This window comes from Oncorhynchus kisutch, unplaced genomic scaffold, assembly GCF_002021735.2.
Source record: "Oncorhynchus kisutch isolate 150728-3 unplaced genomic scaffold, Okis_V2 Okis03b-Okis08b_hom, whole genome shotgun sequence".
Lineage (NCBI taxonomy): Eukaryota > Metazoa > Chordata > Actinopteri > Salmoniformes > Salmonidae > Oncorhynchus > Oncorhynchus kisutch.
In genome coordinates, this window is record NW_022261980.1 from 15,754,825 (window position 1) to 15,826,913 (window position 72,089).

The 72,089-nt window shown below is 46.3% G+C and overlaps 2 protein-coding genes across 2 annotated transcripts; one reads left to right on the top strand and one right to left on the bottom strand.

The window, feature by feature from the left end:
- Window positions 1–3,878: 3,878 nt before the first annotated feature.
- On the bottom strand, window positions 3,879–11,622 carry LOC116359623 (agouti-related protein). Its single transcript, XM_031812621.1, has 4 exons — window positions 11,041–11,622; window positions 8,971–9,446; window positions 7,290–7,396; window positions 3,879–4,914 (listed from the first exon to the last, which is right to left on the bottom strand). Exons 2-4 carry the CDS (start codon window positions 9,107–9,109, stop codon window positions 4,723–4,725), a joined length of 438 nt encoding a protein of 145 aa, XP_031668481.1. The 5' UTR covers window positions 9,110–9,446; window positions 11,041–11,622; the 3' UTR covers window positions 3,879–4,722.
- A 9,022-nt stretch (window positions 11,623–20,644) lies between these two features.
- On the top strand, window positions 20,645–38,378 carry LOC116359620 (V-type proton ATPase subunit d 1). Its single transcript, XM_031812618.1, has 8 exons — window positions 20,645–20,883; window positions 23,734–23,905; window positions 24,830–25,008; window positions 31,444–31,523; window positions 31,916–31,993; window positions 34,041–34,217; window positions 37,595–37,672; window positions 38,098–38,378. The coding sequence occupies exons 1-8, from the start codon at window positions 20,754–20,756 to the stop codon at window positions 38,257–38,259; spliced, it is 1,056 nt and encodes a 351-aa protein (XP_031668478.1). The 5' UTR covers window positions 20,645–20,753; the 3' UTR covers window positions 38,260–38,378.
- Window positions 38,379–72,089: the final 33,711 nt, after the last annotated feature.

The window sequence follows — 72,089 nt, forward strand, 5'->3', positions numbered from 1 at the left end:
CCCAGGTCTTATTGAGAAGAAGATGTTTGATGTGTTTATTAGTGATGTAGTGAGGGTGTCAGCTGGTGGCCTACAAAAGCCCAGGGAGACACAAAGCATAAAGACTGCCTTGTTGACTCACCACATCAGACTTTGGTGTCATGTGAAGAGAACCAGTAGGGATACGCTAGGGAAATACCCAGAGTCATTGTCTCAGGGTGTTAGAGAATAACCAGAGTGGTTGTCTCAGGGTGTTAGAGAATACCCAGAGTGGTTGTCTCAGGGTGTTAGAGAACACCCAGAGTGGTTGTCTCAGGGTGTTAGAGAATACCCAGAGTGGTTGTCTCAGGGTGTTAGAGAATACCCAGAGTGGTTGTCTCAGGGTGTTAGAGAATACCCAGAGTGGTTGTCTCAGGGTGTTAGAGAACACCCAGAGTGGTTGTCTCAGGGTGTTAGAGAACACCCAGAGTGGTTGTCTCAGGGTGTTAGAGAACACCCAGAGTGGTTGTCTCAGGGTGTTAGAGAATACCCAGAGTGGTTGTCTCAGGGTGTTAGAGAATACCCAGAGTGGTTGTCTCAGGGTGTTAGAGAATACCCAGAGTGGTTGTCTCAGGGTGTTAGAGAACACCCAGAGTGGTTGTCTCAGGGTGTTAGAGAATACCCAGAGTGGTTGTCTCAGGGTGTTAGAGAATACCCAGAGTGGTTGTCTCAGGGTGTTAGAGAATATCCAGAGTGGTTGTCTCAGGGTGTTAGAGAATACCCAGAGTGGTTGTCTCAGGGTGTTAGAGAATACCCAGAGTAGTTGTCTCAGGGTGTTAGAGAATATCCAGAGTGGTTGTCTCAGGGTGTTAGAGAATACCCAGAGTCATTGTCTCAGGGTGTTAGAGATTACCCAGAGTGGTTGTCTCGGTGTGTTGGAGAATACCCAGAGTGGTTGTCTCAGGGTGTTAGAGAATACCCAGAGTGGTTGTCCCAGGGTGTTAGAGAATACCCAGAGTGGTTGTCTCAGGGTGTTAGAGAATACCCAGAGTGGTTGTCTCAGGGTGTTAGAGAATACCCAGAGTCATTGTCTCAGGGTGTTAGAGAATACCCAGAGTGGTTGTCTCAGGGTGTTAGAGAATACTCAGAGTGGTTGTCTCAGGGTGTTAGAGAATACCCAGAGTGGTAGTGTTGTTGGGTTGACCTTTAAGGGGCAGTAGCGTAGACCTTTAAGGGGCAGTAGTGTTGACCTTAAAAGGGCAATTGGGTTGACCTTTAAGGGGCAGTAGTGTTGACCTTTAAAGGGCAGTAGTGTTGACCGTATGGCTCCGATCCAGACTAGTGCGTTAGGCAGTGTGAGTGTGAGTGTGTTTATGCATGCCAAAGGAGATATCACCTAGAGGCTGCCATTTAGTGGTGATATCACCTAGAGGCTGCCATTTAGTGGTGATATCACCTAGAGCCTGCCATTTAGTGGAGATATCACCTAGAGGCTGCCATTTAGTGGAGATATCACCTAGAGGCTGCCATTTAGTGGAGATATCACCTAGAGACTGCCATTTAGTGGAGATATCACCTAGAGGCTGCCATTTAGTGGAGATATCACCTAGAGGCTGCCATTTAGTGGTGATATCACATTGAGGCTGCCATTTAGTGTTGATATCATCTAGTATATGATGTAATGAATCATCCCAGTGTGTTTATGAATGCCAAAGGAGATAACCCCTAGTATATGATGTTATGTATCATCCCAGTGTGTTTATGAATGCCAAAGGAGATAACCCCTAGTATATGATGTAATGAATCATCCCAGTGTGTTTCTGAATGCCAAAGGAGATAACCCCTAGTATATGATGTAATGAATCATCTCAGTGTGTTTATGAATGCCAAAGGAGATAACCCCTAGTATATGATGTAATGAATCATCCCAGTGTGTTTATGAATGCCAAAGGAGATAACCCCTAGTATATGATGTAATGAATCATCCCAGTGTGTTTATGAATGCCAAAGGAGATAACCCCTAGTATATGATGTAATGAATCATCCCAGTGTGTTTATGAATGCCAAAGGAGATAACCCCTAGTATATGATGTTATGTATCATCACAGTGTGTTTATGAATGCCAAAGGAGATAACCCCTAGTATATGATGTAATGAATCATCCCAGTGTGTTTATGAATGCCAAAGGAGATAACCCCTAGTATATGATGTAATGAATCATCCCAGTGTGTTTATGAATGCCAAAGGAGATAACCCCTAGTATATGATGTAATGTATCATCCCAGTGTGTTTATGAATGCCAAAGGAGATAACCCCTAGTATATGATGTAATGAATCATCCCAGTGTGTTTATGAATGCCAAAGGAGATAACCCCTAGTATATGATGTTATGTATCATCCCAGTGTGTTTATGAATGCCATAGGAGATAACCCCTAGTATATGATGTAATGAATCATCCCAGTGTGTTTATGAATGCCAAAGGAGATAACCCCTAGTATATGATGTAATGAATCATCCCAGTGTATTTATGAATGCCAAAGGAGATAACCCCTAGTATATGATGTAATGAATCATCCCAGTGTGTTTATGAATGCCAAAGGAGATAACCCCTAGTATATGATGTTATGTATCATCCCAGTGTGTTTATGAATGCCAAAGGAGATAACCCCTAGTATATGATGTAATGAATCATCCCAGTGTGTTTATGAATGCCAAAGGAGATAACCCCTAGTATATGATGTAATGAATCATCCCAGTGTGTTTATGAATGCCAAAGGAGATAACCCCTAGTATATGATGTAATGAATCATCCCAGTGTGTTTATGAATGCCAAAGGAGATAACCCCTAGTATATGATGTAATGAATCATCCCAGTGTGTTTATGAATGCCAAAGGAGATAACCCCTAGTATATGATGTAATGAATCATCCCAGTGTGTTTATGAATGCCATAGGAGATAACCCCTAGTATATGATGTAATGAATCATCCCAGTGTGTTTATGAATGCCAAAGGAGATAACCCCTAGTATATGATGTAATGTATCATCACAGTGTGTTTATGAATGCCAAAGGAGATAACCCCTAGTATATGATGTAATGAATCATCCCAGTGTGTTTATGAATGCCAAAGGAGATAACCCCTAGTATATGATGTAATGAATCATCCCAGTGTGTTTATGAATGCCAAAGGAGATAACCCCTAGTATATGATGTAATGAATCATCCCAGTGTGTTTATGAATGCCAAAGGAGATAACCCCTAGTATATGATGTTATGTATCATCCCAGTGTGTTTATGAATGCCAAAGGAGATAACCCCTAGTATATGATGTAATGAATCATCCCAGTGTGTTTATGAATGCCAAAGGAGATAACCCCTAGTATATGATGTAATGAATCATCCCAGTGTGTTTATGAATGCCAAAGGAGATAACCCCTAGTATATGATGTAATGAATCATCCCAGTGTGTTTATGAATGCCAAAGGAGATAACCCCTAGTATATGATGTAATGAATCATCCCAGTGTGTTTATGAATGCCAAAGGAGATAACCCCTAGTATATGATGTAATGAATCATCCCAGTGTGTTTATGAATGCCAAAGGAGATAACCCCTAGTATATGATGTAATGAATCATCCCAGTGTGTTTATGAATGCCAAAGGAGATAACCCCTAGTATATGATGTAATGAATCATCCCAGTGTGTTTATGAATGCCAAAGGAGATAACCCCTAGTATATGATGTAATGAATCATCCCAGTGTGTTTATGAATGCCAAAGGAGATAACCCCTAGTATATGATGTAATGAATCATCACAGTGTGTTTATGAATGCCAAAGGAGATAACCCCTAGTATATGATGTTATGTATCATCGTCATTTGAAATGTCATTTCAGAGACCATTTTTCTTTTCTATGACACAAAATAATAACTTTTTTATTTATTTCATTTTTATTCATAAGATACAATAAATTACTATTTGCACTGATTTCTTAAACGTACCTAGAGAGAGTGTTTGACTTTCAAAATAATGGCTGTCAATTGAATACAATTGTTTTTAATAAAAAGGTGTTTCCCTATTATGGAATTTCCATGAAAAATAAAATAATATTGTCAACTACAGGTATTAAAAAATATATATATATAATTCATTATGCGAGTTTCACATACTGAAGTCTTAAACCACGTAGCAGAAGCTGTTCAACTCTGCCTCACAATTAGACTACTGTTAAGACTCAGGGCACATGATGAACATACGGAACCTGATTCACTATTTCAAATCCATAAACCAAACTTTAAATGTCCACTTTTGATTTGAGTAATGTAAGTATTTTACATTCTGGTCTCTTTAAAAAATAAAGATGTTCTCAGTTGTTTTTAAGATCAAAAATAATTAACAAATAAAAAGTTTTAAAAATCTTTGCCAATTTTTTTTTTTGGGGGGGGGACAATTATATTACCTTTTTAGAGATTTGATTTGTCTTTCGACTTTCATTGAACGATGAATGTACACCATCTAACCTATCGGGGAAATAAATAAATAAATATAAAACACAACCAGAGTTAACATCAAGAAGAAAATACAAAGCAACGAGAGTGTCCTATTGGCCGGTCTCACTGATGCATCCTGGGATGTATAGTCTGTGTTTGCGTGCTCGTAAAATCAAGCCTTGCGGATATGGATTAGATACTGACTGTAGACTGGCAGAGAAAGGGGCCCCACCGTGAGAGGGGGGGGGCCGTAGATGGTTTTCTAGGAGTGTTTTAGGGACGCCGGTGAGCGCCGGCGCAGGCCGTCCGACGGCAGTAGCAGATGGAGCCGAACATTCGGGGGTAGCGGGTATCGCAGGGGTCGCAGCAGGGCAGCGTGTTACCCAGACAGGACTGCTGGTGGGGGATACAGCGACGGGGAGAACGCATGGCCCTGCTCTGCAGCTGCATCGCCTCAGCAACATCCTGGTAGATGGACAGACGAGACAGAACACAGACAGGACCGATGTTATACTGTGGAGGGAGGGAGAGGACCCAGAACACAGACAGGACCGATGTTACACAGTGGAGGGAGGGAGAGGACCCAGAACACAGACAGGACCGATGTTATACAGTGGAGGGAGGGAGGGGACCCAGAACACAGACAGGACTGATGTTACACAGTGGAGGGAGGGAGGGGACCCAGAACACAGACAGGACTGATGTTACACAGTGGAGGGAGGGAGGGGACCCAGAACACAGACAGGACCGATGTTATACAGTGGAGGGAGGGAGGGAGGGGACCCAGAACACAGACAGGACTGATGTTACACAGTGGAGGGAGGGAGGGAGGGGACCCAGAACACAGACAGGACTGATGTTACACAGTGGAGGGAGGGAGGGAGGGGACCCAGAACACAGACAGGACCGATGTTACACAGTGGAGGGAGGGAGGGGACCCAGAACACAGACAGGACCGATGTTATACAGTGGAGGGAGGGAGGGGACCCAGAACACAGACAGGACTGATGTTACACAGTGGAGGGAGGGAGGGGACCCAGAACACAGACAGGACCGATGTTACACAGTGGAGGGAGGGAGGGGACCCATTACAGCAGGGCAGCGTGTTGCCCAGACAGGACTGCTGGTGAGGGGATACAGCGACAGGGAGAACTCATGGCTCTGCTCCCACAGCTGCACAGCCTCAACCTCAGCCTGGTGGAATGTATGACCCAGCCAGTTAGCCTGGTCCGAACCAGAAGGAGCCAGAGGGCAGGAGCCTCTGTTTCTATAGCGTGAGGCAGCTTGATGTTGCTTTGATGTACAAGTACAGCCCCTGGACAGAATGTTAGACAGTAGACACCACACATACAGACAGACAGATGGACACACACACACACACACACACACACACACACGTTTGTTTTACTATCCTTGTGGGGACAAAACAACTGATTCTCATTCAAAATCCATTTTTCCCAAACTCTTAACATAACCCTAAACCTTAACCCCTAGCTCCTAACCCTTAACTCCTAACCCTTAACTCCAAACCCTTAACTCCTAACCCTTAACTCCTAACATTAACTCCTAACCTTAACCCTAACTCCTAACCCTAACTCCTAACCCCTAACCCTTAACTCTAACCCTAGCCCTTAACTCCTAACTCCTAACCCTAACCCCTAACTCCTAACCCTAACTCCTAACTCCTAACTCGAACCCCTAACTCCTAACCCTAACTCTAACTCCTAACTCCTAACCCTAAACCTTAACCCCTAACTCCTAATCCTAACTCTAACTCCTAACTCCTAACTCTAACCCCTAACCCTAACTCCTAACTCCTAACCCTAAACCTTAACCCCTAACTCCTAATCCTAACTCTAACTCCTAACTCCTAACTCTAACCCCTAACCCTAACTCCTAACTCCTAACCCTAAACCTTAACCCCTAACTCCTAACTCTAACCCCTAACTCCTAACCCTAACTCTAACCCCTAACTCCTAACCCTAACTCCTAACCCCTAACTCCTAACCCTAAACCTTAACCCCTAACTCCTAACCCTAACTCCTAACCGCTAACTCCTAACCCTTAACTCTAACCCTAGCCCTTAACTCCTAACCCCTAACTCCAAACCCTAACCCCTAACTCCTAACCCTAACCCCTAACCCCTAGCCCCTAACCCCTAACTCCTAACCCCTAACTCCTAACCCCTAACCCCTAACCCCTAACCCTTAACTCTAACGACTGACCTTAACCTTAACTCCTAACTCCTAACATTAACCCCTAACTCCTAACCCTAACTCTAACCCCTAACTCTGGAACCTAACTCTAACCCCTAACTCCTAACTCCTAACCCTAACCCCTAACTCCTAACCCCTAACTCCTAACCCTAACCCTAACCCCTAACCCTAACCCCTAACCCTTAACTCTAATCCTAACTCTAACGCCTGACCTTAACCTTAACTCCTAACTCCTAACATTAACCCCTAACTCCTAACCCTAACTCTAACCCCTAACTCTTGAACCTAACTCTAACCCCTAACTCTAACTCTTAAACCTAAACCTAACCCTAACTCTTAAACCTAAACCTTTTACTATCCTTGGTAGAACGTCCGGTCTCCATTGTTTTACTACCCTTGGTAGAACGTCTGGTCTCCATTGTTTTACTATCCTTGGTAGAACGTCTGGTGTCCATTGTTTTACTATCCTTGGTAGAACGTCTGGTCTCCATTGTTTTACTATCCTTGGTAGAACATCTGGTCTCCATAAGTACACAGTAGTAAACCCTAAACATGTTAAAGTGATGTACACGTTGCACGCTGTCATACACAACGAGTAATGATTTAAATAGTATATTGATCCACCTCATCGTAGGTTTCCATGTCCATCAGCAGCTCCTCCTCCTTCTCCTCTTCATCCTCAGACTCTAAGCGGAAACCCACAGGATCCCCTCTAGAGAGAGAGCCTTTACCTAAGGGGAGAAACGAAAGCTCAATCCATCAATCCATCAATCAATCAATCAGAACGGGATCATTTCCTAGAGAGGAATGACTTCAATCAAAACGTTAGCCGGCTAACTGACTGATTCAGCTTTCTGGAACAATCCTCGGCTAACTGACTGATTCAGCTTTCTGGAACAATCCACTGCTAACTGACTGATTCAGCTTTCTGGAACAATCCTCGGCTAACTGACTGATCCAGCTTTCTGGAACAATCCACTGCTAACTGACTGATCCAGCTTTCTGGAACAATCCACTGCTAACTGACTGATCCAGCTTTCTGGAACAATCCACTGCTAACTGACTGATTCAGCTTTCTGGAACAATCCTCTGCTAACTGACTGATTCAGCTTTCTGGAACAATCCACTGCTAACTGACTGATTCAGCTTTCTGGAACAATCCACTGCTAACTGACTGATTCAGCTTTCTGGAACAATCCTCTGCTAACTGACTGATTCAGCTTTCTGGAACAATCCACTGCTAACTGACTGATTCAGCTTTCTGGAACAATCCACTGCTAACTGACTGATTCAGCTTTCTGGAACAATCCTCGGCTAACTGACTGATTCAGCTTTCTGGAACAATCCTCGGCTAACTGACTGATCCAGCTTTCTGGAACAATCCACTGCTAACTGACTGATCCAGCTTTCTGGAACAATCCACTGCTAACTGACTGATCCAGCTTTCTGGAACAATCCACTGCTAACTGACTGATTCAGCTTTCTGGAACAATCCTCTGCTAACTGACTGATTCAGCTTTCTGGAACAATCCACTGCTAACTGACTGATTCAGCTTTCTGGAACAATCCACTGCTAACTGACTGATTCAGCTTTCTGGAACAATCCTCTGCTAACTGACTGATTCAGCTTTCTGGAACAATCCACTGCTAACTGACTGATTCAGCTTTCTGGAACAATCCACTGCTAACTGACTGATTCAGCTTTCTGGAACAATCCACTGCTAACTGACTGATTCAACTTTCTGGAACAATCCACTGCTAACTGACTGATCCAGCTTTCTGGAACAATCCACTGCTAACTGACTGATTCAGCTTTCTGGAACAATCCTCGGCTAACTGACTGATCCAGCTTTCTGGAACAATCCACTGCTAACTGACTGATTCAGCTTTCTGGAACAATCCTCTGCTAACTGACTGATTCAGCTTTCTGGAACAATCCTCTGCTAACTGACTGATCCAGCTTTCTGGAACAATCCTCTGCTAACTGACTGATTCAGCTTTCTGGAACAATCCTCGGCTAACTGACTGATCCAGCTTTCTGGAACAATCCTCTGCTAACTGACTGATTCAGCTTTCTGGAACAATCCTCTGCTAACTGACTGATTCAGCTTTCTGGAACAATCCTCGGCTAACTGACTGATCCAGCTTTCTGGAACAATCCTCGGCTAACTGACTGATCCAGCTTTCTGGAACAATCCTCTGCTAACTGACTGATCCAGCTTTCTGGAACAATCCTCTGTTCTTTCTCACCTGGACAGTAATCACCGTCTACCTAATTACAGCAAATGGAAAAAAAAATACGAACCTATATCAGACAGGAAGGAGTCATCGGTGCGTCTGAGGCCGGGATGGGAGTCGTCTAGACGAACGTTTCCATGAACCAGTCCTGTAGCCAGCTGGATCAGGCACAGGGTCCAGCAGTATGGGAATACTGAGTTGACCATGCTGATACAACGCAATGCTTCACTGAGTGCTGCTTCACTGACGGCTGCTTCACTGACGGCTGCTTCACTGAGTGCTGCTTCACTGAGTGCTGCTTCACTGAGTGCTGCTTCACTGACGGCTGCTTCACTGACGGCTGCTTCACTGAGTGCTGCTTCACTGACGGCTGCTTCACTGACGGCTGCTTCACTGACGGCTGCTTCACTGAGTGCTGCTTCACTGCTTCGCTGAGTGCTGCTTCACTGATGGCTGCTTCACTGAGTGCTGCTTCGCTGGCGGCTGCTTCACTGCTTCACTGACGGCTGCTTCACTGAGTGCTGCTTCACTGACGGAAGAGAGCTGAGGAAGAGTCATACATAGATGGGGATTATGTCATTACAGTTAAATCTTCTTTTTTTTAAAGTAAACTTTGTTGTTTTGCCTAAAATCATTGACAAATGACTAAATGTTTGAGGTCTTCTACAGTCTCTTTTTTTAACTTAAATATCGAATCATTCTGTTTGAGCTATTTTAACCGTAATACATTGCAAAACAGCCTATTTGAATGTGATCTACAAGTGATCTGTGGAGATCTGAGAGAGTTGCAGATATTGTCATAATTTCTCCTCAAGCATTGTAACCGTTGGAATCAGAGAACACACACACACACACACACACACACAGACCACAACAGCAGTTACATTAGACAAAGTGTCCAGTTGTTTGCGCTTGGCTCAACCTCAGAGGAACATACAGTATTAGATATTAGACAAGTCACATTTGTTTTGCGTGTGTGTGTGCGTACGTGCGTGTGTGTGTAAGAAAGAGCGAATAAGAGAGAGTTCGAGTGGCAGAGAGCGACAGAAAGACAGCGAGAGAAAGAGAGAGAGAGAGATACAGAGAGAGAGATACAGAGAGAGAGATACAGAGAGAGAGATACAGAGAGAGAGATACAGAGAGAGAGATACAGAGAGAGAGATACAGAGAAAGAGAGAGAGAGAGACAGAGAAAGAGAGACAGAGATAGAGAGAGAGAGAGAGAGACAGAGAAAGAGAGACAGAGAAAGAGAGACAGAGAAAGAGAGACAGAGAAAGAGAGACAGAGAAAGAGAGAGAGAGAGACAGAGAGAGAGACAGAGATAGAGAGAGAGAGAGACAGAGAAAGAGAGACAGAGATAGAGAGAGAGAGAGAGAGACAGAGAAAGAGAGACAGAGATAGAGAGAGAGACAGAGAGAGAGAGATAGAGAGAGACCTGAGAGAGATAGAGACAGAGTTAGAGGCAGAGAGAGAAAGAGATGGAGAGAGAAAGCGACAAAGAGGAAGACTGAGAGAGACACAGAGAGAGATACAAAGAAAGAGAGACAGAAAGAGAGAGAGACAGAGAGAGAGATAGAGAGAGATACAGAGAAAGAGAGAGAGAGAAAGAGAGAGAGATACAGATATAGAGAGAGAGACAGAGAGAGAGATACAGAGAAAGAGAGATACAGAGAGAGAGATAGAGAGAGACAGAGAGAGAGACAGAGAGAGATAGAGAGAGACCTGAGAGAGATAGAGACAGAGTTAGAGGCAGAGAGAGAAAGAGATGGAGAGAGAAAGCGACAAAGAGGAAGACCGAGAGAGACACAGAGAGATACAAAGAAAGAGAGACAGAGAGAGAGAGAGACAGAGAGAGAGAGAGACAGAGAAAGTGACGGAGAGAGAGAGAGACAGAGAGAGAGAGAGAGACAGAGAGAGAGACAGAGAGAGAGACAGAGAGAGAGAGAGAGAGAGAGAGACAGAGGGAGACACAGAGGGAGACAGCGAGAGACAGAGAGATAGAGACAGAGAAAGAGGGAGACAGAGACAGAGAGAGACACAGAGGGAGACAGCGAGAGACAGAGAGATAGAGACAGAGAAAGAGGGAGACAGAGACAGAGAGAAACACACAGAGCAGCTACTGGGTTGTTCAGCTCACCTGTGGCTCTGTGGACTCCTGTGTCTGTGAGTGATCCTCCCATGGTGAGACCAAGAGTCTCTTTATAAAGATGCCCTGAGGAGGGAAGGAGGGAGGAGGTAAGGAGGGATGAGGGAGGCCAGCCCACAGCAGCAGCTACATGGGGGGGGGGATGAAGAGGAGGAGTGCTCACAGTCATGGGCCTTTTCTCAATTGCAAAAACCCTGCGTCCTCTCTTCTCTCTACTCGTCTCCTTATCAAAACCCATTAGTGGAGAAGGTGAGAGGGGTGGGAGTATGCAATTGTTAAAAGCATAGCGTTGCCTAGCTCTCTTCAGCCCAGGGTCGTAGTCATAAGCGTCCACAGTAGCAAAATGCTTTGCAATGGATAATGAAAATGAGTGTTTGTTATTGGACACATTTAGGTAGTCCCTCCCTGTTTCAGACCATTTTCTTCTTGCTTGGTTCCTAGTAAATAGGAGAGTAGTGGGCAGAAGGAGTGGTCATAGAGATAGTCAGTGTGGCTCCCCTGACTCCTCCCTGAATCCTCCCTGACTCCTCCCCGAATCCTCCCTGACTCCTCCCTGTTTCAGACCGTTTTCTTCTTGCTTGGTTCCTAGTGAATAGGAGAGTAGTGGGCAGAAGGAGTGGTCATAGAGATAGTCAGTGTGGCCTCCCTGAATCCTCCCTGAATCCTCCCTGACTCCTCCCTGACTCTTTTCTGACTCCTCCCTGACTCTATCCTGACTCCTCCCTGAATCCTCCATGACTCCTCCCTGACTCTTTCCTGACTCCTCCGTGACTCCTCCCTGAATCCTCCATGACTCCTCACTGGCCCCTCCCTGACTCCTCCCTGACTCCTCCCTGACTCTTTCATGACTCCTCCCTGGCCCCTCCCTGACTCCTCCCTGACTCTTTCCTGACTCTTCCCTGGCTCTTTCCTGACTCCGCCCTGACTCTGCCCTGACTCTGCCCTGACTCTGCCCTGACTCCTCCCTGTCTCCATCCCTTGACCATGTGATAATAACATAGAAACCCTTACCATGTTCAAATAAATGGCAAATAGATCTACCTTTTACATGCTTCTGATTGGTGAACGTAACAGATGTACTGTTCCCAGAAGTGTTCTTCATTGACGTGGTTATTTACAAGGCTTCAATCAAGTCCTCAGTCAAAAAACAAGGGAGCTGCGGCACAAACAGAACCCCTATTTCATATGTAGTGCACTACCTATGACCAGTCAAATGTAGTGCACTATCTATGACCAGTCAAATGTAGTGCACTATCTATGACCAGTCAAATGTAGTGCACTACCTAAATGTAGTGCACTATCTATGACCAGTCAAATGTAGTGCACTACCTAAATGTAGTGCACTACCTATGACCAGTCAAATGTAGTGCACTACCTAAATGTAGTGCACTATCTATGACCAGTCAAATGTAGTGCACTACCTATGACCAGTCAAATGTAGTGCACTAAACAGGGAATAGGCTTCCATTTGGGATTCCTCTTTGTTTTTGGGGATTGTTGACTTGACCTCCCTCTGTGTGTACGTACTTTAGTCTTGCCTTAATGTGCACATAACGAAAACCCTTCATGGACACAGGAAACATAATAGTTTTCTATGTGAACATGGTTCATTAACTAGTCGGCTGCTCAGTGGAAGAACCTGAAAGTAGAGGCACTCTCCTCTTTAATACGATGTCATGTAACGGGATTCTTCCATCTAAGGAGAGGAGGACCCAAAACCCAACACCAAACAGGCTACCTAAATATGGTTCCCAATCAGAGACAATGACTAACACCTGCCTCTGATTGAGAACCATATCAGACATAGAAATAGACAAACTAGACACACAACATAGAATGCCCACTCAGCTCACACCCTGACCAAACCAAAACATAGAAACATACAAAGCAAACTATGGTCAGGGTGTGACATGGCATCCCACATCCTCTTTAATGGAGGTACAGTGGGCTCCAAAATGACTGGCACCTCTGACTGGCAACGCACAAACAATATAATTATAGAGATAAACTCAAAATACCAACATGTGAGAAATGAGAGAGTACCTTCTTCCAATCATAATTTAAATGACGTTTGGTAAACTCCAAGCGCTTTGCGTCTGTGTCTTGGGGTCAGAAAGGGCTTTCTTCTGGCAACCCTTCTAAAGAGCCTGTGGTTGTGGTTGTGGAGTCTGATGGTGCTTTCTTCTAGCAACCCTTCTAAAGAGCCTGTGGTTGTGGTTGTGGAGTCTGATGGTGCTTTCTTCTGGCAACCCTTCCAAAGAGCCTGTGGTTGTGGAGTCTGATGGTGCTTTCTTCTGGCAACCCTTCCAAAGAGCCTGTGGTTGTGGAGGTGGAGTCTGATGGTGCTTTCTTCTGGCAACCCTTCTAAAGAGCCTGTGGTTGTGGAGTCTGATGGTGCTTTCTTCTGGCAACCCTTCCAAAGAGCCTGTGGTTGTGGAGTCTGATGGTGCTTTCTTCTGGCAACACTTCCAAAGAGCCTGTGGTTGTGGAGGTGGAGTCTGATGGTGCTTTCTTCTAGCAACCCTTCCAAAGAGCCTGTGGTTGTGGAGGTAGAGTCTGATGGTGCTTTCTTCTAGCAACCCTTCCAAAGAGCCTGTGGTTGTGGAGGTGGAGTCTGATGGTGCTTTCTTCTGGCAACCCTTCCAAAGAGCCTGTGGTTGTGGAGGTGGAGTCTGATGGTGCTTTCTTCTGGCAACCCTTCCAAAGAGCCTGTGGTTGTGGAGGTGGAGTCTGATGCTGCTTTCTTCTGGCAACCCTTCCAAAGAGCCTGTGGTTGTGGAGTCTGATGGTGCTTTCTTCTAGCAACCCTTCCAAAGAGCCTGTGGAGGTGGAGTCTGATGGGGCTTTTTTGAAACCTGGTGACCCCTAGACGCCACCAAGGCCTGCAATTCTTTCCCAGTGATTCTTGGGGACATCGTTGCTTCTCTCAACATCCTCCTCCCGAGGAAGCTAAATGCATTTGTGTCCTCTACCCGTGTGTCCTCTACCCGTGTGTCCTCTACCCGTGTGTCCTCTACCCGTGTGTCCTCTACCCGTGAGGTTTTCAACTGTTCTATATCGTTTTAATGTTTTAATAATTGTTCTGACAGCTCAGTGGTATGACAGGGCTCAGTGGTATGACAGGGCTCAGTGGTATATTCAATCGTTTGTGGATCTCCTTGTAGCCGTTTCCAGATTTATGAAGGTCTACGACCATCTGGCTCTTTGTGAACTGTTCTTTTCCTCATGGTGTTGGATGACAAAGGGATACTGCATGGTGTTACGCTCGTGGAAATGATCGGACCAAGGTGCAGCGTGGTAGGTGTAACAGTATAACTTTAGACCGTCCCCCTCGCCCATACCCGGGAGCCTCTGCACACATCAACAACAGTCACCCCTCGAAGCATCGTTACCCATCGCTCCACAAAAGCCACAGCCCTTGCAGAGCAAGGGGAACCACTACTTCAAGGTCTCAGAGCAAGGGGAACCACTACTTCAAGGTCTCAGAGCAAGGGGAACCACTACTTCAAGGTCTCAGAGCAAGGGGAACCACTACTTCAAGGTCTCAGAGCATGGGGAACCACTACTTCAAGGTCTCAGAGCAAGGGGAACCACTACTTCAAGGTCTCAGAGCAAGTGACGTCACCGATTGAAACGCTATTTAGCACGCACCACCGCTAACTAAGCTAGCCGTTTCACATCCATTACATAGGCGTACATTCTATAGACGCATTACCGGCACCCCTCGAAAGCCGCAGCCCTTGCAGAGCAAGGGGAACCACTACTTCAAGGTCTCAGAGCAAGGGGAACCACTACTTCAAGGTCTCAGAGCAAGGGGAACCACTACTTCAAGGTCTCAGAGCAAGGGGAACCACTACTTCAAGGTCTCAGAGCAAGTGACGTCACCGATTGAAACGCTATTTAGCACGCACCACCGCTAACTAAGCTAGCCATTTCACATCCATTACATAGGCGTACATTCTATAGACGCATTACCCAACCCCTCCTATATAGACACATTACCCAACCCCTCCTATAGACACATTACCCAACCCCTCCTATATAGACACATTACCCAACCCCTCCTCTATAGACACATTACCCAACCCCTCCTATATAGACACATTACCCAACCCCTCCTATAGACACATTACCCAACCCCTCCTATATAGACACATTACCCAACCCCTCCTATAGACACATTACCCAACCCCTCCTATATAGACACATTACCCAACCCCTCCTATAGACACATTACCCAACCCCTCCTATAGACACATTACCCAACCCCTCCTATAGACACATTACCCAACCCCTCCTATATAGACACATTACCCAACCCCTCCTATAGACACATTACCCAACCCCTCCTATATAGACACATTACCCAACCCCTCCTATAGACACATTACCCAACCCCTCCTATAGACACATTACCCAACCCCTCCTATAGACACATTACCCAACCCCTCCTATATAGACACATTACCCAACCCCTCCTATAGACACATTACCCAACCCCTCCTATATAGACACATTACCCAACCCCTCCTATATAGACACATTACCCAACCCCTCCTATAGACACATTACCCAACCCCTCCTATAGACACATTACCCAACCCCTCCTATAGACACATTACCCAACCCCTCCTCTATAGACACATTACCCAACCCCTCCTATAGACACATTACCCAACCCCTCCTATAGACACATTACCCAACCCCTCCTATAGACACATTACCCAACCCCTCCTATATAGACACATTACCCAACCCCTCCTATAGACACATTACCCAACCCCTCCTATATAGACACATTACCCAACCCCTCCTATAGACACATTACCCAACCCCTCCTATAGACACATTACCCAACCCCTCCTATAGACACATTAACCAACCCCTCCTATATAGACACATTACTCAGACACACAGTATGTTATAGAAGCTGGATCCTCATTAATAAGTAGCTGATTACAGATGGCTTGTTTAGCACTTAATGTGAAGGAAAATACCCAGAAGTCATTGTTTTTCCATTCCTTTGACCTCACGGTAACTAATGACTCTCAACATAGTTGTTCAGTGCTTCACAGAGCTGGCTATGACGTCTGATTCCATGAACCATTTGTACTGGGGGAAGGTTTGTTCATGTAAGCAAATATAGTTTGTTTTTAACGTGCCACTTATCTCGATGATTGCTTATAGTATTTTGTAATAATGCATAACAATTCTCAGACGGCCGAAAACGGTAAGTACAGAATATTTTGCACAGGTCTATGTGTAACAATCTTTTATAAAATAATGAATAATGCTCTATTTTATTAGGTAAACAGGAAGTACCAAGTCAACCTGTTGTTATTATGATTCAATATATTTCTCAGTAAAAACATCAAATTTGAGTACAAATCCATTTGTCGATCTGGTCAATTTGTGGTCTAATGTATGTAGTAGCTCATTCGGATGTAATATACTCAGAATGGGGACTGATAGCGAGAGGCTTGATGCATTTCCTGGAATTGGTGAGTCGCCAAAACCTTTGCAAATACATCTCACAACGCATCTTGTTGAACTCTGCATTGCTTTTAGGGCCATATTTAATTTAATAGATTTTTTAAAATGTTATTTATATAATGTTTCATAGAACATTTTTAATGGGAATTCCTGGCAGTGGTTATTTATGGTGGTCAGCTTAAGTCAGTACGGAAGTAACACATGAAAGCAATCAATCATCAGTTTGGATGATGGTATACAGTAGGTCAACCAGTGGGAGGGGGGGGGGCTAGGTCTGGGTCTAATGCGCATCAGCATGGGGTGGGGGGGGGGGGGCTGGAGGCCTAGGTCTGGGTCTAATGAGCATCAGCATGTGGGGGGGGGGGGGCTGGAGGCCTAGGCCTGGGTCTAATGAGCATCAGCATGGGGTGGGGGGGGGGCTGGAGGCCTAGGTCTGGGTCTAATGAGCATCAGCATGGGGCGGGGGGAGCTGGAGGCCTAGGTCTGGGTCTAATGAGCATCAGCATGGGGTGGGGTGGTGGTGGGGGGCTGGAGGCCTAGGTCTGGGTCTAATGAGCATCAGCATGGGGTGGGGGGGGGGGCTGGAGGCCTAGGTCTGGGTCTAATGAGCATCAGCATGGGGCGGGGGGAGCTGGAGGCCTAGGTCTGGGTCTAATGAGCATCAGCATGGGGCGGGGGGAGCTGGAGGCCTAGGTCTGGGTCTAATGAGTATCAGCATGGGGTGGGGGGGGGGCTGGAGGCCTAGGTCTGGGTCTAATGAGCATCAGCATGGGGCGGGGGGGGGCTGGAGGCCTAGGTCTGGGTCTAATGAGCATCAGCATGGGGTGGGGTGGTGGTGGGGGGCTGGAGGCCTAGGTCTGGGTCTAATGAGCATCAGCATGGGGTGGGGGGTGGGGGGCCTAGGCCTGGGTCTAATGAGCATCAGCATGGGGTGGGGGGGGGGGGGGGCTGGAGGCCTAGGTCTGGGTCTAATGAGCATCAGCATGGGGTGGGGGGGGGGGCTGGAGGCCTAGGTCTGGGTCTAATGAGCATCAGCATGGGGCGGAGGGGGGGGGGGGGGCTGGAGGCCTAGGTCTGGGTCTAATGAGCATCAGCATGGGGTGGGGGGGGGGGCTGGAGGCCTAGGTCTGGGTCTAATGAGCATCAGCATGGGGTGGGGGGGGGGGGGGCTGGAGGCCTAGGTCTGGGTCTAATGAGCATCAGCATGGGGCGGAGGGGGGGGGGGGGCTGGAGGCCTAGGTCTGGGTCTAATGAGCATCAGCATGGGGTGGGGGGGGGGGCTGGAGGCCTAGGTCTGGGTCTAATGAGCATCAGCATGGGGCGGAGGGGGGGGGGGGGGCTGGAGGCCTAGGTTTAGGTCTAATGAGCATCAGCATGGGGTGGGGGGGGCTGGAGGCCTAGGTCTGGGTCTAATGAGCATCAGCATGGGGTGGGGGGGGGGGCTGGAGGCCTAGGTCTGGGTCTAATGAGCATCAGCATGGGGTGGGGGGGGCTGGAGGTCTAGGTCTAATGAGGGGGAGTTGCTGCTAAGTGGAAAGGCCTACAGTAGATCTATGCATTAACATTTCCATGTTGAGAAATATTCAACATGCATTAAAAAAAACTGTGTTTTATACAAGTAGTTCCACACTATGAAGAGCTCAGAGTCCAAGCCTCACCCCGATGGTCACGCAGAGAATGATTCTAGCTCCGATGGAGTGACATTTTTTTGAAGAAAATTGAATCTCTTCCTTTTGGCTGATCCATATGCAGTTTTTTTTCTTCCAGAGGGAGCAGGTACTATGAGTCACGTCCCTCAGGACAAGACCTGTGACTGCGGAGCAGGGCGCCTCTGAAAGGAGCACTGGGGTGGTGTTAAAGAGATGTTGGCAACGAGGCCCTTTATCTACTGACCCAGAGTCAGAGTTCCTTCATCTACTGACCCAGAGTCAGAGATCCTTTATCTACTGACCCAGAGTCAGATGAGGCCCTTTATCTACTGACCCAGAGTCAGATGAGGCCCTTTATCTACTGACCCAGAGTCAGATGAGGCCCTTTATCTACTGACCCAGAGTCAGATGAAGCCCTTTATCTACTGACCCAGAGTCAGATGAGGCCCTTTATCTACTGACCCAGAGTCAGATGAGGCCCTTTATCTACTGACCCAGAGTCAGATGAGGTCCTTTATCTACTGACCCAGAGTCAGATGAGGTCCTTTATCTACTGACCCAGAGTCAGAGATCCTTTATCTACTGACCCAGAGTCAGATGAAGTCCTTTATCTAATGTCTAATGTCATCCCAATGGGGATGGGACAAATTCTCTAACATTGAAAGGAAGCAATCCTCTCTGTACTTTTCCAGGTAGAACCTTCTGAAACCTCAGCACCACTGAGAGGCTTTCAGTCCTTTGACCCTTCTTTCCTACCGATCCACCTTTTGGCCTCAATCACTCTGCCTCCCCGTCACATTTTCTTTACTCTCGTCTGTGGATAATGGGACACCGGGGAGGACTCCCCTCCACCTGGCATAAACACCAGGAACATGGCTTTTAATCTGCTTCCCATTAAGCTTCTCCATTTGCAGAATCTTCCCTTTGCTGAGCCTGACTACCACAAAATAGAAGTAATCTACCTTTTCCTGTCACGACTTCTGCCCGAAGTCGTTGCCTCTCCTTGTTCGGCCGGTGCTCGGCGTCACCGGTTTCATTTTCCGTTGGTTTTGTCTTGTCTTCCCACACACCTGGTTTCAATCCCATTCATTACCTGTTGTGTATTTAACCCTCTGTTTCCCCTCATGTCTTTGTCAGAGATTGTTTTATGGTGTATAGGTGCGTGACGGGTCTATGTATGTATGTATGTATGTATGTATGTATGTATGTATGTATGTATGTATGTATGTATGTATGTATGTGTGTGTGTGTGTGTGTGTGTGTGTGTGTGTGTGTGTGTGTGTGTGTGTGTGTGTGTGTGTGTGTGTGTGTGTGTGTGTGTGTGTGTGTGTGTGTGTGTGTGTGTGTGTGTTTTAGTGTTTAGAGCATGTTAAGTGGACTTATATTAAAAGACTCCATTTGCACTCCGTTTGACTCTCCTGCGCCTGACTTCCCTGCCACCTATACACACGACTCTGACATTTCCAATGAACCGAGCTAATTAGACTTCACCTACCTCTTTCTCTACGGCAGTGGTTGGTCTGATAGAGTGTAAATGAGGCCCTGTGGTCTCATCAAACCACCATCACCACTTTCCACCAACACATCAGTACTCTTGCTTCCTATCTCCTGCTTCCTAACTCCTGCTTCCTACCTCCTGATTCCTATCTCCTGCTTCCTATCTCCTGCTTCCTAACTCCTGCTTCCTAACTCCTTCTTCCGACCCTCTTTATGCTTTCTTCACTAGACGCTCCACTGCTTTCAGTATAATGATCTCTCTTCTTCCTGTGTCTTTCAGTATCATGATCTCTCTTTTTCCTGTGTTTTTCAGTATCATGATCTCTCTTCTTCCTGTGTCTTTCAGTATAATGATCTCTCTTCTTCCTGTGTCTTTCAGTATAATGATCTCTCTTCTTCCTGTGTCTTTCAGTATAATGATCTCTCTTCTTCCTGTGTCTTTCAGTATAATGATCTCTCTTCTTCCTGTGTCTTTCAGTATCATGATCTCTCTTCTTCCTGTGTCTTTCAGTATCATGATCTCTGTGTCTTTCCACTACCGACCTTTCAGGTCCTTGACCCTCATCCTCCCCTCCATATCATCAGAACTGACAGCCATATTGTTGGCATTCCAGCACAGCTGTTCCTTCTCTAACCCTTTTCCCCATTTCTTCCACACTCTACGTTCTGCCATTTCCAACCCGAGCATGTTATCAAGCCCTCTCCACAGTTTCTCCTCCTGGTGTTTTCAAGACAACTGGGACCTCGAGAAAAACATAGGTAAAATCATAACATCAGTGATCTTCAGGTCCTTCAAAACGATCTTTCCCAGTTGGAGCTCGTTTCTTTCCCGAGTTCCCAGTAATCTTGAACGCGGCTGAAGTCGGATATTTCCGTGTCCCCAGTGGATTTGAACGCGGCATTACGTCATCGAAAGTCGATGTTGAGTCACATGATATTGGTGGCGAGTGATCACGTGTCTTTTTTTACAGCCGGGTAATCTCCTTTTCAGCCCTGTCTAGAATTTATTTTCCTCCTAAAACGGTTGTATTTCATCAATATACGGATATATTTTGAGGCCTCAATATGCCTATATTCTCGGAGCTGTATTTCAATGTGGATAATGGTTACTTGGAAGGGTTGGTCAGGGGTTTTAAGGCTGGAATTCTTTCACAGGGAGACTATCTAAATCTCGTCCAGTGTGAAACCCTGGAAGGTGAGTAGGAGCTAACGTTAGCGTGCTAGCTAACCAGCTGGTCATCTGGCTAACTATGTTGTCAAATGTACACAGTGGCTCTTCAAATGGTATTGTTAACGTTTAATAAACGTTACTGGATTTAAAAAAACATGTGGCGTTTCCACTCTAGCCAGCTATAACAGTAGGTTACTAACTAATATCTCATGATGGGTTCTTGTATTATCAATTTAGTTAACGTTAGCTATATAAGGCTACTCTGTCATGAATAGTAGCTTATTAATGATCCGTTTTGTATATGGATGTAGGTAATTCGAGTTAAATGGGCGGGTCGCTAGATTTCGAGATTAAATTGGGTCTCTCAAACCCGATATTATTCTTTGAATTAGTTAGCTAACGTTAATTTACCTAGCTACATTTAATTAGCTGGGAAGCTAGCGTGCCAGTTAGCCCAATAGTGGACTAAATGAACCTGACGTTACTCTTAAAAGGACCGTTTTATAATTGTTTGAACGACGTGCGACTCAGTTTCCTGTCGCGCGCACATAAAATAATATATATATGATTTTATCTGCGACTGTGGCAACGTCACAGCGACCAGACCAAATCCTACCGTAACATGATGCAGGAGTGTTAAAAGTAGGTCATTCTACCTGAGCATTTTATTTCGTCACACTGACAGGAAGTTGTTTTCTGTCAGTTCACCATTAACCTCACCTTGTAAATAATGTTCTTGTGGCTTTATTTTTCTGTCATAATTAATAAAAAGCAGCGAAAGTTAAGACTGTGTCAGCTATCTACACAAAGTAGATGTCATAACCGACTTGCCAAAACTATAGTTTGTTAACAAGACATTTGTGGAGTGTTTGAAAAACGAGTTATTGACTCCAACCGAAGTGTATGTAAACTTCCGACTTCAACTGTGTGTATGATATATATATATATATATATATATATATATATATATATATATATATCAAATGTCTTAACAAACTATAGTTTTGGAAAGTCCGTTATGACATCTACTTTGTGTATGACACAAGTCAATTTTCCAATAATTGTTTACAGGCAGATTATTTCATTTAATTCACTGTATCACAATTCCAGTGGGTCAGAAGTTGTTGACTGCCTTTAAACAGCTTGGAAAATTCCAGAAAATGTCATGGCTTTAGAAGCTTCTGATAGGCTAATTGACATCATTTGAGTAAGTTGGGAGGTGTACCTGTGGGTGTATTTCATTACCTTCAAACTCAGTGCCTCTTTGCTTGAAATCATGGGGAAATCAAAATGAAAAAATGGTAGAACTCCACAAGTCTGGTTCATCCTTGGGAGCAATTTCCAAACACCTGAAGGTACCACGTTCATCTGTACAAACAATAGTACGCAAGTATAAACACCATGGGACCACGCAGCTGTCATATCGCTCAGGAAGGAGATGTGTTCTGTCTCCTAGAGATGAACATACTTTGGTGCGAAAAGTGCAAATCAATCCCAGAACAGCAAAGGACCTTGTGAAGATGCTGAGGAAACGGGTACAAAAGTATCTATATCCACAGTAAAACGATTCCTATATCGACATAACCTGAAATGTTGGCCATCATGACCATCGTTATGTTTGGAGGAAAAAGGGGGAGGCTTGCAAGCTGAAGAACACCATCCCAACCGTGAAGCACTGGGGGGGCAGCATCATGCTGTGGGGGTAATTTGCTGCAGGAGGGACTGGTGCACTTCACAAAATAGATAGCATCATGAGGAGGTAAAATTGTGGATATATTGATGCAACATCAAGACATCAGTCAGGAAGTTAAAGCTTGGTCGCGAATGGGTCTTCCAAATGGACAATGACCCCAAGCAAACTTCCAAAGTTGTCTTTAAGCCATTTTGCCACTAAGTCAAGGTATTGAAGTGGCCATCACAAAGCCCTGATCTCAATCCTATAGAACATTTGTGGGCAGAACTGAAAAAGCATGTGGGCCAAAACTCACCCAATGTATTAAGGGAAAATTGTGGAAGGCTACCTGACGCGTTTCACCGAATTTACACTCAATTAGTATTTCAATTGTTTATGTAAACTTATGACCCACTGGGAATGTGATGAAAGAAATAAAAGCTGAAATAAATCATTCTCTCTACTATTATTCTGACATTTCACTTTCTTACAATCAAGTGGTGATCCTAACTGACCAAAGACAGCGAATTTTTTTTCTGGGATTAAATGTCAGGAATTGTAGAAAAATAAATGTATTTGGCTAAGGTGTATGTAAACTTCCAACTATATGTGTGAGATATATATATATATATATATATATAATATAATATGGCCTACCCTGGCCAAAAATTGTTGCCTGGCTTGCAAGGTTAACTTAAGTAACAGTGGTTTCAGGAAAGAAGCTCAGATTTTCACATTGCTCATAAGAAGAATCTAAAGATAAACTTAGCCTTCAGATGCTTTTGGGAAACCAGGCCCTGGTTATTACATTGCATTGACCGCTGTAGCTAGCTAGTATTAACAAGCTAGTAGCTAGCTAGTATTTCTTGAAGAACCGTTAGCAAGAACCATTAGCAGCTATTCATTACCAGGCTGCCTACATAAAAGGTTAAATAAATCACATTAGATTGATCAACAGCGGGATTTCTATGAGGAATTGAAACTATTGCTCAAAGTATTGCTCAATTAGCTTACACATCAAGTAAAATGGAAGCATTCTAGACACATAGCTAGCTAGCCTCGTCCCTTGTGCATGGGTCTCTAATGTACCATTAGCATCATTCCCTCTCACAGCAGCTTGTACTTGTCCTGTGCATGTCATTATTGTGTCTGTTGACAGCCACTGTTACCAAGACGCCTTGTCTCCCCCCCCTCCCATGCAGACCTGAAACTCCATCTGCAGAGCACGGACTATGGCAGCTTCCTGGCCAACGAGCCGTCCCCCCTCACCGTGTCCGTCATCGACGACAAGCTCAAAGAGAAGATGGTGGTGGAGTTCCGTCACATGAGGAACCAGTCGTACGAACCGCTGGCAAGCTTCATGGACTTCATCACGTAAGTCATTCACAGGCTCTCTGGTGTCTGCCAAGTCTCTATCCCAAATGAAGGGGCAAGATGGGTGCCCATATTGTCTAATTAAATTGAGCCTGTCTTTCCCGTGCATTTTTTTGGGGGGGGATTTAGGCTTAGAATATCACCTTGTCTTATTACCTGACACAATCAGCTATTGCTTGAGCTGTATTCAGTCTGTGTGTTATTCATGTGTTAGTACAGTATTGATGAAGACATGAGACATTAATTCCTCTTCGTGATTTTGATTATTTTTTTTTGTCTCCCACATACCATCCGCCTTTAATTCTAGACTGAGAGAGAACCCTCGTAGTGGCTCTTACCATCCGCCTTTAATTCTAGACTGAGAGAGAACCCTCGTAGTGGCTCTTACCATCCGCCTTTAATTCTAGACTGAGAGAGAACCCTCGTAGTGGCTCTTACCATCCGCCTTTCATTCTAGACTGAGAGAGAACCCTCGTAGTGGCTCTTACCGGCCGCCTTTCATTCTAGACTGAGAGAGAACCCTCGTAGTGGCTCTTACCGGCCGCCTTTCATTCTAGCCTGAGAGAGAACCCTCGTAGTGGCTCTTACCGGCCGCCTTTCATTCTAGCCTGAGAGAGAACCCTCGTAGTGGCTCTTACCGGCCGCCTTTCATTCTAGACTGAGAGAGAACCCTCGTAGTGGCTCTTACCATCCGCCTTTAATTCTAGACTGAGAGAGAACCCTCGTAGTGGCTCTTACCGGCCGCCTTTCATTCTAGCCTGAGAGAGAACCCTCGTACCGGCTCTTACCGGCCGCCTTTCATTCTAGCCTGAGAGAGAACCCTCATACTGGCTCTCACCATCTTGCCAATTGAAATGTAATATTTGCTATGCTCTTAACTACCCAGTCATCACTGAAACACGCGCTCTCCTCCTACCCTCACAGGTACAGCTACATGATAGACAATGTGATCCTGCTGATCACGGGCACCCTGCACCAGCGTGCCATCTCTGAGCTGGTACCTAAGTGCCACCCTCTGGGCAGCTTTGAGCAGATGGAGGCAGTCAACATCGCCCAGACCCCAGCAGAACTTTACAACGCCATCCTGGTCGACACCCCTCTGGGTAAGGCAGGATTGTGACTGCTGCCCTATTCCCTATATAGTGGTACTACTATAGACCAGAGCCCTATTCCCTATATAGTGGTACTACTATAGACCAGAGCCCTATTCCCTATATAGTGGTACTACTATAGACCAGAGCCCTATTCCACTATATAGTGGTACTACTATAGACCAGAGCCCTATTCCCTATATAGTGGTACTACTATAGACCAGAGCCCTATTCCCTATATAGTGGTACTACTATAGACCAGAGCCCTATTCCCTATATAGTGGTACTACTATAGACCAGAGCCCTATTCCCTATATAGTGGTACTACTATAGACCAGAGCCCTATTCCCTATATAGTGGTACTACTATAGACCAGAGCCCTATTCCCTATATAGTGGTACTACTATAGACCAGAGGCCTATTCCCTATATAGTGGTACTACTATAGACCAGAGCCCTATTCCCTATATAGTGGTACTACTATAGACCAGAGCCCTATTCCCTATATAGTGGTACTACTATAGACCAGAGCCCTATTCCCTATATAGTGGTACTACTATAGACCAGAGCCCTATTCCCTATATAGTGGTACTACTATAGACCAGAGCCCTATTCCCTATATAGTGGTACTACTATAGACCAGAGCCCTATTCCCTATATAGTGGTACTACTATAGACCAGAGCCCTATTCCCTATATAGTGGTACTACTATAGACCAGAGCCCTATTCCCTATATAGTGGTACTACTATAGACCAGAGGCCTATTCCCTATATAGTGGTACTACTATAGACCAGAGCCCTATTCCCTATATAGTGGTACTACTATAGACCAGAGCCCTATTCCCTATATAGTGGTACTACTATAGACCAGAGCCCTATTCCCTATATAGTGGTACTACTATAGACCAGAGCCCTATTCCCTATATAGTGGTACTACTATAGACCAGAGCCCTATTCCCTATATAGTGGTACTACTATAGACCAGAGCCCTATTCCCTATATAGTGGTACTACTATAGACCAGAGCCCTATTCCCTATATAGTGGTACTACTATAGACCAGAGCCCTGTTCCCTATATAGTGGTACTACTATAGACCAGAGCCCTATTCCCTATATAGTGGTACTACTATAGACCAGAGCCCTATTCCCTATATAGTGGTACTACTATAGACCAGAGCCCTATTCCCTATATAGTGGTACTACTATAGACCAGAGCCCTATTCCCTATATAGTGCTCTACTATAGACCAGAGCCCTATTCCCTATATAGTGGTACTACTATAGACCAGAGCCCTATTCCCTATATAGTGGTACTACTATAGACCAGGGCCCTATTCCCTATATAGTGGTACTACTATAGACCAGGGCCCTATTCCCTATATAGTGGTACTACTATAGACCAGAGCCCTATATAGTGGTACTACTATAGACCAGAGCCCTATTCCCTATATAGTGGTACTACTATAGACCAGAGCCCTATTCCCTATATAGTGGTACTACTATAGACCAGAGCCCTATTCCCTATATAGTGGTACTACTATAGACCAGAGCCCTATTCCCTATATAGTGGTACTACTATAGACCAGAGCCCTATTCCCTATATAGTGGTACTACTATAGACCAGAGCCCTATTCCCTATATAGTGCTCTACTATAGACCAGAGCCCTATTCCCTATATAGTGGTACTACTATAGACCAGAGCCCTATTCCCTATATAGTGGTACTACTATAGACCAGAGCCCTATTCCCTATATAGTGGTACTACTATAGACCAGAGCCCTATTCCCTATATAGTGGTACTACTATAGACCAGAGCCCTATATAGTGGTACTACTATAGACCAGAGCCCTATTCCCTATATAGTGGTACTACTATAGACCAGAGCCCTATTCCCTATATAGTGGTACTACTATAGACCAGAGCCCTATTCCCTATATAGTGGTACTACTATAGACCAGAGCCCTATATAGTGGTACTACTATAGACCAGAGCCCTATTCCCTATATAGTGGTACTACTATAGACCAGAGCCCTATTCCCTATATAGTGGTACTACTATAGACCAGAGCCCTATTCCCTATATAGTGGTACTACTATAGACCAGAGCCCTATATAGTGGTACTACTATAGACCAGAGCCCTATTCCCTATATAGTGGTACTACTATAGACCAGAGCCCTATTCCCTATATAGTGGTACTACTATAGACCAGAGCCCTATATAGTGGTACTACTATAGACCAGAGCCCTATTCCCTATATAGTGGTACTACTATAGACCAGAGCCCTATTCCCTATATAGTACACTACTATAGACCAGAGCCCTATTCCCTATATAGTGGTACTACTATAGACCAGAGCCCTATTCCCTATATAGTGGTACTACTATAGACCAGAGCCCTATTCCCTATATAGTGGTACTACTATAGACCAGAGCCCTATTCCCTATATAGTGGTACTACTATAGACCAGAGCCCTATTCCCTATATAGTGGTACTACTATAGACCAGAGCCCTATTCCCTATATAGTGGTACTACTATAGACCAGAGCCCTATTCCCTATATAGTGGTACTACTATAGACCAGAGCCCTATTCCCTATATAGTGCTCTACTATAGACCAGAGCCCTATTCCACTATATAGTGGTACTACTATAGACCAGAGCCCTACTCCCTATATAGTGGTACTACTATAGACCAGAGCCCTATTCCCTATATAGTGGTACTACTATAGACCAGAGCCCTATTCCCTATATAGTGGTACTACTATAGACCAGAGCCCTATTCCCTATATAGTGGTACTAATATAGACCAGAGCCCTATTCCCTATATAGTGGTACTACTATAGACCAGAGCCCTATTCCCTATATAGTGGTACTAATATAGACCAGAGCCCTATTCCCTATATAGTGGTACTACTATAGACCAGAGCCCTATTCCCTATATAGTGGTACTACTATAGACCAGAGCCCTATTCCCTATATAGTGGTACTACTATAGACCAGAGCCCTATTCCCTATATAGTGGTACTACTATAGACCAGAGCCCTATTCCCTATATAGTGGTACTACTATAGACCAGAGCCCTATTCCCTATATAGTGGTACTACTATAGACCAGAGCCCTATTCCCTATATAGTGGTACTACTATAGACCAGGGCCCTATTCCCTATATAGTGGTACTACTATAGACCAGAGCCCTATTCCCTATATAGTGGTACTACTATAGACCAGAGCCCTATTCCCTATATAGTGGTACTACTATAGACCAGAGCCCTATTCCACTATATAGTGGTACTACTATAGACCAGAGCCCTATTCCCTATATAGTGATACTACTATAGACCAGAGCCCTATTCCCTATATAGTGGTACTACTATAGACCAGAGCCCTATTCCCTATATAGTGATACTACTATAGACCAGAGCCCTATTCCCTATATAGTGGTACTACTATAGACCAGAGCCCTATTCCCTATATAGTGGTACTACTATAGACCAGAGCCCTATATAGTGGTACTACTATAGACCAGAGCCCTATTCCACTATATAGTGGTACTACTATAGACCAGAGCCCTATATAGTGGTACTACTATAGACCAGAGCCCTATTCCCTATATAGTGGTACTACTATAGACCAGAGCCCTATATAGTGGTACTACTATAGACCAGAGCCCTATTCCCTATATAGTGGTACTACTATAGACCAGAGCCCTATTCCCTATATAGTGGTACTACTATAGACCAGAGCCCTATTCCCTATATAGTGGTACTACTATAGACCAGAGCCCTATTCCCTATATAGTGCTCTACTATAGACCAGAGCCCTATTCCACTATATAGTGGTACTACTATAGACCAGAGCCCTATTCCCTATATAGTGGTACTACTATAGACCAGAGCCCTATTCCCTTTATAGTGCTCTACTATAGACCAGAGCCCTATTCCACTATATAGTGGTACTACTATCTAACATAGCGTATTGACTCGGGGTTAAATTCCTAATCTAACGTGTATTTGTCTTATTTTTCATTCATTTTGTAAAGAATGTTTGCATTTTTCTTCCACTTTAAAATTAGAGTATTTTGTGGAGATCAATGACCAAAAATCACAATTGAATCAATCTGACTTTGTAACTAAAAAAATATGAAAAAATCCAAGAGGATGAATACTAATGATACCCACTGTATGTACTGTAGATGTATATCCAAGAGGATGAATACTAATGATACCCACTGTATGTACTGTAGATGTATATCCAAGAGGATGAATACTAATGATACCCACTGTATGTACTGTAGATGTATATCCAAGAGGATGAATACTAATGATACCCACTGTATGTACTGTAGATGTATATCCAAGAGGATGAATACTAATGATACCCACTCTATGTACTGTAGATGTATATCCAAGAGGATGAATACTAATGATACCCACTCTATGTACTGTAGATGTATATCCAAGAGGATGAATACTAATGATACCCACTCTATGTACTGTAGATGTATATCCAAGAGGATGAATACTAATGATACCCACTCTATGTACTGTAGATGTATATCCAAGAGGATGAATACTAATGATACCCACTCTATGTACTGTAGATGTATATCCAAGAGGATGAATACTAATGATACCCACTCTATGTACTGTAGATGTATATCCAAGAGGATGAATACTAATGATACCCACTGTATGTACTGTAGATGTATATCCAAGAGGATGAATACTAATGATACCCACTCTATGTACTGTAGATGTATATCCAAGAGGATGAATACTAATGATACCCACTCTATGTACTGTAGATGTATATCCAAGAGGATGAATACTAATGATACCCACTCTATGTACTGTAGATGTATATCCAAGAGGATGAATACTAATGTACTGCGTTACTTTTGAATGCACAGAAAGGGCTCTGGTCCAAAGAAATGCACGATGAAATGGGGTGCCATTTGTGACACATTCTGGCAGTGCTACACACTATTGGGTTCATTTACTGATCCAGTAGTACTGCTTATTAGTGTGGATCGCATTTCTCAACTGTCTGTTCCCCATTCTGGGTGGTTTACTAATGGAACTGTTCCCATCCTGGGTGGTGTACTAATGGAACTGTTCCCATCCTGGGTGGTTTACTAATGGAACTGTTCCCCCATCCTGGGTGGTTTACTAATGGAACTGTTCCCCCATCCTGGGTGGTTTACTAATGGAACTGTTCCCCCATCCTGGGTGGTTTACTAATGGAACTGTTCCCCCATCCTGGGTGGTTTACTAATGGAACTGTTCCCCCATCCTGAGTGGTTTACTAATGGAACTGTTCCCCCCCGTCCTGGGTGGTTTACTAATGGAACTGTTCCCCCCCCGTCCTGGGTGGTTTACTAATGGAACTGTTCCCCCCCCGTCCTGGGTGGTTTACTAATGGAACTGTTCCCCCATCCTGAGTGGTTTACTAATGGAACTGTTCCCCCATCCTGGGTGGTTTACTAATGGAACTGTTCCCCCATCCTGGGTGGTTTACTAATGGAACTGTTTCCCCCCCCGTCCTCGGTGGTTTACTAATGGAACTGTTTCCCCCCCCGTCCTGGGTGGTTTACTAATGGAACTGTTTCCCCCCCCGTCCTGGGTGGTTCACTAATGGAACTGTTCCCCCGTCCTGGGTGGTTTACTAATGGAACTGTTTCCCCCCCCCCGCCCTGGGTGGTTTACTAATGGAACTGTTCCCCCATCCTGGGTGGTTTACTAATGGAACTGTTCCCCCATCCTGGGTGGTTTACTAATGGAACTGTTCCCCCTACCTGGGTGGTTTACTAATGGAACTGTTCACCCCCCGTCCTGGGTGGTTTACTAATGGAACTGTTCCCCCCCCCGTCCTGGGTGGTTTACTAATGGAACTGTTCCCCCCCCGTCCTGGGTGGTTTACTAATGGAACTGTTCACCCCCCGTCCTGGGTGGTTTACTAATGGAACTGTTCCCCCCTCCGTCCTGGGTGGTTTACTAATGGAACTGTTCCCCCCCCCCCCCGTCCTGGGTGGTTTACTAATGGAACTGTTCCCCCCCCCCCGTCCTGGGTGGTTTACTAATTGAACTGTTCCCCCCCCCGTCCTGGGTGGTTTACTAATGGAACTGTTCCCCCGTCCTGGGTGGTTTACTAATGGAACTGTTCCCCCGTCCTGGGTGGTTTACTAATGGAACTGTTCCCCCGTCCTGGGTGGTTTACTAATGGAACTGTTCCCCCGTCCTGGGTGGTTTACTAATGGAACTGTTCCCCCGTCCCAGGTGGTTTGCTTATGGAACTCATGGAATTGAGAATGCAAGGAAGAAGAATCTTTGAACAGTCGTCTGGAGGGATTTTATATCCTGTAGCGAACACTAGATGGCGCTAAAACTCAACTTTGCTCATAAATGTGTCATCTTCTAAATCTTGTTTTAAATGTCTGATCATTTCTTCAGCTGCTTTCTTCCAAGACTGCATATCTGAGCAGGATCTGGATGAGATGAACATCGAGATCATCCGTAATACTCTGTATAAGGTGAGCAAAAGGATTTCATTCACCTGTAATACTCTGTAATACTCTGTAATAAGGGATTTCATTCACCTGTATTACTCTGTATAAGGTGAGCAAAGGGATTTCATTCACCTGTAATAAGGTGAGCAAAGGGATTTCATTCACCTGTAATACTCTGTATAAGGTGAGCCAAGGGATTTAATTCACCTGTAATACTCTGTAATAAGGGATTTCATTCACCTGTATTACTCTGTAATAAGGGATTTCATTCACCTGTATTACTCTGTAATAAGGGATTTCATTCACCCGTAATACTCTGTATAAGGTGAGCAAAGGGATTTCATTCACAATGTTAAACAACATCATGCATCAGAAGATAGATGGTCATTGACTTGAATCCGTGTCTCCATTTCCAGGCTTATCTGGAGGCTTTCTACAAGTTCTGCTCCACTCTGGGAGGAACCACTGGTGACACCATGTGTCCTATTCTAGAGGTCTGTGAGCGTGTCCCTTTTTATTAGAAAGTTAACTTGATATACAAGTGTCTTCGGGGAAAGTATTCAGACCCCCTGACTTTTTACACATTTTTGTTACGTTACATCCTTATTCTAAAATGGATTAAAAAATAAACTCATCAATCTACACACAATACCCCATAATGACATCACAATACCCCATAATGACATCACAATACCCCATAGTGACAAAGCAAAAACCGGTTTTTAGAAATTTTCACAAATGTATTAAAAATAAAAAACAGATTTACATCAGTATTCAGACCTTTTGCTATGAGACTCAAAATTGAGCACAGGTGCATCCTGTTTCCATTGATCATCCTTGAGATGTTTCTACAAATTGATTGAAGTCCACCTGTGGTAAATTCAATTGATTGGACATTATTTGAAAAGGCACACACCTGTCTATATAAGATCCCACAGTTGACAGTGCATGTCAGAGCAAAAACCAAAACATGAGGTCAAAGGAATTGTCCGTAGAGCTCCAAGACAGGATGGTGGCGAGGCTCAGATCTGGGGAAGGGTACCAAAACATTTCTGCAGCATTGACGGTCCCCAAGAACACAGGGGCCTCCATTCTTAAATGAAAGAAGTTTGGAACCACCAAGACTCTTCCTAGAGCTGGCCGCCTTCCCAAACTGAGTAATCGGGAGAGAAGGGCCTTGGTCAGGGAGGTGACCAAGAACCCGATGGTCACTGTGACAGAGCTCCAGACTTCCTCTGTGGAGATGATTGTCCTTCTGGAAGGTTCTCCCATCTCTGCAGGACTCCACAAACCAAGCCTTTATGCCTCCTGTAGCCATTCCTCAGTAAAAGGCATATGACAGCCCGCTTGGACTTTGCCAAATGGCACCTGAAAGATTCTTTGGTCTGATGAAACCAAGATTGAACTCTTTGGCCTGAATACCAAGTGTCACGTCTGGAGGAAACCTGGCACCATCTCTACAGTGAAGCATGGTGGTGGCAGCATCATGCTGTGGTGATGTTTTTCAGCGGCAGGGACTGAGAGATTAGTCAGGATCGAGGGAAAGATGATCGGAGCAAAGTACAGAGAGCTCCTTGATGAAAACCCGCTCCAGAACGCTCAGGACCTCGGACTGGGGCGACTGTTCACCTTCCAACAGGACAACGGCCCTAAGCACACAGCCAGGACAACGGCCCTAAGCACACAGCCAGGACAACGGCCCTAAGCACACAGCCAGGACAACGGCCCTAAGCACACAGCCAGGACAACGGCCCTAAGCACACAGCCAGGACAACGGCCCTAAGCACACAGCCAGGACAACGGCCCTAAGCACACAGCCAGGACAACGCAGGAGAAGCTTCGGGACAAGTCTCTGAATGTCCTTGAGGGGCCAAGCCAGAGCCCGGACTTGATCGAACATCTCTGGAGACACCTGAAAACAGCTCTGCACCAACGCTCCCCATCCAACCGGACAGAGTTTGAGAGAATCTGCAGAGAAGAATGGGAGAAACTCTAGGCTCCCGAGTAACGCAGCAGTCTAAGGCACTGCATCTCAGTGCTTGAGGCGTCACTACAGACACCCTGGTTCGATACCAGGCTGTATCTCAACTGGCCGTGATTGGGAGTCCCATAGGGCGGCGCACAATCGGCCCAGCGTCGTCCGGTTTGGGCCGGTGCAGGCCATCATTGTAAATAAGAACTTGTCCTTAACTGACTTCCCTAGTTAAAATAAAAACTCCACAAATACAGATGTGCCAAGCTTGCATCGTCATTCCCAAGAAGACTAGAGGCTGTAATCGCTGCCAAAGGTGCTTCAACAAAGTACTGAGTTTAATATTTAAGAAAACAATTGAATCCATGTTAGAATAAGTCTGTTAACGTAACAAAATGTGGAAAACATCAAGGGGTCTGAATACTTTCCAAATGCCACTGTGGTTGTTCTCTTTAGTCATTTATACTGGACCATCTGATTTAAAGAAAAAATTCACCTTGAAGTGTGTTCTAGTATATTAATCACTCACCTGTCAATCAGTTTCCTATTTCCTCTCCCTCTGTGTCCAGTTTGAGGCGGACAGGAGGGCCTTCATCATCACCATCAACTCATTTGGTACGGAACTGTCTAAGGAGGACCGCGCCAAGCTGTTCCCCCACTGTGGCAAGCTGTACCCTGAGGGGCTGGCTCAGCTTGCCCGTGCTGACGACTACGAACAGGTCAAAGCTGTGGCCGACTACTACCCTGTAAGTTATACTACGACTGCTAACCCAGCCTGCCGGCTACTACCCTGTCAGTTACTGGTCCTTACTACTAGCCTGCTAGCTACTACCCTGTCAGTTACTGGTCCTTACTACTAGCCTGCCGGCTACTACCCTGTCAGTTACTGGTCCTTACTACTAGCCTAGCCTGCTGGCTACTACACTGTAAGTTACTGGTCCTTACTACTAGCCTAGCCTACTGGCTACTACCCTGTCAGTTACTGGTCCTTACTACTGCTACTACTAGCCTAGCCTACTGGCTATACCCTGTCAGTTACTGGTCCTTCCTACTAGCCTGCTAGCTACTACCCTGTCAGTTACTGGTCCTTACTACTAGCCTGCTAGCTACTACCCTGTCAGTTACTGGTCCTTACTACTAGCCTAGCCTGCTGGCTACTACACTGTAAGTTACTGGTCCTTACTACTAGCCTAGCCTACTGGCTACTACCCTGTCAGTTACTGGTCCTTACTACTGCTACTACTAGCCTAGCCTACTGGCTATACCCTGTCAGTTACTGGTCCTTCCTACTAGCCTGCTAGCTACTACCCTGTCAGTTACTGGTCCTTACTACTAGCCTGCTAGCTACTACCCTGTCAGTTACTGGTCCTTACTACTAGCCTGCTAGCTACTACCCTGTCAGTTACTGGTCCTTACTACTAGCCTGCTAGCTACTACCCTGTCAGTTACTGGTCCTTACTTCTAGCCTGCTAGCTACTACCCTGTCAGTTACTGGTCCTTACTACTACTAGCCTGCTAGCTACTACCCTGTCAGTTACTGGTCCTTACTACTGCTACTGCTAGCCCAGCCTGCTAGCTACTACCCTGTCAGTTACTGGTCCTTACTACTACTACTACTAGCCTAGCCTACTGGCTACTACCCTGTCAGTTACTGGTCCTTACTACTGCTACTACTAGCCCAGCCTGCTAGCTACTACCCTGTCAGTTACTGGTCCTTACTACTAGCCTAGCCTACTGGCTACTACCCTGTCAGTTTCTACTCCTTACTACTGCTACTACTAGCCTAGCCTACTGGCTACTATCCTGTCAGTTACTGGTCCTTACTACCGCTACTACTAGCCTAGCCTGCTGGCTACTACCCTGTCAGTTACTGGTCCTTACTACTAGCCTAGCCTACTGGCTACTACCCTGTCAGTTACTGGTCCTTCCTACTGCTACTACTAGCCTAGCCTATTGGCTACTACCCTGTCAGTTACTGGTCCTTACTACAAGTCAAAGCATCCCACTGGCTAGCCTTGCCAACCTGGGAGTCTGTTACTCCACCCGGTGTTACTCCACCCGGTGTTACTCCACCCGGTGTTACTCCACCCGGTGTTACTCCACCCGGTGTTACTCCACCCGGTGTTACTCCACCCGGTGTTACTCCACCCGGTGTTACTCCACCCGGTGTTACTCCACCCGGTGTTACTCCACCCGGTGTTACTCCACCCGGTGTTACTCCACCCGGTGTTACTCCACCCGGTGTTACTCCACCCGGTGTTACTCCACCCGGTGTTACACTAGTGCTTGGCCTAAAGACTCACACTTTAGTTTTTTCCACTTCTACGGCCAGGTTTGATACTAAGTCTAACCTGACCAGACAGATCTGTATGTGACTGTATTTAGAGAGGTAAACCTGCTATAAGGACATGAACCGGGCGTGATACTGACCACCTTCACAGAGTCTCTTTCTATTCTGTGACCTGATCATCAACCTACTCCACCACCTTCACCAACTCTCTTTCTATTCTGTGACCTGATCATCAACCTACTCCACCACCTTCACCAACTCTCGTTCTATTCTGTGACCTGAACATCAACCTACTCCACCACCTTCAGAGTCTCTTTCTATTCTGTGACCTGAACATCAACCTAGTCCACCACCTTCACCAACTCTCGTTCTATTCTGTGACCTGAACATCAACCTACTCCACCACCTTCACAGAGTCTCTTTCTATTCTGTGACCTGAACATCAACCTACTCCACCACCGAGTCTCTGTCTATTCTGTGACCTGAACATCAACCTACTCCACCACCTTCACCAACTCTTTCTATTCTGTGACCTGAACATCAACCTACTCCACCACCTTCACCAACTCTCCTTCTCTCCTGTGACCTGAACATCAACCTACTCCACCACCTTCACAGAGTCTCTTTCTGTCCTGTGACCTGAACATCAACCTACTCCACCACCTTCACAGAGTCTCTTTCTATTCTGTGACCTGAACATCAACCTACTCCACCACCTTCACAGAGTCTCTTTCTACCCTGTGACCTGAACATCAACCTACTCCACCACCGAGTCTGTCTATTCTGTGACCTGAACATCAACCTACTCCACCACCTTCACAGAGTCTCTGTCTATTCTGTGACCTGAACATCAACCTACTCCACCACCTTCAGTCTCTTTCTATTCTGTGACCTGAACATCAACCTACTCCACCACCTTCAGAGTCTCTTTCTATTCTGTGACCTGAACATCAACCTACTCCACCACCGAGTCTCTGTCTATTCTGTGACCTGAACATCAACCTACTCCACCACCTTCACAGAGTCTCTTTCTGTCCTGTGACCTGAACATCAACCTACTCCACCACCTTCACAGAGTCTCTTTCTACTCTGTGACCTGAACATCAACCTAGTCCACCACCTTCAGAGTCTCTTTCTGTCCTGTGACCTGAACATCAACCTACTCCACCACCTTCACAGTCTCTTTCTACTCTGTGACCTGAACATCAACCTACTCCACCACCTTCACAGAGTCTCTTTCTATTCTGTGACCTGAACATCAACCTACTCCACCACCTTCACAGAGTCTCTTTCTGTCCTGTGACCTGAACATCAACCTACTCCACCACCGAGTCTCTTTCTATTCTGTGACCTGAACATCAACCTACTCCACCACCTTCACAGAGTCTCTTTCTGTCCTGTGACCTGAACATCAACCTACTCCACCACCTTCAGAGTCTCTTACTGTCCTGTGACCTGAACATCAACCTACTCCACCACCTTCACAGAGTCTCTTTCTGTCCTGTGACCTGAACATCAACCTACTCCACCACCTTCACAGAGTCTCTTTCTATTCTGTGACCTGAACATCAACCTACTCCACCACCTTCACAGAGTCTCTTTCTATTCTGTGCCTGTATTCTGTGACTGTATCTTCTGACTGTATGTAGAGAGGCACACCTGCTATAAGGACATGGTATCACTTCCTAGAACCGTTGATCTAAAGCGGAGGACCAACGAAATATGCTCTCAATCCCCCAGCAATACATCTACCCACTTGCCCCTCATCCTATTGATAGTTAAAACATATGGTGATCCAGCTCAGACCGGCTAACTCCTCTCCTCTCCTCTCAGGAATACAAGCTCCTGTTTGAGGGAGCAGGCAGCAACCCAGGGGACAAGACACTGGAGGACAGGTTCTTTGAGCATGAGGTGAGCAGTGCGACTTATACACATACACACACTCCCATCTCATCATAGTGTTAACAGAACCCCCCCCCCCCCCCCCCCAAGGCCCAGCCGGGGTGGGTGGGGGGGGGGGGGTTTAGGTACGAGCAAACGGTATAAATCAGGCTATTGAAGGTGTAGACTAGTTTTTATTCAGGGTTTGCTTTGTTCATATTGTCATTGTTTTTTTTAGAATGGGCTGAACTTATAGTCCCCCCCCCCCCCCCCCCCCCCCCTCGGTGTCCTCGTTAACCAACGACCCCCCCCCCCCCCCCCTGATGTCCTCGTTAACCCCCCCCCCCCCCCCCCCCGACGTCCTCGTTAACCCCCCCCCCCGACGCCCTCGTTAACCCACCCCACCCCCCGACGCCCTCGTTAACCCCCCCCCCCCCCCCCCCGATGTCCTGCAGGTGAAGCTGAACAAGCTGGCGTTCCTGAACCAGTTCCACTTCAGCGTGTTCTATGCCTACGTCAAGCTGAAGGAGCAGGAATGTAGGAACATCGTGTGGATCGCTGAGTGTATCGCTCAGAGGCACCGCGCCAAGATAGACAACTACATCCCCATCTTCTGATCTGAACACCAGTACCTCCCTACGTTCTGATCTGAACACACACACACACACACCAGTACCTCCCTACATTCTGATCTGAACACACACACACACACACACACCAGTACCTCCCTACGTTCTGATCTGAACACACACACACACACACCAGTACCTCCCTACATTCTGATCTGAACACACACACACACACACACACCAGTACCTCCCTACATTCTGATCTGAACACACACACACACACCAGTACCTCCCTACATTCTGATCTGAACACACACACACACACACACACACACACACCAGTACCTCCCTACATTCTGATCTGAACACACACACACACACCAGTACCTCCCTACATTCTGATCTGAACACACACACACACACCAGTACCTCCCTACATTCTGATCTGAACACACACACACACACACACACCAGTACCTCCCTACATTCTGATCTGAACACACACACACACACCAGTACCTCCCTACATTCTGATCTGAACACACACACACACACACACCAGTACCTCCCTACATTCTGATCTGAACACACACACACACACACACCAGTACCTCCCTACATTCTGATCTGAACACACACACACACACACACCAGTACCTCCCTACATTCTGATCTGAACACACACACACACACACACCAGTACCTCCCTACATTCTGATCTGAACACACACACACACACACCAGTACCTCCCTACATTCTGATCTGAACACACACACACACCAGTACCTCCCTACATTCTGATCTGAACACACACACACACACACCAGTACCTCCCTACATTCTGATCTGAACACACACACACACACCAGTACCTCCCTACATTCTGATCTGACACACACACACACACCAGTACCTCCCTACATTCTGATCTGAACACACACACACCAGTACCTCCCTACATTCTGATCTGAACACACACACCACACACACACACACACACCAGTACCTCCCTACATTCTGATCTGAACACACACACACACACACACACACACACACACACACACACACACACACACACCAGTACCTCCCTACATTCTGATCTGAACACACACACACACACACACACACACACACACACACCAGTACCTCCCTACATTCTGATCTGAACACACACACACACACACACACACACACCAGTACCTCCCTACATTCTGATCTGAACACACACACACACACACACCAGTACCTCCCTACATTCTGATCTGAACACACACACACACACCAGTACCTCCCTACATTCTGATCTGAACACACACACACACACACACACACACCAGTACCTCCCTACATTCTGATCTGAACACACACACACACACCAGTACCTCCCTACATTCTGATCTGAACACACACACACACACACACACACACACACACACACCAGTACCTCCCTACATTCTGATCTGAACACACACACACACACACACACACACACACACACACACACACCAGTACCTCCCTACATTCTGATCTGAACACACACACACACACACACCAGTACCTCCCTACATTCTGATCTGAACACACACACACACACACCAGTACCTCCCTACATTCTGATCTGAACACACACACACACACACCAGTACCTCCCTACATTCTGATCTGAACACACACACACACACACACCAGTACCTCCCTACATTCTGATCTGAACACACACACACACACACCAGTACCTCCCTACATTCTGATCTGAACACACACACACACACACACCAGTACCTCCCTACATTCTGATCTGAACACACACACACACACACACCAGTACCTCCCTACGTTCTGATCTGACACACACACACACACCAGTACCTCCCTACATTCTGAACTGAACACACACACACACACCAGTACCTCCCTACATTCTGATCTGAACACACACACACACACCAGTACCTCCCTACATTCTGATCTGAACACACACACACACACGCACCAGTACCTCCCTACATTCTGATCTGAACACACACACACACACGCACCAGTACCTCCCTACATTCTGATCTGAACACACACACACACACGCACCAGTACCTCCCTACATTCTGATCTGAACACACACACACATACCAGTACCTCCCTACATTCTGATCTGAACACACACACACACACACACACACACCCAGTACCTCCCTACATTCTGATCTGAACACACACACACACACACACACACACACCAGTACCTCCCTACATTCTGATCTGAACACACACACACACACACCAGTACCTCCCTACATTCTGATCTGAACACACACACACACACACACACACCAGTACCTCCCTACATTCTGATCTGAACACACACACACACACCAGTACCTCCCTACGTTCTGATCTGAACACACACACACCAGTACCTCCCTACGTTCTGATCTGACACACACACACCAGTACCTCCCTACATTCTGATCTGAACACACACACACACACACACACACACACACACACACACACACACACCAGTACCTCCCTACATTCTGATCTGAACACACACACACACACACACACACACACACACACACACACACACCAGTACCTCCCTACATTCTGATCTGAACACACACACACACACACACACACACACCAGTACCTCCCTACATTCTGATCTGAACACACACACACACACACACCAGTACCTCCCTACATTCTGATCTGAACACACACACACACACACACACCAGTACCTCCCTACATTCTGATCTGAACACACACACACACACCAGTACCTCCCTACGTTCTGATCTGACACACACACACCAGTACCTCCCTACGTTCTGATCTGACACACACACACCAGTACCTCCCTACATTCTGATCTGAACACACACACACACACACACACACCAGTACCTCCCTACATTCTGATCTGAACACACACACACACACCAGTACCTCCCTACGTTCTGATCTGACACACACACACCAGTACCTCCCTACATTCTGATCTGAACACACACACACACACGCACCAGTACCTCCCTACATTCTGATCTGAACACACACACACACACACACACACACACACACACACACACACACACACACACACACACCAGTACCTCCCTACATTCTGATCTGAACACACACACCAGTACCTCCCTACATTCTGATCACACACACACACACACGTCATCTTTATCTTCTAATCCCACGTATCCATCCACAGCTTCTCTCTGATCCACAGTTACTGTACAAACACATGTATCTTCTAATCTGAGATTGACAGCTCTTCTTTCAATAGCTGAGTGATGCCATGTCTAGTCCTTCTACATTGGGAACGGGTAAATGTAAACAACTCCCATTGTTTTTGTCACTTCATGGATAGATGCTAAATACCAGGCATCCTCTACTACTGGCGTTCAACTAGTAACTTAACAAGGTTTACATGTATTTCTGAAAGATACTGCTACTTCTATAACACACATGGGTCAACGTGACTTCAACGTGACTTCAACGTGACTTCAACGTGACTTCAACGTGACTTCAACGTGACTTCAACGTGACTTCAACGTGACTTCAACGTGACTTCAACGTGACTTCAACGTGACTTCAACGTGACTTCAACGTGACTTCAACGTGACTTCAACGTGACTTCAGAAGAGCACACTGGTTCCTCTTCTGAGACAGCCAGCCAGCCAGCCATCTCCACTAAGGAATGACGGGCTATTGGATGGCTGCTTGCTGTTTTTAACCAATCACCGGGCACAGTCTATTTTGCCCTTAAAAATCACAGGAAGTGAACGTGCCATCAGCAGGTTCACTTTAGACAGAAACGTGTTCCATCTCTTATCCTTTTGACTTGTATAGCCGAAGTGGATCAGATATGTGAGTCCGGTGTGAGTCCGTCACCCCATTTTTTCCCTAGCTGGTTGCTTGTTCTGATAATGTACAATACTGTCTTGATTGGTTGAGTTTTTTAATTTTTTGTAGTCGCTATAGAAGTGAAGCAACTCTTTACATTCAGCAGTGTGTGTGTGTGTGTGTGTGTGTGTGTGTGTGTGTGTGTGTGTGTGTGTGTGTGTGTGTGTGTGTGTGTGTGTGTGTGTGTGTGTGTGTGTGTGTGTGTGTCTCTGTGTCTCTGTGTCTCTGTGTCTCTGTGTCTCTGTGTCTCTAATGGACCCCTATTCACTAAGTAGTGCACTTAGTTTGACCATGGACCCCTATTCACTAAGTAGTGCACTTAGTTTGACCATGGACCCCTATTCACTAAGTAGTGCACTTAGTTTGACCATGGACCCCTATTCACTAAGTAGTGCACTTAGTTTGACCATGGACCCCTATTCACTAAGTAGTACACTTAGTTTGACCATGGACCCCTATTCACTAAGTAGTGCACTTAGTTTGACCATGGACCCCTATTCACTAAGTAGTGCACCTAGTTTGACCATGGACCCCTATTCACTAAGTAGTGCACCTAGTTTGACCATGGACCCCTATTCACTAAGTAGTGCACTTAGTTTGACCATGGACCCCTATTCACTAAGTAGTGCACTTAGTTTGACCATGGACCCCTATTCACTAAGTAGTGCACTTAGTTTGACCATGGACCCCTATTCACTAAGTAGTGCACTTAGTTTGACCATGGACCCCTATTCACTAAGTAGTGCACTTAGTTTGACCATGGACCCCTATTCACTAAGTAGTACACTTAGTTTGACCATGGACCCCTATTCACTAAGTAGTGCACCTAGTTTGACCATGGACCCCTATTCACTAAGTAGTGCACCTAGTTTGACCATGGACCCCTATTCACTAAGTAGTGCACCTAGTTTGACCATGGACCCCTATTCACTAAGTAGTGCACCTAGTTTGACCATGGACCCCTATTCACTAAGTAGTGCACCTAGTTTGACCATGGACCCCTATTCACTAAGTAGTGCACCTAGTTTGACCATGGACCCCTATTCACTAAGTAGTGCACTTAGTTTGACCATGGACCCCTATTCACTAAGTAGTGCACTTAGTTTGACCATGGACCCCTATTCACTAAGTAGTGCACTTAGTTTGACCATGGACCCCTATTCACTAAGTAGTGCACTTAGTTTGACCATGGACCCCTATTCACTAAGTAGTGCACTTAGTTTGACCATGGACCCCTATTCACTAAGTAGTGCACTTAGTTTGACCATGGACCCCTATTCACTAAGTAGTGCACTTAGTTTGACCATGGACCCCTATTCACTAAGTAGTGCACTTAGTTTGACCATGGACCCCTATTCACTAAGTAGTGCACTTAGTTTGACCATGGACCCCTATTCACTAAGTGGTGCACTTAGTTTGACCATGGACCCCTATTCACTAAGTGGTGCACTTAGTTTGACCATGGACCCCTATTCACTAAGTAGTGCACTTAGTTTGACCATGGACCCCTATTCACTAAGTAGTACACTTAGTTTGGCCATGGACCCCTATTCACTAAGTAGTGCACTTAGTTTGGCCATGGACCCCTATTCACTAAGTAGTGCACTTAGTTTGACCATGGACCCCTATTCACTAAGTAGTGCACTTAGTTTGACCATGGACCCCTATTCACTAAGTAGTACACTTAGTTTGGCCATGGACCCCTATTCACTAAGTAGTGCACTTAGTTTGGCCATGGACCCCTATTCACTAAGTAGTGCACTTAGTTTGACCATGGACCCCTATTCACTAAGTAGTGCACTTAGTTTGACCATGGACCCCTATTCACTAAGTAGTACACTTAGTTTGACCATGGACCCCTATTCACTAAGTAGTACACTTAGTTTGACCATGGACCCCTATTCACTAAGTAGTACACTTAGTTTGACCATGGACCCCTATTCACTAAGTAGTGCACCTAGTTTGACCATGGACCCCTATTCACTAAGTAGTGCACTTAGTTTGACCATGGACCCCTATTCACTAAGTAGTACACTTAGTTTGACCATGGACCCCTATTCACTAAGTAGTGCACTTAGTTTGACCATGGACCCCTATTCACTAAGTAGTACACTTAGTTTGACCATGGAACCCTATTCACTAAGTAGTACACTTAGTTTGACCATGGACCCCTATTCACTAAGTAGTGCACTTAGTTTGACCATGGACCCCTATTCACTAAGTAGTACACTTAGTTTGACCATGGACCCCTATTCACTAAGTAGTGCACTTAGTTTGACCATGGACCCCTATTCACTAAGTAGTGCACTTAGTTTGACCATGGACCCCTATTCACTAAGTAGTGCACTTAGTTTGACCATGGACCCCTATTCACTAAGTAGTACACTTAGTTTGACCATGGACCCCTATTCACTAAGTAGTGCACTTAGTTTGACCAGGGTTCCATTTGGGACCCCCCCCCTCCAGATACTGTCATGTACAATATCCATAGATGGATGAGCAGAGTTTACCCTCCCGAAACATGTTCTGTTATTCTCTGAAAATGATATGTGTGTGTGTGGATTATGTCCCTGTCTTTATAAATAATAAGTATGTAGGAATGATGTCCTATTGTAAATGAGATGACTGGACCTGAACAGTCCAGATACTACTGCAAATTACATCCTGGGTTGAAATAGATGTTATGTGCTTATATATGGAGAGAAAAAAAGAGAACAGAAAATGTCATGTTTAAACTATACAAGGATTTATATATATTTCAAAATTACTTTAATGATTTGTGTTTTTTGTGTGTTTTTTTTGGCATGATGTAAAAATCCATGTCTCGCTGTCACAGTCCTGTTAAAATGAGTTCTGTGTCTTGTTTGTGAAATGAGTTGTAAATGTAATAAATACTATATGGAAAGAGAAGCCTGTTCAAAGCAACCAGTTATTCACTATCGTGTACTAGAAACGACAACCTGAGCTGTAGGTCATCTTTAATCAACTGGTATTCACTACAGTGTAGTAGAAAAGACAACCTGGGCAGTAGATCATCTTTAATCAACTGGTATTCACTACCGTGTAGTAGAAAAGACAACCTGGGCAGTAGGTCATCTTTAATCAACTGGTATTCACTACTGTGTACTAGAAATGACAACCTGGGCAGTAGATCATCTTTAATCAACTGGTATTCACTACAGTGTACTAGAAAAGACAACCTGGGCAGTAGGTCATCTTTAATCAACTGGTATTCACTACCCTGTACTAGAAATGACAACCTGGGCAGTAGATCATCTTTAATCAACTGGTATTCACTACCGTGTACTAGAAAAGACAACCTGGGTAGTAGATCATCTTTAATCAACTAGTTATTCACTACCGTGTACTAGAAACGACAACCTGGGCAGTAGATCATCTTTAATCAACTGGTATTCACTACCGTGTACTAGAAATGACAACCTGGGCAGTAGGTCATCTTTAATCAACTGGTTAATTTTCATAAAAGCCTACACACATGAGATACTGTATTTGTCGTAATAGTGTCACAATACAGACCTTTGCTAAAATGAAAATACAGTGAGATGGTTGACTATGGCTGTTCAGATGTCATGTCCCCCTACTACAGTGGCGATGGGCGCTAGATGGATGCCGGTAGTGAGTTATCTCATATGGAACGCTGTCTGTTGCTCTTCCTTTGGGTTCCTGGCTCCTCTCCATTTCCATCCAGTGGGTTTCGAGTAGAAGGTGAAAGGACGTGAGGAATCAAAGAGATTCTGCCTATTGTGTGTTTTCAGAAGTCCAGCAGTAGTGCCATGGTGAAGATAGTGTGATGACATACTCAATGAAGGCAAGTATATTAGACTAGAACAGACTGGTACCATCATAAGACCAGGACAGACTGGTACCATCATAAGGCTATTATAGAAGACTGGTACCATCATAAGACCAGGACAGACTGGTACCATCATAAGACCAGAACAGACTGGTACCATCATAAGACCAGAACAGACTGGTACCATCATAAGACCAGAACAGACTGGTACCATCATAAGACCAGAACAGACTGGTACCATCATAAGACCAGGACAGACTGGTACCATCATAAGGCTATTATAGAAGACTGGTACCATCATAAGACCAGAACAGACTGGTACCATCATAAGACCAGAACAGACTGGTACCATCATAAGGCTATTATAGAAGACTGGTACCATCATAAGACCAGAACAGACTGCTACCATCATAAGACCAGAACAGACTGGTACCATCATAAGACCAGAACAGACTGGTACCATCATAAGACCAGAACAGACTGGTACCATCATAAGGTTATTATAGAAGACTGGTACCATCATAAGACCAGAACAGACTGGTACCATCATAAGACCAGAACAGACTGGTACCATCATAAGACCAGAACAGACTGGTACCATCATAATACCAGGACAGACTGGTACCATCATAAGACCAGGACAGACTGGTACCATCATAAGGCTATTATAGAAGACTGGTACCATCATAAGGCTATTATAGAAGACTGGTACCATCATAAGACCAGGACAGACTGGTACCATCATAAGACCAGAACAGACTGGTACCATCATAAGACCAGAACAGACTGGTACCATCATAAGGTTATTAAAGAAGACTGGTACCATCATAAGACCAGAACAGACTGGTACCATCATAAGACCAGAACAGACTGGTACCATCATAAGACCAGAACAGACTGGTACCATCATAAGCTTGCCACCAGATGGCAATGTTAACTAGACTGAAAACCTCCCTTACTGAAGTAGCCTCCCGTAACTCAGCAGAAGGTACACCATGCTTCAGGACTGAATGAAGCCTCCTTTCTAACAACATGTGTCTATCTGGCATAGAAACAACAAGCATTATTCATCTTTATAAATAAAACATTGCTATTGAAAGATTCTGGGAATGAATAGAAACCCATCTACACACAAGAACCCACAATGACAAAGTGAAAACCTGTTTTCAATGAATAGAAAGAAGAAAATATTTCAAAGCGGGCTGGGAACTCCTTCCCTTTGCCAAGTCTGCTCCCCCATCCCCTGGCTGCTTGAGGGCGCCAAGCTGCCCTGCATCACGTCCTCCTGCCATCAAATACGCACACCTGCCTTCCCTCGGCACGCGCTTCAGCGATATTGGACTCACCTGGACTCACGTATCACCTGCCTTCCCTCGGCACGCGCTTCAGCGATATTGGACTCACCTGGACTCACGTATCACCTGCCTTCCCTCGGCACGCGCTTCAGCGATATTGGACTCACCTGGACTCACGTATCACCTGCCTTCTCTCGGCACGCGCTTCAGCGATATTGGACTCACCTGGACTCACGTATCACCTGCCTTCCCTCGGCACGCGCTTCAGCGATATTGGACTCACCTGGACTCACGTATCACCTGCCTTCCCTCGTAACGCGCTTCAGCGATATTGGACTCACCTGGACTCACGTATCACCTGCCTTCTCTCGGCACGCGCTTCAGCGATATTGGACTCACCTGGACTCACTTATCACCTGCCTTCCATCGGCACACGCTTCAGCGATATTGGACTCACCTGGACTCACGTAACACCTGCCTTCCCTCGGCACGCGTTTCAGCGATATTGGACTCACCTGGACTCACTTATCACCTGCCTTCCCTCGGCACGCGCTTCAGCGATATTGGACTCACCTGGACTCACGTATCACCTGCCTTCCCTCGGCACGCGCTTCAGCGATATTGGACTCACCTGGACTCACGTATCACCTGCCTTCCCTCGGCACGCGCTTCAGCGATATTGGACTCACCTGGACTCACGTATCACCTGCCTTCCCTCGGCACGCGTTTCAGCGATATTGGACTCACCTGGACTCACGTATCACCTGCCTTCCCTGGGCACGCACTTCAGCGATATTGGACTCACCTGGACTCACGTATCACCTGCCTTCCCTCGTAACGCGCTTCAGCGATATTGGACTCACCTGGACTCACGTATCACCTGCCTTCCCTCGGCACGCGCTTCAGCGATATTGGACTCACCTGGACTCACGTATCACCTGCCTTCCCTCGGCACGCGCTTCAGCGATATTGGACTCACCTGGACTCACGTATCACCTGCCTTCCCTCGGCACGCGTTTCAGCGATATTGGACTCACCTGGACTCACTTATCACCTGCCTTCCCTGGGCACGCACTTCAGCGATATTGGACTCACCTGGACTCACTTATCACCTGCCTTCCCTGGGCACGCGTTTCAGCGATATTGGACTCACCTGGACTAACTTATCACCTGCCTTCCCTCGACACGCGTTTCAGCGATATTGGACTCACCTGGACTCACGTATCACCTGCCTTCCCTCGGCACGCGCTTCAGCGATATTGGACTCACCTGGACTCACGTATCACCTGCCTTCCCTCGGCACGCGCTTCAGTGATATTGGACTCACCTGGACTCACGTATCACCTGCCTTCTCTCGGCACGCGCTTCAGCGATATTGGACTCACCTGGACTCACTTATCACCTGCCTTCCATCGGCACACGCTTCAGCGATATTGGACTCACCTGGACTCACGTAACACCTGCCTTCCCTCGGCACGCGCTTCAGTGATATTGGACTTACCTGGACTCACTTATCACCTGCCTTCTCTCGGCACGCGCTTCAGTGATATTGGACTCACCTGGACTCACTTATCACCTGCCTTCCCTCGGCACGCGCTTCAGCGATATTGGACTCACCTGGACTCACGTTTCACCTGCCTTCCCTCGTCACACGCTTCAGCGATATTGGACTCACCTGGACTCACCTGGACTCACGTATCACCTGCCTTCCCTCGGCACGCGCTTCAGCGATATTGGACTCACCTGGACTCACGTATCACCTGCCTTCCCTCGGCACGCACTTCAGCGATATTGGACTCACCTGGACTCACTTATCACCTGCCTTCCCTCGGCACGCGTTTCAGCGATATTGGACTCACCTGGACTCACGTATCACCTGCCTTCCCTGGGCACGCACTTCAGCGATATTGGACTCACCTGGACTCACGTATCACCTGCCTTCCCTCGTAACGCGCTTCAGCGATATTGGACTCACCTGGACTCACGTATCACCTGCCTTCCCTCGGCACGCGCTTCAGCGATATTGGACTCACCTGGACTCACGTATCACCTGCCTTCCCTCGGCACGCGCTTCAGCGATATTGGACTCACCTGGACTCACGTATCACCTGCCTTCCCTCGGCACGCGCTTCAGCAATATTGGACTCACCTGGACTCACTTATCACCTGCCTTCCCTCGGCACGCGCTTCAGCGATATTGGACTCACCTGGACTCACGTATCACCTGCCTTCCCTCGGCACGCGCTTCAGCGATATTGGACTCACCTGGACTCACGTATCACCTGCCTTCCCTGGGCACGCGCTTCAGCGATATTGGACTCACCTGGACTCACTTATCACCTGCTCATTTCCTCCCCTATATTCATCAGTTTCCTGCTCTGTTCCCCGCTGATGCATTGATTGTTTTCTGTCTTTGTTTTCTTGTATGTTGACGCTGTTTCTGTCTCGTTCCATTGTCCGTTCTTTATGAAACGTTTGGCTCGCCGTACCTGCTTCGTCTCTCCAGCGTCATGTGACATCCTTTCCTAAAGTGTTAGATAAATGACTGGTCTGTATGGTCTACAAGATACCTGACTGGTCTGTATTGTCTACAAGATACCTGACTGGTCTGTATTGTCCACAAGATACCTGACTGGTCTACAAGATAGCTGACTGGTCTGTATTGTCTACAAGGTACCTGACTGGTCTGTATTGTCAACAAGATACCTGACTGGTCTACAAGATACCTGACTGGTCTGTATTGTCTACAAGATACCTGACTGGTCTACAAGATACCTGACTGGTCTGTATTGTTACAAGATACCTGACTGGTCTGTATTGTCTACAAGATACCTGACTGGTCTGTATTGTCTACAAGATACCTGACTGGTCTGTATTGTCTACAAGGTACCTGACTGGTCTGTATTGTCTACAAGGTACCTGACTGGTCTGTATGGTCTACAACAGGGCTACCCAACCCTTTTCCTGGAGATCTACTGTCCTGTAGGTTTTCAGACCAACCCTCTTCCTGGAGATCTACTGTCCTGTAGGTTTTCAGACCAACCCTCTTCCTGGAGATCTACTGTCCTGTAGGAATAGGACTCTGGTCTATAGTAGTATCACTATATAGGGAATAGGGCTCTGGTCTATAGTAGTACCACTATATAGGGAATAGGGCTCTGGTCTATAGTAGTACCACTATATAGGGAATAGGACTCTGGTCTATAGTAGTACCACTATATAGGGAATAGGGCTCTGGTCTATAGTAGTACCACTATATAGGGAATAGGGCTCTGGTCTATAGTAGTGCACTATATAGGGAATAGGGCTCTGGTCTATAGTAGTACCACTATATAGGGAATAGGGCTCTGGTCTATAGTAGTACCACTATATAGGGAATAGGGCTCTGGTCTATAGTAGTACCGCTATATAGGGAATAGGGCTCTGGTCTATAGTAGTACCACTATATAGGGAATAGGGCTCTGGTCTATAGTAGTACCACTATATAGGGAATAGGGCTCTGGTCTATAGTAGTACCACTATATAGGGAATAGGGCTCTGGTCTATAGTAGTACCACTATATAGGGAATAGGTTGCACCACCTGTGAAGCTTGGTTCCTCCCCAGGTGTATTTATACAGTCATCAACCCACCCACTGCCAGTAATGGAGAGGAGGGGGGAAAAAAACCCTCTCAGCTTTCGGTTGGCACATATCTGTCAGTAGAATGGTTTCAGGCACGTACAGGTAAAGATGACGACCCGTGATTTACGACCCGTGGAGCTCGTCTACCCTCCGCCTTGATACATTTTAGACAGTCAACCCTTTCTACTCCTCTTACGCCCACTGTCAGCCAACCACACTGATGTTCTGTTGCCACGTATCTGTCAGTAGACTCGTGGTTGGTTTCAGGTTAGGCACACGGTCAGAGAGGAGGAGGAGGAGGAGGAGGAGGAAGGCTACTGTTTACACAGACGCTGCTCTCTACCCTCATGGTGTTGTGTAATTGTGATTGTAATTGTGTAAATTCCCGCTTGTATGAAAAGACAAGAGGCGCAGGAGATGCCAACTGGCGCAGGAGATGCCAACTGGCGCAGGAGATGCCAACTGGCACAGGAGATACCAACTGGCGCAGGAGATGCCAACTGGCGCAGGGGGCTTTTTCCTCTTCCACCCACCTGTCCTGCAGCAGCAGCTTACCGGTACTGATGCTTTACCTGAGGACATCAGGTACCTTCTATGTCCCAGATGACACCCTATTCCCTATATAGTGCACTACTTTAGACCAGAGCCCAATAGGCACCCTATTCCCTATATAGTGCACTACTTTAGACCAGAACCCTATTCCCTATGTAGTGCACTACTTTAGACCAGAACCCTATTCCCTATATAGTGGTACTACTTTAGACCAGAACCCTATTCCCTATATGTAGTGCACTACTTTTGTTCAGGGCCCAAAAAGAAATAGGGTGCGATTTAGGACATACCCGTAGCCCTTCTTCCCCTTGTCCCGTCAGCACCCTGCAGTTGGATCTTTCCTCCATTGTGATGTCATAGAGAATAAAGTGTGTCCTCATTAAAACAGTTTAATTACTGGGAACCAACAGGCTCGGTCCATTTAGATTGACATGGTCACAATGGCCTCCGAACCGGGGTCTGGTAGGAATGATATGAATTAAGAGTTACAATGATACCGTATCTGAGTTGGCTGGGCTTCAAAAGCACCAAAGGCCTTGTTTTCCTTGGACAAATTCTTGGTGCAATTATCATTTGGCTGAGGTGAAGGCCTGGGTTGATTAAATCAAATCAAATCAAATCTTATTGGTCACATACACATGGTTAGCAGATGTTAATGCGAGTGTAGCGAAATGCTTGTGCTTCTAGTTCCGACAATGCAGTAATAACCAACAAGTAATCTAACTAACAATTCCAAAACTACTACCTTATAAGTGTAATGGGATAAAGAATATGTACATAAGGATATATGAATGAGTGATGGTACAGAGCAGCATAGGCAAGATACAGTAGATGGTATCTACTATATATAGAATATATAGATATATAATATATAGAATGGGTGAACAGGCAGTGGCTCGGGTGGTTGTTGTCCTATTAGAGCTATTACCTATTATTACCTATTAGAGATTAGAGCTGGCTGTGGGACATTTGGGGGGGGGGACATCACCATGACTGGTTACAAGTTCTGGGTTGATTAGAGCTGGCTGTGGGACATTTGGGGGGGGGACATCACCATGACTGGTTACAAGTTCTGGGTTGATTAGAGCTGGCTCTGGGACATTTGGGGGGGGGGGACATCACCATGACTGGTTACAAGTTCTGGGTTGATTAGAGCTGGCTGTGGGACATTTGGGGGGGGGGGCATGACATCACCATGACTGGTTACAAGTTCTGGGTTGATTAGAGCTGGCTGTGGGACATTTGGGGGGGGGACATCACCATGACTGGTTACAAGTTCTGGGTTGATTAGAGCTGGCTGTGGGACATTTGGGGGGGGGGGGGACATCACCATGACTGGTTACAAGTTCTGGGTTGATTAGAGCTGGCTGTGGGACATTTGGGGGGGGGGACATCACCATGACTGGTTACAAGTTCTGGGTTGATTAGAGCTGGCTGTGGGACATTTGGGGGGGGGGACATCACCATGACTGGTTACAAGTTCTGGGTTGATTAGAGCTGGCTGTGGGACATTTGGGGGGGGGACATCACCATGACTGGTTACAAGTTCTGGGTTGATTAGAGCTGGCTGTGGGACATTTGGGGGGGGGGGCGACATCACCATGACTGGTTACAAGTTCTGGGTTGATTAGAGCTGGCTGTGGGACATTTGGGGGGGGGGACATCACCATGACTGGTTACAAGTTCTGGGTTGATTAGAGCTGGCTGTGGGACATTTGGGGGGGGGGGGACATCACCATGACTGGTTACAAGTTCTGGGTTGATTAGAGCTGGCTGTGGGACATTTGGGGGGGGGGGGCATGACATCACCATGACTGGTTACAAGTTCTGGGTTGATTAGAGCTGGCTGTGGGACATTTGGGGGGGGGACATCACCATGACTGGTTACAAGTTCTGGGTTGATTAGAGCTGGCTGTGGGACATTTGGGGGGCGGGGGGGGGGGACATCACCATGACTGGTTACAAGTTCTGGGTTGATTAGAGCTGGCTGTGGGACATTTGGGGGGGGGGACATCACCATGACTGGTTACAACTTCTGGGTTGATTAGAGCTGGCTGTGGGACATTTGGGGGGGGGACATCACCATGACTGGTTACAAGTTCTGGGTTGATTAGAGCTGGCTGTGGGACATTTGTGGGGGGGGGGGACATCGCCATGACTGGTTACAAGTTCTGGGTTGATTAGAGCTGGCTGTGGGACATTTGGGGGGGGGGGGGGGGACATCACCATGACTGGTTACAAGTTCTGGGTTGATTAGAGCTGGCTGTGGGACATTTGGGGGGGGGGACGACATCACCATGACTGGTTACAAGTTCTGGGTTGATTAGAGCTGGCTGTGGGACATTTGGGGAGGGGGGGGGGCATCACCATGACTGGTTACAAGTTCTGGGTTGATTAGAGCTGGCTGTGGGACATTTGGGGGGGGGGGGGGGACATCACCACGATGAGGTTACAAGTTCTGGGCTCTTATTCATACAGCTTCTTAGAGATTGGTCTTTTAGATCACACACTCTTAGAAAAACAATCTGGAACCTAAAAAGGTTATTTAACTGTCCCTGTACGAGAAGCCTTTTTGGTTCCAGGTACAGCCCTTTTGTGTTCCATGTAGAACCATTTTCACAGGAGGTTCTACCTGGAACCAAAAAGGGTTATCCTATGGCAGCGGTTCCCAAACTAGGGGCCCGACCCCACGTGGGGTTGCCTGATATGAAAATGGGGTCATGGTAGAATTTCCAAAATCTTGAGAAAAAATAAATATACAGTACTAGTGAATAGTTTGGACACGCCTACTTATTCCAGGGTTTCTTAATTTAAAAAATATATATTTTCTCTTTGTAGAACAGTAGGGAAGACATCAAAACGATGAAATAACACATATGGAATCATGTAGTAAGCAAAAAGTGTTAGCCACCCTTTTGCCTCGATGACAGCTTTGCACACTCTTGGCATTCTCTCAACCAGCTTCATGAGGTAGTTACCTGGAATGCATTTCAATTAACCTTTTTAAAAATGAATTTTGGGAATTTCTTTCCTTAATGCGGTTTGAGCCAATCGGTTGTGTTGTGACAAGGTAGGGATGGTATGCAGAAGATAGCCCTATTTGGTAAAAGACCAAGTCCATATTATGCCAAGAAAAGCTCAAATAAGCAAAGAGAAATGACAGTCCATCATTACTTTAAGACATGAAGGTCAGACAATACGGAAAATGTCAAGAACTTTGAAGTTTCTTCAAGTTCAGTCGCAAAAACCATCAAGCGCTATGATGAAACTGGCTCTCATGAGGAACGTCACAGGAAAGGAAGACCCAGAGTTACCTCTGCTGCAGAGCATACGTTCATTAGAGTTCCCAGCCTCAGAAATTGCTGCCCAAATAAATGTACAAATAACAGACTCATCTCAACATCAACTGTTCAGAGGAGAGTGTGTGAATCAGGCCTTCATGGTCGAATTTCTGCAAACAACACTACTAAAGGACACCAATAAGAAGAAGAGGCTTGCTTGGGCCAAGAAACACGAGCAATGGACATTAGACCGGTGGAAATCTGTCCTTTGATCTGAGATTTTTGGTTCCAACCGCCATGGCTTAATGAGATGCAGAGTAGGTGAACGGATGATCTCCACATGTGTGGTTCCCACCGTGAAGCATGGAGGAGGAGGTGTGGTGATGTAGGGGTGCTTTGCTGGTTTTCTACACTGTCTGTGATATATTTAGAATTCAAGGTACACTGACCAGCATGGCTACCACATCATTCTGCAACGCTACGCCATCCCATCTGGTTTGCGCTTAGTGGGACTATCATTTATTTTTCAACAAGAAAATGACCCAACACTCCTCCAGGCTGTGTAAGGGCTTTTTGACCAAGAAGGAAAGTGATGGAATGATGCATCAGTTTCTGTCAGAGACCATGTCTGTCTGTCAGAGACCATGTCTGTCTGTCAGAGCCCATGTCTGTCTGTCAGAGACCATGTCTGTCTGTCAGAGACCATGTCTGTCTGTCAGAGCCCATGTCTGTCTGTCAGAGACCATGTCTGTCTGTCAGAGACCATGTCTGTCTGTCAGAGACCATGTCTGTCTGTCAGAGACCATGTCTGTCTGTCAGAGACCATGTCTGTCTGTCAGAGACCATGTCTGTCTGTCAGAGACCATGTCTGTCTGTCAGAGCCCATGTCTGTCTGTCAGAGGCCATGTCTGTCTGTCAGAGACCATGTCTGTCTGTCAGAGACCATGTCTGTCTGTCAGAGCCCATGTCTGTCTGTCAGAGTCCATGTCTGTCTGTCAGAGCCCATGTCTGTCTGTCAGAGACCATGTCTGTCTGTCAGAGACCATGTCTGTCTGTCAGAGTCCATGTCTGTCTGTCAGAGACCATGTCTGTCTGTCAGAGACCATGTCTGTCTGTCAGAGACCATGTCTGTCTGTCAGAGTCCATGTCTGTCTGTCAGAGCCCATGTCTGTCTGTCAGAGACCATGTCTGTCTGTCAGAGACCATGTCTGTCTGTCAGAGTCCATGTCTGTCTGTCAGAGCCCATGTCTGTCTGTCAGAGACCATGTCTGTCTGTCAGAGACCATGTCTGTCTGTCAGAGCCCATGTCTGTCTGTCAGAGACCATGTCTGTCTGTCAGAGCCCATGTCTGTCTGTCAGAGCCCATGTCTGTCTGTCAGAGACCATGTCTGTCTGGGTAAAGGAGTATTGATAGAGAGAGTTTTTGTGTAGATGTGGGAAAGACATTTTGCAATAGATTATATATATAGTTTATTTATTTGTCCTATCATGGTGGAACGGTCCCCAACCCTATACCCTAGACACCCACCTGAGAGACCCTATACCCTAGACACCCACCTGAGAGACCCTATACACCCACCTGAGAGACCCTATACCCTAGACACCCACCTGAGAGACCCTAGACACCCACCTGAGAGACCCTATACCCTAGACACCCACCTGAGAGACCCTGTACCCTAGACACCCACCTGAGAGACCCTGTACCCTAGACACCCACCTGAGAGACCCTAGACACCCACCTGAGAGACCCTGTACCCTAGACACCCACCTGAGAGACCCTATACCCTAGACACCCACCTGAGAGACCCTATACCCTAGACACCCACCTGAGAGACCCTATACCCTAGACACCCACCTGAGAGACCCTGTACCCTAGACACCCACCTGAGAGACCCTATACCCTAGACACCCACCTGAGAGACCCTATACCCTAGACACCCACCTGAGAGACCCTATACCCTAGACACCCACCTGAGAGACCCTATACCCTAGACACCCACCTGAGAGACCCTAGACACCCACCTGAGAGACCCTATACCCTAGACACCCACCTGAGAGACCCTAGACACCCACCTGAGCGACCCTGTACCCTAGACACCCACCTGAGAGACCCTGTACCCTAGACACCCACCTGAGAGACCCTATACCCTAGACACCCACCTGAGAGACCCTATACCCTAGACACCCACCTGAGAGACCCTATACCCTAGACACCCACCTGAGAGACCCTATACCCTAGACACCCACCTGAGAGACCCTATACCCTAGACACCCACCTGAGAGACCCTGTACCCTAGACACCCACCTGAGAGACCCTATACCCTAGACACCCACCTGAGAGACCCTAGACACCCACCTGAGAGACCCTATACCCTAGACACCCACCTGAGAGACCCTATACCCTAGACACCCACCTGAGAGACTCTGTACCCTAGACACCCACCTGAGAGACCCTAGACACCCACCTGAGCGACCCTGTACCCTAGACACCCACCTGAGAGACCCTAGACACCCACCTGAGAGACCCTATACCCTAGACACCCACCTGAGAGACCCTATACCCTAGACACCCACCTGAGAGACCCTATACCCTAGACACCCACCTGAGAGACTCTGTACCCTAGACACCCACCTGAGAGACCCTATACCCTAGACACCCACCTGAGAGACTCTGTACCCTAGACACCCACCTGAGAGACCCTATACCCTAGACACCCACCTGAGAGACCCTATACCCTAGACACCCACCTGAGAGACCCTATACCCTAGACACCCACCTGAGAGACCCTATACCCTAGACACCCACCTGAGAGACCCTATACCCTAGACACCCACCTGAGAGACCCTATACCCTAGACACCCACCTGAGAGACTCTGTACCCTAGACACCCACCTGAGAGACCCTATACCCTAGACACCCACCTGAGAGACCCTATACCCTAGACACCCACCTGAGAGACCCTATACCCTAGACACCCACCTGAGAGACCCTGTGCCCTAGACACCCATCTGAGAGACCCTAGACACCCACCTGAGCGACCCTGTACCCTAGACACCCACCTGAGAGACCCTATACCCTAGACACCCACCTGAGAGACCCTAGACACCCACCTGAGAGACCCTATACCCTAGACACCCACCTGAGAGACCCTATACCCTAGACACCCACCTGAGAGACCCTATACCCTAGACACCCACCTGAGAGACCCTATACCCTAGACACCCACCTGAGAGACTCTGTACCCTAGACACCCACCTGAGAGACCCTAGACACCCACCTGAGAGACCCTATACCCTAGACACCCACCTGAGAGACCCTATACCCTAGACACCCACCTGAGAGACCCTAGACACCCACCTGAGAGACCCTATACCCTAGACACCCACCTGAGAGACCCTATACCCTAGACACCCACCTGAGAGACTCTATACCCTAGACACCCACCTGAGAGACCCTATACCCTAGACACCCACCTGAGAGACCCTATACCCTAGACACCCATCTGAGAGACCCTAGACACCCACCTGAGCGACCCTGTACCCTAGACACCCACCTGAGAGACCCTATACCCTAGACACCCACCTGAGAGACCCTAGACACCCACCTGAGAGACCCTATACCCTAGACACCCACCTGAGAGACCCTAGACACCCACCTGAGAGACCCTATACCCTAGACACCCACCTGAGAGACCCTGTACCCTAGACACCCACCTGAGAGACCCTATACCCTAGACACCCACCTGAGAGACCCGATACCCTAGACACCCACCTGAGAGACGCGATACCCTAGACACCCACCTGAGAGACTCTGTACCCTAGACACCCACCTGAGAGACGCGATACCCTAGACACCCACCTGTTGGGAAAATTATGATTAAATGACTGAACAAATCATTTTAAATGAAACTGTAACTAAGTAAACTTATACTCTGTTTTATTATATCTGATTAACAATATGAGTTCATAAGAAGGGATTGTGTGACACGGACAAGGAGTAATTAAAGTTAATGAACACCATTCCAACTCGGAAGAAAGAAGTGGACTGTGTAAGCAGATAAGGTCGTTAACCTATGGTTGAACCGACGAAACTTAGCTCTGGGGTTTTTAGATAAGACAGTGAGTGCATTCCTAGGTTTTCTGTTAATTAGAACGGTCAGCTAAGTGGTGATCGATAATGTTGAGGGGTCAAAAGTTACCTGGGAGTGTGTTAGTAAGTTAGAATGAACTTTTCACCTCACTTTGTCCCTGTCGAGAGGAGGGGTTTCTGTTAAGCAATGAAATGAGATACCCTAGACACCCACCTGAGAGACCCTATACCCTAGACACCCACCTGAGAGACCCTAGACACCCACCTGAGAGACCCTATACCCTAGACACCCACCTGAGAGAACCTAGACACTAAGTAGGGGTCCTGTACCCTAGACACTAAGGAGGGGTCCTGTACCCTAGACACTAAGGAGGGGTCCTTAGTAGCCCAGCTACAACTGTATATGCATTCACACATCATGTCCTTCTCAAACAGCTACAACTGTATATGCATTCACACAGCATGTCCTTCTCAAACAGCTACAACTGTATATGCATTCACACATCACGTCCTTCTCAAACAGCTACAACTGTATATGCATTCACACAGCATGTCCTTCTCTTGAGTTGGGCTCAGGGATGTGGAACAACTGTTGAACATCCGAGCTTGCGGTTGTTTGCGTGGGAGGAGTGTGTGTGTGTGTGTATGTGTGTGTGTATGTGTGTGCGTCCCACATGTGTTGCTAGAAAAAATGAACAAAGAAAAACCCTTGAATGAGTAGGTGTGTATATACAGTGGGGAGAACAAGTATTTGATACACTGCCGATTTTGCAGGTTTTCCTACTTACAAAGCATGTAGAGGTCTGCAATTTTTATCATAGGTACACTTCAACTGTGAGAGACGGAATCTAAAACAAAAATCCAGAAACCTATGGTTTCTATTTAAGCAATTAATTTGCATTTTATTGCATGACATAAGTATTTGATCACCTACCAACCAGTAAGAATTCCGGCTCTCACAGACCTGTTAGTTTTTCTTTAAGAAGTCCTCCTATTCTCCACTCATTACCTGTATTAACTGCACCTGTTTGAACTCGTTACCTGTATAAAAGACACCTGTCCACACACTCAATCAAACTGACTCCAACCTCTCCACAACGGCCAAGACCAGAGAGCTGTGTAAGGACATCAGGGGTAAAATTGTAGACCTGCACAAGGCTGGGATGGGCTACAGGACAATAGGCAAGCAGCTTGGTGAGAAGGCAACAACTGTTGGTGCAATTATTAGAAAATGGAAGAAATTCAATCACCCTCGGTCTGGGGCTCCATGCAAGATCTCACCTCGTGGGGCATCAATGATCATGAGGAAGGTGAGGGATCAGCCCAGAACTACATGGCAGGACCTGGTCAATGACCTGAAGAGAGCTGAGATCACAGTCTCAAAGAAAACCATTAGTAACACACTATGCCGTCATGGATTAAAATCCTGCAGTGCACGCAAGGTCCCCCTGCTCAAGCCAGCGCATGTCCAGGCCCGTCTGAAGTTTGCCAATGACCATCTGGATGATCCAGAGGAGGAATGGGAGAAGGTCATGTGGTCTAATGAGACAAAATAGAGCTTTTTGGTCTAAACTCGCCGTGTTTGGAGGAAGAAGAAGGATGAGTACAACCCCAAGAACACCATCCCAACCGTGAAGCATGGAGGTGGAAACATCATTCTTTGGGGATGCTTTTCTGCAAAGGGGACAAGATGACTGCACCGTATTGAGGGGAGGATGGATGGGGCCATGTATCGCGAGATCTTGGCCAACAACCTCCTTCCCTCAGTAAGAGCATTGAAGATGGGTCGTGGCTGGGTCTTCCAGCATGACAACGACCCGAAACACACAGCCAGGGCAACTAAGGAGTGGCTCCGTAAGAAGCATCTCAATGTCCTGGAGTGGCCTAGCCAGTCTCCAGACCTGAACCCAATAGAAAATCCTTGGAGGGAGCTGAAAGTCCGTATTGCCCAGCGACAGCCCTGAAACCTGAAGGATCTGGAGAAGGTCTGTATGGAGGAGTGGGCCAAAATCCCTGCTGCAGTGTGTGCAAACCTGGTCAAGAACTACAGGAAACATACGATCTCTGTAATTGCAAACAAAAGTTTCTGTACCAAATATTAAGTTCTGCTTTTCTGATGTATCAAATACTTATGTCATGCAATAAAATGCAAATTAATTATTTAAAAATCATACAATGTGATTTTCTGGATTTTTGTTTTAGATTCCGTCTTTCACAGTTGAAGTGTACCTATGATCAAAATTACAGACCTCTACATGCTTTGTAAGTAGGAAAACCTGCAAAATCGGTAGTGTGTCAAATACTTGTTCTCCCCACTGTACTTGAAGAAGCAATTTAAACTAGACTTCACAGCATCAAACCGCTCATTCACCGACATCAAATTAATTCTTAGTTACAGTTTGCCCTGAGTTAAACATGTGTCTATGTATAAGGCCCAATAAGGAATAGCAACATTCAGCTACAGAACGCATGTCCCACATCATGTTTTACAATCATCCAGAGTTCTATATTGGTAGATTGAAATAAAATAAAAAAATACAATGAGGATGCAGTTATAGCAAAGGATCACTTTGAGTTAGTGTCTCTATCAGTATTTCCTGATAGAAAGCTAAAGCTTTAGCAAAGGCTAAAAACAACTAAAACTAAAAAAACACAACCCCAGGACCGCAAGGTTCCTTACAAGAGCCAGGCCTCTAAGTTTATGTTAACCAGAGGCCGCATGTCCCAAACGGAACCCTAGTCCCTACATAGTGCACTACTCTAGACCAGTGAGGTAAAAAAATAGGGCACTAAATAGGGAATAGGGGTGCCATTTGATACGTCTGCCAGAGCAGTTTCCGCCAACCCTGGGTTTTTATTATGGAATGTCATCTACATTTCAGAAACAGACGTTTTAAAGAGGCCCGATGCTGATATGTAATGGAATCCAGGATTCTGCCAGTTAGGACTACAAATCCCACCAATTAGTGGTTAAGGAAGGATACAGGGCTGAGTCAGGCACATGCCTTTGGTTTGCATGGTGATACTGGGAAACGTGGTTCCAGCAGGTCCTGTTCCCAGTATGCTGTCTGTCTCTCTGTGTGGTGAAGAATTAACAGACAGTGTTCCTCAGTCCTGTACCCAGAATGCTGTCTGTCTGTGTGGTGAAGCCATATGAAGATGTGTTTCTCAGTCCTGTACCCAGAATGCTGTCTGTCTGTGTGGTGAAGCCATATGAAGATGTGTTCCTCAGTCCTGTACCCAGAATGCTGTCTGTCTGTGTGGTGAAGCCATATGAAGATGTGTTCCTCAGTCCTGTACCCAGAATGCTGTCTGTCTGTGTGGTGAAGCCATATGAAGATGTGTTTCTCAACCTCATGTCTCTTTACTGAAGTAGCAGAATTGGTATAGTAGTGAACTACGTCAACGTGTGTAACGATCCCCTTCGTCTGATGAATAGTAGTCAAGATTGGACCAAAACGCAGCATGGTAAGTGTCCGTGTTAATATTTATTTTAACTCAGAACACTAAGACAAAATTACACCGCCGGTGGCGGCTCTGGTGCGGGACGTAGACCCCACTCCACCATAGTCTTGGCCCACTTAGGTGGCGCCTCTGGAGTGGCGACCCTCGCCGCCGACCCCGAACTGGGGACCCTTAAAGCGGGCCCCGAATAGGAGGGAGACTCTGACGACGCCGGACAGGCGGGAGACTCTGGCAGCTCCGGACTGACGGGCGGCTCTGGCGGCTCTGGACTGACGGGCGGCTCTGGCGGCTCCGGACTGACGGGCGGCTCTGGTGGCTCCGGGGTGACGGGCGGCTCTGGCAGCTCCGGACTGGAACTAAGGTCAGGACGCGACATCGTGATAGGTAACCTTGGCAATTTGACTCAGCACTTTTCCTTTTAACCCTTAGCCTACAATGTCCGCGGCCCAGCGGACATCTAAGTAACATAATAAAAAAAATCCCCTGGAGATCCGTCTGTTTAAGCTGGAGATATCTACATGGGCTGTCTCTCAATCCACCGTATCCTTTGATATCTCCCTTCCTCATTGCGGTGGGCTGTATCTCAATCCACCGTATCCTTTGATATCTCCCTTCCTCATTGCGGTGGGCTGTCTCTCAATCCACCGTGTCCTTTGATATCTCCCTTCCTCATTGCGGTGGGCTGTATCTCAATCCACCATATCCTTTGATATCTCCCTTCCTCATTGCGGTGGGCTGTATCTCAATCCACCGTATCCTTTGATATGGGCTGTATCTCAATCCACCGTATCCTTTGATATCTCCCTTCCTCATTGCGGTGGGCTGTATCTCAATCCACCGTATCCTTTGATATCTCCCTTCCTCATTGCGGTGGGCTGTATCTCAATCCACCGTGTCCTTTGATATCTCCCTTCCTCATTGCGGTGGGCTGTATCTCAATCCACCATATCCTTTGATATCTCCCTTCCTCATTGCGGTGGGCTGTATCTCAATCCACCGTATCCTTTGATATCTCCCTTCCTCATTGCGGTGGGCTGTATCTCAATCCACCGTATCCTTTGATATCTCCCTTCCTCATTGCGGTGGGCTGTATCTCAAATCAAATCAAATCAAATCAAGTCAAATCAAATCAAATGTATTTGTCACATACACATGGTTAGCAGATGTTAATGCGAGTGTAGCGAAATGCTTGTGCTTCTAGTTCCGACAATGCAGTAATAACCAACAAGTAATCTAGCTAACAATTCCAAAACGACTGTCTTATACACAGTGTAAGGGGATAAGGAATATGTACATAAGGATATATGAGTAAAAATAAAAAATAATAGTTTGTAGATTTAAAAGTCCACCGTATCCTTTGATATCTCCCTTCCTCAATGCGGTGAAAGGTGTTAGAACCAGAGCGGTGTTTTGTCAGACCATGAGACATCCCGAAAATGTATGTTCTCACGAAAAAAGTCTGTTGAGTCCAAACGTTTTTTTTTTTTATCTACAAACTATTATTTTTACTCTATGGAAAAAAAAATGACTCTCACGAACTCGATGTTGTTCTCCGTTTTGCACTAGGATGCCCACAAGCCTGGCTGATCTGCCAACTTCTGTGTGTAACGTCCGAAACAGTTTGGGCTACACACTAATACGACCCCTCTGTGGAATGGTGACTCTCTCACCATGATGTTCTTCTTGTGGGACAACCACAAGCCTCACAAGACTCGTCTGAAGGTCCCCGGGACCAGTTTTTTTTGTTAAATGATGGAAATACTATATCTATATATGGAGATAGTTCTATAGACAAGGAGTACTTCTGAGTACTTCTGAGAAATTAGTGGAAGAACTGTGAAGATGCAATTACGATAAAATCTCTCTCAAGTTTTTAATGCGCCCACGTTTCCCCCCCCCAAAAAATCTCTTAATTAAATATCTGCTCCAAATTAAGATTCAAAGCTGTCTGCAGAAAGAATGGTGTGTCAAATATGACACGGAACCTTGCGTTAGAAACAATCTGTTTCGGTTATTGAACTACGATAAGTGAATTAGATTACACCCGCTAACGGAATTACATCATGGGTCCCTAATCTGCACTACACAGAAATGCATAATTATGGATATGAATGTCATCCTCATGTTTCACAAGTTTGGACATCACAGTGCAGCACAGTAGAGCAGAACACAGTAGAGCAGAACAGAGTAGAGTAGAACACAGTAGAGCAGAGCAGAACACAGTAGAGTAGAGCAGAACACAGTAGAGCAGAACAGAGTAGAGTAGAACACAGTAGAGCAGAACACCGTAGAGTAGAGCAGAACACAGTAGAGTAGAGCAGAACACAGTAGAGTAGAACAGAGTAGAGTAGAACACAGTAGAGCAGAACAGAGTAGAGTAGAACACAGTAGAGCAGAACACAGTAGAGCAGAACACAGTAGAGTAGAACACAGTAGAGTAGAACAGAGTAGAGTAGAACACAGTAGAGCAGAACAGAGTAGAGTAGAACACAGTAGAGCAGAACACAGTAGAGCAGAACAGAGTAGAGCAGAACACAGTAGAACACAGATAATAATTCCATTATCTTAATTCCAGTAGAGTTGAGTAGAACACAGTAGAGTAGAACACAGTAGAGTAGAACAAAGTAGAACACAGTAGAATACAGTAGAACAAAGTAGAGTAGAGCAGAACACAGTAGAGTAGAGTAGAACACAGTGGAGTAGAGTAGAACAAAGTAGAGTACAGTAGAACACAGTAGAGTTCAGTAGAGTACAGTAGAACACAGAGTACAGTAGAACACAGTAGAGTAGAACACAGTAGAGTAGAAATCAGTAGATTAGAGAACAGTAGAGTAGAACACAGTATAGTTCAGTAGAGTAGAGTAGAGAACAGTAGAGTACAGTAGAGTAGAGCACAGTAGAGTTCAGTAGAGTAGAACACAGTATAGTAGGACACAGTAGAGTAGAACATAGTAGAGTAGAACGCAGTATAGTAGAACACAGTAGAGTAGAACATAGTAGAGTAGAACGCAGTATAGTAGAACACAGTAGAGTAGAACACAGTAGAATTCAGTGGAGTAGAACATAGAGTAGAGTACAGTAGAGTCGAACATAGTAGAGTAGAGCTCAGTAGAGTAGAACACAGTAGAGTAGAATACAGTAGAGTACAGAACAGTAGAGTACAACATAGCAGAGTACAGTAGAATATACTGTACTTGCCTTTACTGTACTGAGCTACTGTGGTGTAATCTACTGTGGTGTAATTTACTGTGGTGTAATCTACTGTGGTGTACTCTACTGTGGTGTACTCTACTGTGGTGTAATCTACTGTGATGTAATCGACTGCGGTGTAATTTACTGTGGTGTACTCTACTGTGGTATAATCTATTGTGGTGTACTCTACTGTGGTGTAATCTACTGTTATGTAATCTACTGTGGTGTAATCTACTGTGATGTAATTGACTGCGGTGTAATTTACTGTGGTGTACTCTACTGTGGTGTAATCTACTGTGGTGTAATCTACTGTGGTGTAGTCTGCTGTGGTGTAATCTACTGTGGTGTAGTCTGCTGTGGTGTAATCTACTGTGGTGTAATCTACTGTGGTGTAATCTACTGTGGTGTAATCGACTGTGGTGTAATCTACTGTGGTTTAATCTACTGTGGTGTAATCTACTGTGCTCTACTCACTGTTCTATCCAAACGTTTTTATATAGGTTACCATAGTTACATGTATATGCTGTAGGTTACCGTAGTTACATGTATATAGGTCACAGTAGTTACATGTATTTACAGTAGGTTACGGTAGTTACATGTATTAACAGTAGGTTACCGTAGTTACATGTATTTACAGTAGGTTACCGTAGTTACATGTATATAGGTTACAGTAGTTATGTGTATATACAGTAGGTTACTGTAGTTACATGTATATAGGTTACCGTAGTTACATGTATTTACAGTAGGTTACCGTAGTTACATGTATTTACAGTAGGTTACAGTAGTTACATGTATATGGATTACCGTAGTTACATGTATTTACAGTAGGTTACCGTAGTTCCATGTATTTACAGTAGGTTACAGTAGTTCCATGTATTTACAGTAGGTTACAGTATTTACATGTATTTACAGTAGGTTACAGTAGTTACATGTATATAGGTTACAGTAGTTACATGTATATACAGTAGGTTACTGTAGTTACATGTATATAGATTACAGTAGTTACATGTATATAGGTCACAGTAGTTACATGTATTTACTGTAGGTTACAGTATTTACATGTATTTACAGTAGGTTACAGTAGTTACATGTATTTACAGTAGGTTACCGTAGTTACATGTATTTACAGAAGGTTACAGTAGTTACATGTATTTACAGTAGGTTACCGTAGTTACATGTATATAGGTCACAGTAATTACATGTATTTACAGTAGGTTACAGTAGTTACATGTATATAGGTTACAGTAGTTACATGTATATAGGTCACAGTAATTACATGTATTTACAGTAGGTTACAGTAGTTACATGTATTTACAGTAGGTTACCGTAGTTACATTGTATTTTTGATACTAAACGTTATCAGATCTTCAACTAAAACCTAATATTAGATAAAGGGAACCTGAGTGAACAAATACCACAACAATTCCATACTTATTTCATTTATTTTATAAACAAAGTTATGCGACACCAAATGCCCCTGTGTGAGTAAAAGTAATTTCCCCCCTTAACACTAACTAGCCTTTAGCTACAATGACTCAAAAACAAACACTTCCTGTAGTTGTTGATCCGTCTCTCATGTCGCTGTGGAGGAATTTTGGCCCACACTTCCATGCAGAGCTGCTTAAACTCAGAAACAGTTTGTGGGTTTTCAAAACATGAGCTGAGCTTTTTCAAGTCCTGCCACAACATCTCAATAAAAAAAAAATGTTGTTGCCATTTTCATGTAGACTTGATTGTATATATTGGATCATTGTCTTGCTGCATGACCCAGCTGCTGTTCAGCGTCAGCTCACAGACAGATGGGCCTGACAATCTCCTGTACAACACACTGACACAGAGCAGAATTCGTGGTTTCTTCTAATTAAGGCAAGTCGTCCAGGGACTGAGGCAGCAAAGCATCCCTAAACCATCCCACTACCACCATCATCATGCTTTACCGTCGCTCTAAGGGTCTTACTGTAGAATGCAGTGTTTGGTTTTCAACCAGGGCATAATGGGACCCATAACGAACCAGGGCAAAATGGGACCCATAACGAACCAGGGCATAATGGGACCCATAACGAACCAGGGCATAATGGGACCCATAACGAACCAGGGCATAATGGGACCCATAACGAACCAGGGCATAATGGGACCCATAACGAACCAGGGCATAATGGGACCCATAACGAACCAGGGCATAATGGGACCCATAACGAACCAGGGCAAAATGGGACCCATAACGAACCAGGGCATAATGGGACCCATAACGAACCAGGGCATAATGGGACCCATAACGAACCAGGGCATAATGGGACCCATAACGAACCAGGGCATAATGGGACCCATAACGAACCAGGGCATAATGGGACCCATAACGAACCAGGGCATAATGGGACCCATAACGAACCAGGGCATAATGGGACCCATAACGAACCAGGGCAAAATGGGACCCATAACGAACCAGGGCATAATGGGACCCATAACGAACCAGGGCATAATGAGACCCATAACGAACCAGGGCATAATGGGACCCATAACGAACCAGGGCATAATGGGACCCATAACGAACCAGGGCATAATGGGACCCATAACGAACCAGGGCATAATGGGACCCATACCGAGCCAGGGCATAATGGGACCCATAACGAGCCAGGGCATAATGGACCCATACCGAACCAGGGCCCAGGGCATAGTGTGACCCATACCAAACCAGGGCCCAGGGCATAGTGTGACCCATACCGAGCCAGGGCCCAGGGCATAGTGTGACCCATACCGAGCCAGGGCCCAGGGCATAGTGTGACCCATACCAAACCATACCAAACCATAATGTGACCCATACTGTGACCCATACCGAGCCAGGGCATAATGGACCCATACTGAGCCAGGGCATAATGGACCCATACCGAGCCAGGGCCCAGGGCATAATGGACCCATACTGAGCCAGGGCATAATGGACCCATACCGAACCAGGGCCCAGGGCATAGTGTGACCCATACCAAACCAGGGCCCAGGGCATAATGTGACCCATACCAAACCATGCCAAACCATAATGTGACCCATACTGTGACCCATACCGAGCCAGGGCATAATGTGACCCATACCAAACCATACCAAACCATAATGTGACCCATACTGTGACCCATACCGAGCCAGGGCATAATGGGACCCATACCGAACCAGGGCATGATGTGACCCATACCGAACCAGGGCATGATGTGACCCATACCGAACCAGGGCACGATGTGACCCATACCGAGCCAGGGCATAATGTGACCCATACCGAACCAGGGCATAATGGACCCATACCGAGCCAGGGCATAATATGACCCATACCAAACCAGGGCATAATGGACCCATACCGAGCCAGGGCATAATGGACCCATACCGAGCCAGGGCATAATGGACCCATACCGAACCAGGGCCCAGGGCATAGTGTGACCCATACCAAACCAGGGCCCAGGGCATAGTGTGACCCATACCGAGCCAGGGCCCAGGGCATAGTGTGACCCATACCGAGCCAGGGCCCAGGGCATAGTGTGACCCATACCAAACCAGGGCCCAGGGCATAATGTGACCCATACCAAACCAGGGCCCAGGGCATAATGTGACCCATACCAAACCATACCAAACCATAATGTGACCCATACTGTGACCCATACCGAGCCAGGGCATAATGGACCCATACTGAGCCAGGGCATAATGGACCCATACCGAGCCAGGGCCCAGGGCATAATGGGACCCATACTGAGCCAGGGCATAATGGACCCATACCGAACCAGGGCCCAGGGCATAGTGTGACCCATACCAAACCAGGGCCCAGGGCATAATGTGACCCATACCAAACCATGCCAAACCATAATGTGACCCATACTGTGACCCATACCGAGCCAGGGCATAATGTGACCCATACCAAACCATACCAAACCATAATGTGACCCATACTGTGACCCATACCGAGCCAGGGCATAATGGGACCCATACCGAACCAGGGCATGATGTGACCCATACCGAACCAGGGCATGATGTGACCCAATACCGAACCAGGGCACGATGTGACCCATACCGAGCCAGGGCATAATGTGACCCATACCGAACCAGGGCATAATGGACCCATACCGAGCCAGGGCATAATGTGACCCATACCAAACCAGGGCATAATGGACCCATACCGAGCCAGGGCATAATGGACCCATACCGAGCCAGGGCATAATGGACCCATACAGAGCCAGGGCCCAGGGCATAATGGACCCATACCGAGCCAGGGCATAATGGACCCATACCGAGCCAGGGCCCAGGGCATAATGTGACCCATACCGAACCAGGGCATAATGGGACCCATACCGAACCAGGGCATGATGTGACCCATACCGAACCAGGGCACGATGTGACCCATACCGAACCAGGGCATAATGGGACCCATAATGGGCTAGGGTCAGGGTCAGAGTTGAGCTGGGAGTAGACATGACGCGTGGGGTTAGGGTCTCAACACTAGACATAACCCTAACCTCAATCCAATAAACAAATGAATGAACATGCCCCTCCTCCCATTACATGGCAGAAAGGTAGGCCTCACTTGCAGCCTGACCTAGAGTTAATGTGCTTTTGAGTGACATCGTCAGGACGGCTGAGGCTAGAAACAAAATGCATGTATGGGATTGTTCAACAGACGCTCCCAATAACCGCAAACCTGCATCTGACCATGTGAAGTGTACTCTTCACAGTGTAAACCTGTATCTGACCATGTGAAGTGTACTCTTCACAGTGTAAAGCTCCATCTGACCATGTGAAGTGTACTCTTCACAGTGTAAAGCTCCATCTGACCATGTGAAGTGTACTCTTCACAGTGCAAAGCTCCATCTGACCATGTGAAGTGTACTCTTCACAGTGTAAAGCTCCATCTGACCATGTGAAGTGTACTCTTCACAGTGTAAACCCACAGAGACGGCATGTAATACACCTAGCATCATAACAAGATCATAACCATGTCGTAATATGTCACAACAGCTGACAAAACTTGTCATTACCATGTCATAAAACTATCACGATACATCTTTTTGGACCTGTTGGGACATATAATTGTGTTATTTTATGGCTGTTTACATTAGAGTGTTAAAACCCACGAAACATACTACACAAGGCAAAACATTCAGCAGTCTGATGGTCTGGGGGATAGAAACAGCTGACTAGTGGTGTCTATTCAGCAGTCTGATGGTCTGGGGGTAGAAACAGCTGACTAGTGGTGTCTATTCAGCAGCCTGATGGTCTGGGGGGTAGAAACAGCTGACTAGTGGTGTCTATTCAGCAGCCTGATGGTCTGGGGGTAGAAACAGCTGACTAGTGGTGTCTATTCAGCAGTCTGATGGTCTGGGGGGTAGATAGAGCTGACTAGTGGTGTCTATTCAGCAGTCTGATGGTCTGGGGATAGAAACAGCTGACTAGTGGTGTCTATTCAGCAGCCTGAAGGTCTGGGGATAGGAACAGCTGACTAGTCGTGTCTATTCAGCAGTCTGATGGTCTGGGGATAGAAACAGCTGACTAGAGGTGTCTATTCAGCAGCCTGATGGTCTGGGGTTAGAAACAGCTGACTAGTGGTGTCTATTCAGCAGTCTGATGGTCTGGGGATAGAAACAGCTGACTAGTGGTGTCTATTCAGCAGTCTGATGGTCTGGGGATAGAAACAGCTGACTAGTGGTGTCTATTCAGCAGTCTGATGGTCTGGGGGTAGAAACAGCTGACTAGTGGTGTCTATTCAGCAGTCGGATGGTCTGGGGGTAGAAACAGCTGACTAGTGGTGTATATTCAGCAGTCTGATGGTAGAAACAGCTGACTAGTGGTGTCTATTCAGCAGCCTGATGGTCTGGGGGTAGAAACAGCTGACTAGTGGTGTCTATTCAGCAGTCTGATGGTCTGGGGGGTAGATACAGCTGACTAGTGGTGTCTATTCAGCAGTCTGATGGTCTGGGGATAGAAACAGCTGACTAGTGGTGTCTATTCAGCAGCCTGATGGTCTGGGGATAGGAACAGCTGACTAGTCGTGTCTATTCAGCAGTCTGATGGTCTGGGGATAGAAACAGCTGACTAGAGGTGTCTATTAAGCAGCCTGATGGTCTGGGGTTAGAAACAGCTGACTAGTGGTGTCTATTCAGCAGTCTGATGGTCTGGGGATAGAAACAGCTGACTAGTGGTGTCTATTCAGCAGTCTGATGGTCTGGGGATAGAAACAGCTGACTAGTGGTGTCTATTCAGCAGTCTGATGGTCTGGGGGTAGAAACAGCTGACTAGTGGTGTCTATTCAGCAGTCTGATGGTCTGGGGATAGAAACAGATGACTAGTGGTGTCTATTCAGCAGTCGGATGGTCTGGGGGTAGAAAGAGCTGACTAGTGGTGTCTATTCAGCAGTCTGATGGTCTGGGGGTAGAAACAGCTGACTAGTGGTGTCTATTCAGCAGTCTGATGGTCTGGGGGTAGAAACAGCTGACTAGTGGTGTATATTCAGCAGTCTGATGGTAGAAACAGCTGACTAGTGGTGTCTATTCAGCAGCCTGATGGTCTGGGGGTAGAAACAGCTGACTAGTGGTGTCTATTCAGCAGTCTGATGGAAGAAACGGCTGACTAGTGGTGTCTATTCAGCAGCCTGATGGTCTGGGGATAGGAAAAGCTGACTAG

Coding starts and splice junctions, on each gene's coding strand:
- LOC116359620 (XM_031812618.1), top strand. CDS start 20,754: ATGCCTATATTCTCGGAGCTGTATTTCAATGTGGATAATGGTTACTTG. Junction 31,524..31,915: donor TCCGTAATACTCTGTATAAG/GTGAGCAAAAGG, acceptor CTCCATTTCCAG/GCTTATCTGGAGGCTTTCTA. Junction 34,218..37,594: donor CTGTGGCCGACTACTACCCT/GTAAGTTATACT, acceptor CTCTCCTCTCAG/GAATACAAGCTCCTGTTTGA.
- LOC116359623 (XM_031812621.1), bottom strand. CDS start 9,109: ATGGTCAACTCAGTATTCCCATACTGCTGGACCCTGTGCCTGATCCAG. Junction 7,397..8,970: donor CTCCTTCCTGTCTGATATAG/GTTCGTATTTTT, acceptor TTCTCCCCTTAG/GTAAAGGCTCTCTCTCTAGA. Junction 4,915..7,289: donor ACATGGAAACCTACGATGAG/GTGGATCAATAT, acceptor TCCATCTACCAG/GATGTTGCTGAGGCGATGCA.